Source organism: Hordeum vulgare, chromosome 6H (genome assembly GCF_904849725.1).
Source record: "Hordeum vulgare subsp. vulgare chromosome 6H, MorexV3_pseudomolecules_assembly, whole genome shotgun sequence".
Lineage (NCBI taxonomy): Eukaryota > Viridiplantae > Streptophyta > Magnoliopsida > Poales > Poaceae > Hordeum > Hordeum vulgare.
Window position 1 is genome coordinate 432,088,802 of NC_058523.1, and position 70,312 is coordinate 432,159,113.

A 70,312-nucleotide genomic window follows, 5' to 3' on the forward strand; every position below is an offset into this window, starting at 1 on the left:
TGGAGAGCTTCACCACACTACTGGATTATAGATCAACAACACAAGCATACATGCAGGGCAAAAGAAAATCATTGAATCTCTTTTGGTTAATGTGCATGGCATATTGTTCATATCATTAGCTAGATTACTTAATATACAAAGCAGGAAATTACAAGATGCAAACGTGGTCAGCTTCACAACACACTGTATTGCAGATCAACAACACAAGCATATATTAAGGGCAAAAGAAAATCATTGCATCTTTTTTGGTTAATGTGCATGGAACATTGTTCATATCATCAACCAGATTACTTAAGACAAATCAGGAAATTACAAGATGCAAATGTGTGCAGCTTCACAACACACTGTATTGTAGATCAACAACACAAGCATATATTAAGGGCTAATGAAAATCATTGGATATGTATTGAATAATTTGCATGGTATGAATAAGGAAATTGGTTTTACGACTAAAATTGGAAACTCGCACTTGTTGCGGACATGCACTTTGATAGAAACAGCTAACTAAACAGCAATTGAGGATAGGGAGTATGTGCTAATACAGAGTTTACAGGCTTTAGAAGGGCAGACTTACATTAACAGTTAACACCGGCTCTATAACGCCCTTATCCATGTCAAGGGAGGGATAACTCAAGAATTTTAGCACATAAACTTCTTCATAAGCATTGCATGTACTCTACATTTGTTGAGAGTAATTATAGATACGATAATAATGGAACAGATAGAGGATACTCCCTCTGTTTCAGTTTATAAGTCCGGCACGTGTATCTAGGTCGTCAATTTGACCAACTTAATGAGAGACATATATTATAAAAAGTATATCATTAGAAACTTTAGATGTTCTATTTTCTAATGATATAATTTTTATGTTAAACAGTATATTTTATATAAGTCAAATTAACGACCTAGATACACGTGCATGCCTTATAAAATGTGACGGATGGAGTAATGAAGATAAGATGCAGAGTAATGCTACATAATCAAGTGCATATCCATGTAAGTGAAGTGTTACATGACAAAATGTACTCACAAGAGCAATTGGCTACACTTCTGCACTGGCAATGTGTATTCACCTTTTTTGTAAGAGTAAATACAAATGTGATAGTTTTTAGGAAATGGTGCCATCACCACATTCCTCGACTAAGTGTCCCATACAACCATAGAAAAAACAAAAGTATGGGAGCTTCTCATAGTTAACTGGTTATTTTTTTGTCCTCTCCTTCAAAGTAATAGGCACAAATTGCACTATAACTTATTAACATTCACAAACACTCTCACACACGGATAACTTTTTTTTGAACACACTACAGACACAGGTGCTCATATACATGCGCATACACTCATCCCTATGAGCATCTCCAAGAGACTGAGCCGGCATATCATCTTGAGACTTACGAAGTCACCCTCGTTGTCGATGTCTCCTTCCACTCAATGCGCATCGTCGGAAATCCTAAAATAAATTCAGGAATAAATGCAAGCATCAGGACTTGAATTCTTGTGGGTTGGGGATACCACAATCGCTCTAACCATTCAACCACATGTTGCTTTGCTACACACAAATAACGTGAGAGATTAAGTTTTGCTTCATTGACAACCACAGTAAACAAAGGTTCTCCTACCTTCTTCGCAAGTTCCTTCTTAGTAGCCAGTCCATCGGAAAGCCCTTTGATTCTTGCCCATAGATGGAATATAACAAGTGCATATTCCGTTGCATTCGTGAAACCATCATACTCCACTATAACAACCGGATCCCTATGAAACTACACAATCGGATCCCTACAAAACTGCGTCAGACCCCCTTCCATAACACGCTTACAATCCCCCAAGCAGTGGCATTGTGCCAAGAACAAGTTCGGCCCTTTGAGATTAAACCTGGCCTCCTGCGCACACGCCCAAGCATTCCTCAGGGCGTTCAACAAGGCCACACGGCTTAAGGGGTGCATTATGTGAACCCTAAACATGGCCAACCATCGTACCTCCTTCATCAAGTCATCCAACTCACTCGACAAATCCATGTCTTCTTCCTCCTTGTGTTCAAGTTCAAGCTCTCGAAATCATCTTCAAGGGTCTGGTTTGGACCGCAGTGATCCCAATCCCCCTCTTCTTACTCCTCTAGATCAGCTCGATAGGCCTTGCCTTCTCTCCCACCTGATCATCCACGATCGACGGGTTGGACCGCCCATGTCCTGAACCTCCGTCAACACTCGCATCTCCGATTCGTCGCTCCCCCATATGTCTCGCTTCGACTCTCCTCCGCCCTCCAAGCTCCGAAGATCCTCCATGCATCGATCGACAAACACGGCCAAACAGCAGGGTTGACGATCGCTGGGAAGGACCAAGCACAACACCAATGAAATTGCATGGACTCCGGCCACCATCAGAGGACATGGTAGACCCTGGTGTTTCACCTAGGGGAGAGGAGAGGCCTGCTCCTTATGTTGACACGAACTATCCTCCTTTTTTTGAAAGAAAAAAAAAAGAAGTTTGATCCCTCATCCAACATTTCTTCTTTTTACATTGTTGTAGATTAGGTCTCTTTGGCCTTCAATGTTTTTCGTGTGTTGCAGCCTTGCAGGGGCACTTCAGACAAATAGTACTATGTTGCACGCACAGCACAGCACAGCACAGATGTTGGTTTCTAAAAGCACTTGGTAGGGGTCCGTCTGGATTGAAGCGCGTGGCTGTACTTGCTCGTCACGGCGTAATAAGTTATTGTCCACACAAGTCCTCTGTCCAAGTGGGGAAACATATACAGGGTCGTAGCATTACATGGAATCGTCAGGCACTGCAAATCTGGACAGATGTTTGAATGCGCAGGCCAATAATCTGGTCAAGACAAACAGAGCAATGCCATTCGAAAATCTGTAGGGGGCAGAGAGGAATTGAAATATTCAGGTTGCTCAGAAAACATGGCAGCACTGACAGTCTGATACATATAGATACACTTACGTGATGACTGACGATATTGCTTTTCTACCACAACGAAAGGATTGGCAGATCAACAGGTAATTCGGTTGGCATCATGGCGAAGAGAGGCGTTGCCCCTAAACTCAGCAGTAAAACATGACACGTTTCACGTTTTCCTTGAGGTCAGGCAGAGGCTTAACAGCAACATTCCCTGCAGCTCTACTGCCGCCGCGTGCGCCAGTAGGGCCACGGCCTGTCGTGGCACCACTCGCGACCGAGCCACCGTCGGAGGTATCCGGTTCCATGTAGAACCGAGCTCGAAAAGCCGCGAGGTGAGCATAGTATGCCGGAGGCACTGCACATGAAACCAGTACACTGAGAATAAGGCTATACCAGAGAGTCGATAAGGTATTAACATCAACTAGATATAACCAAATAGAGGTTTTCGACGCATCCGCTTACCAATCGATACAGAACGGGTGCACCTTGCGTAGCTGCAAGAATAATAACGGTCAACTTTACTGGTCATGAGTGCAAATATCGGATTAGGGTGACGGTAGCTTACGTGTAGCACAGGTTGTTCGTGAGAGTCTGCAAACCATCCGCGGTAAAATTGTTCTCATCCCAAAGGACATGGTAATGCGCAGGGCGGCTTGTTCCCTGAAAGTAATGAAATGTAAGGTTAGATCAAGTCCATCCCATCAATGAAGAATGCTCTCATTTCTACCTGTATATAATAGGAAAACTGACCTGAATACCAGCATGGCTACAAAGGTAGAAATCGAACTCAGTAGGATGGCATATCTTTGAATCAACGACGGTACCTGAAAGAAGATATAAGATGGTAACCAAAAGTTGACTTTGAATTCAGGAATTGAGCTTTCATGCGTAGAGTCGACAAACTACAGAAAACAAGTAAACTCGATAACAAGGCAAACAACTCACCAGGCAGTATGTTTCCACTTTTTCTATCAACACTTCGCTGATCGTTGTGGTTGTTGGCAAATAGCCGTGTATGATGGCGTTTCTGGACCACCACAAATGTAACGGGTGGCTGATAATTGGGCTCCAAGGATGCGCAGGCCTACGTTTATTAAACCAAAATGTTCAGGCCCCATGCAGATCCCATGTGAGAATGTTTAGAGAAATGAAATCTCACCTTTCTAATCGCATCAAGCTCATACAACAGAACCTGATAGAACTGTCCTTCGCTAACACCATCCCTGAAATTGGACAATTGTATGAGGTTTAGAAAATAATGCCAATTGGACATGCTTAATTTAAGATTAATACCTGTAGAATATGATCCTCTGGGGTTTTTGACCAGTTGATCTCTTAAAGGAAATGAGAAGTTCTCTGCATAGTCAATTGAATATTTATATTCAGGTATAGAGGTATTATTGCAAGTGAATAAATTCAGGTCTTTACTCCTGGCGATGGGTATTAACATGTATATCCTCTGCATGTCTGCATATTAATATGTGAACTGCTGCACGTACACCATTCTACAATATTCAGATATTGCAAGTGAACAAGATCATACCTAACCATTCCACCAGTTACAGTCCCTCTCTGAGGATCTTGCCACACTTTAAAAAGATCTTGTATCAACTCCTGGCGACGAGTTTGTGCACTCACCAATCCAGCATACTTGGTGACCTCGGGCCAATCTTGAGAAGCAACAACCTGCATGAGCATGAAATCATCACAATATCATTGGACGACCAACCTGATGAACATAGAAACAGTATAACTGAAAAGTGGATGTTCGGCATAGAAAGAGCAAACTTTCACCACAAAATAATACATAAATAATGATTTAAGATTGACATGTTATGCACCTACAGCTGCGATGGAAGGGCTAGAATCTTCTCCAGGATGAGGATGGGTAACATCAGCACCAAATATAATGGTCGGTCTGTCACTAACAAGGGGAATTCTCCTTGACAAAGCATCTACAAGTACAGTATTTCTTCCTCCCACCTAAAGAGTATAGGAATGTGAAAAGGACGTATAGAAGGAAAAGATCTACAAAAACCAGGTTGCCAGTGGGCAGAAGCCACAGAACAGGACGAACCTTAACATTGATTTTAAGGGCGACATTTGCAAGATACTGCGGGTTCATCTTAAAAATATGTTTCGTCAGACAGCATTGAGAGACCAATCCAAGATCTGTCTCACATATTCTTTTGAGATTACCTGAGGAATGATTAGAAGTTAAAAACAATACAGCATCATAAACTGATAAGAATAATAGTTAGTATTTGAATTAGATAATACACTACTCCCTCCGTTCCATAATTCTTGCCGTGGTTTTAGTTGTAGGTATCTTTTGAATTAAAAAAGCATACCATAAAGAGAACCATTATTGTCAGGCAAAATTGCAACAAGCAGGTCAAGCTCCCTGCCCAGTGGTTTCAGAACATTCATGGCATCTCGATAGCGTGCCTTGAGTGCTCTTTCTACATGTTCAGGTCTCGCAGATAAAGGAGGAAGCAGAGGATCCACTGAGAAGTCCTATGGTGAGAGGATACGGAGCATGTGAGAAAGTGGACACTGAGACAACTAAATCAACATACTGAAAAAGAAATGTATGGAGCACTGTTTAGATGACATAGACCTACCATCCCAGATGTTTGGCACATGCCAGCCAGTTCATGACAGAAATTCCCCGCGGCACTATCTTGGACATTCCGAGAAAAGTTGATGCATATCCAGTCCTTGACTCTCCCACCATTGACCATTTTCTGGAACAAGCATATTACCAAGAAAATTAATTAATCATACACAGTACTGTAAACCAAATACTGAAAGAGATACACAAGAATACCTAGTTTATATTGAGGGAGTTTTGGGGAATTTACTTTAAGAGCATACCTTATGCATCATATTCCATTGGCCAATTCTTGGCAAGACATCCTTCTCTCTGCCACTATCATGGTACTTAAGCTAATAGTAAAGAACAGTAATCACACATCCAGGGGAAGGCATAACATATAATTATATAAAATAGACTTCAAAGTTCAAAGATGTCAACCATGTGTAGAAACATTTAACTTACTCTAGGGGGAGGTAGAATTCGAGCTTCAACTGATGCAAGACGCTCATCAATCCTTATACCAAACTCCTGTGCATATGGATCCGCATGGTATGCATTGTGATTCACCGTCTGGTAACCAGAACAAAACAAGAAACATGATCAACATGGAAGCCAATCTTGGTGAAAGAAAAGAGAATGAAACCGACTATGTTCATATATGCAACAAAAAGGATAAATAGTGCTACCACAAGGAGCAATTTACGCCAATCAAACCACCTTAACATGCATTATCTCCGTGTCAAAATGGAAGATATTTTTGTAGGCTAGTTTAGCCTACAAAAACGTCTTATATTTTGGTATGGAGGCACCAGACTCTGGTTGCAACAATAAGTTACTGGACATCTTTTCAAATATCACTACCAAGTCCAAATTAGCATAAGAAAAAGGAAAACCAGATCCACTAGAGTAGATAAATGATACCAAATTGGGCGAGCTTATTGACATAGCTGAAGGCATGTGTCACTAAACCAAGAAACAGATCCTGGCTAAAAAGAACAAAGAACTCCACATAGTACTACAGTGAAACAGAAATAAATCGGTTTAAAATAGTTCACACTTCACACCACAAAATGCGGCAAAGTTACCTGCAAAATGTCCAGCTCCCGCTGCTGGGGACGCTGGCAGGTCACTTTAAGAAGAGCAGTTATCTGTTTCTCATTCAATCGTTTCGAGTAACGCTGTCCCTCGACAATTTTACATACCTGAAATTTCAAGGTAAAAGGAACCAGCTTATGATATAAAATGGATGTGTCTATAACTCTAACTCTATGTAGAATGCCAAACGCTTGTACGGCTGGGAATCCTTGACTTGAATATGTTTGCTAGGGCTCTGAGGCTCCGATGGCTTTGGTTTGAATGGGCTGAGCCTTCCAAGATGTGGGTCGGAATGACCAACCCCTGTGACGAGATGGATCGCAGCCTTTTCTATGCCTTCTCACGCATCACCATCGGCAACGGTGCATGTGCGCCCTTTTGGGATTCCCCTTGGGTTAACGGTGAAAAACCCTCCGACATCGCCCCACTCATCTTCAAGGCTTCCTCGCGGATAAATTGGAAGGTTCAGGAGGCCTAGTGTGAGGACAAATGGCTCACCAACGTCAAACTCCCTGACAACTCGACGATGGAGCATATCCGGCAAATTGCCACCCTATGGGCTAGAGTGAGAGTAATTAATATTATTGAGGACACCATCACTTGGAAGCACACTGCTGATGGAACATATTCCATCACATCAGTGTACAATGCCCAACTCCTCAGGACAGTCCTCTCGCCCATGCATGCAGCGGTTTGGAGCGCTCCCCCCCCCCCCCCCCCCTCAAGATCAAATTCTTCGCATGGTTGGCAATCCAAAACCGGCTTTGGCGGCGGATAGACTGGAAAAAAGGGGTGGCCTAATTGTGGGCTATGTCCGCTTTGCAAGCAGATGCCGAAGACGGTTGACCATATTTTCTACAAGTGTCGATTCTCCGTCAGACTTTGGGGCATGATTAAGGGGTGGCTAAAACTTGACTCCATCAACCTCACAACTGGTTGGCTCATCGCTCTATCAAGGATTGATGGACCAACATGTCGGGCGACAGCATGCCCAATAGGAATGTGGTCGCCTCCCTCACTATGGTTACATGTTGGACCATTTGGTGCGAGAGAAATGCAAGGGTTTTCCGGCATAAGTCTACTCTTCCGTCCATCCTGTTGTCAAACATTCAAAGTGAAGCAAAGATTTGGGTCACCGTGGGGGCAAAAAAACTGGGTCATATCATGCCGGGAGTGTAGTGGCTTTTGTAATTTCTTTTTCGCTTTCGCTGTAAGAGCAACTCTAAACTTCTTCTTAATTAATGGATGAGGCAAATCTTTTGCCTCTGTTTCGAAAACAAAAAACATTTTTTACCGTTCAGTATGTTAAAAAAGTATGATACGAGATAATACAGGTTGTTTAGATACCAACCTCCATCGGAAGATAATTCGGTTTCTGTTGGTTGCCGACTTGCAAGCAAGGTAAAGTGGTATGCTGAATGTTAAAACCATATGTCTCCTGGAAATAGTGCAATACTGTCTTAACAGTACCATGGTCATCTATAGGGAAACTGTCACACGCCAAACAAGTGTGATAATCAAATTAACAGCGTGATGGACATAATAGAGGCTTCACATATAGGTAAGTGAACTACATACGTTAATTCTCTTGTTGCTTGTGAGGTAAGACCAAATATACGATACTTTCTGCGCATATTGCCTCTATGTGTGACTTCAACTTTTACACCTCGCAGGGCCTTCTTGATCTGACCAGTGAAAAGGAAGGAAGCTTGTCAAAAGTGAGCCCAAAATAACAAACTAAGCATGTACTCGAAAACATATGAGTAGAATATAAACCATGTGATAGTCGATAGCAGTAGTGGTCGATAGAATAACCTAACCTTCACACGGTCAGCATCTGATAATGGTCTGACTGACACGTTTCTGTTCAAGAGTTGTGCAACAAAATCAATCACGGGAAGAGGCTCAATGAACGCTGTAGATGACATATCTGCAAGCGAAAATATCAAGCTATTTCAAGATGCTAGAGAAAACCAGAATCAGTTTAATGACTTCTTCCACTGTAAGATCCATATCTTAGGACTGGACTGAACATGGAACAACCTTTATCCAGCAATTCAAGCATGGCAGGTGAAAAAAAATCTAAACATAAACACACCATCAAAGATTCAAGGTCTCCAAAACTGTATGCTCCTAATATTAGCTGATTTTTACCATGACACTCGAATATGATATCGTGTTTTCCAATTATTAATCTGCAAAACTGTAGAACAAAGATGCTATTAAATAGGTAGGAGGGATATGGGCATAGGACGGCATATTGAGGGCAGTTCAAACTGTGGAAAATTTTGCGATATTGATGGCTCGTATATCTTTCTCTCCCAACATCATTAATCTATTGGAGCAAACACGGCTCATATATCTGTAATTTGTGAACTTTACATGCAATTGTTCACTAGCTACTAATCATCCTAAATGCAAGAGACCAGAGTAGGAAAACATTTAGCAGTAGTTAACTATTTCATCTACTACGAGTTATACTGATAGAGTGATAGGAAAGTATTCTAAAATGGTTGATATTCTGAAGTAGAAACTATGATTGCTCTTCTCATACAGTACTATGGTTTGTGAAGACAAAGAGTGGATCTAACCAATATTCAATGAAAGTCCCATCTGTGTGGGCCGTATACTCTGGTAAAAACCACGCCAACTTTCCAAGCCATCACCAAGTTGTTGGCGCCTCCCTAAGTTAGGTGAATAAAATGATCTGGCAACTGGGGAATACCTGCAGATGAAAAGTGAAGAAATGTTCAACAGCCATGCTAAAAGAATAACATCTATACAACCACATGGTGGGAAAACATTGCCTTGCAGTAGGTAATTCACGTAGAACAATGTCAAGCACTTGAATAGCTTCTTGAGGAGCATCTGGCTGCTTCCCAGCTAGAAACATAGCTAAATGATGGAGATCGGCACGCGCGGCAAATTTGATGACAACCGTAAAATGTTTTTCACGCCTTAAAACAATGAGATATATCAGCAAGGAATATAAACTGTATCAGCTCATGGATATGTCCAGAATAGCAAACCTTTGTGCAACTTGCGTACCACCAAGTTTATCATCCTCATCCTGAAGAACAATATTAAAGGTCCTAGAAGTAAATGGCAACGGTCCGGCAGTATATAGGCTCTTCCTTCCATCATAGGCAGGAAGACGGCCACCCAAAAGAGAATGTCTGTAGAGTGTTACAAGTTGTCCCATGACAGCACGATTGACACCACGGGAAGGAATGTCGGGGGTTATAGACACCTGATGTGATATCAAATGAAAGCTCATGAGAGGAACATATCATGTGTTCAAGAAGTTCTGCGAGAATGGGACCTTACATCATACTGGTGAAGATCTTTATCAGGCAATTCAGCAGAGAAATGGTTTGCTTTCACGATGCACCTAGTGCCGAATGTACCCTTGCCAGGCCGCATTGGAAATCTTATTGATTTAGTTGATGATGGTGCTGATCGGATACCCTGTCTAGAGGAACTTTGACCCAGGATATCAAGTTGCTGAAACTGTAACTGGATTTGTCCAGTGTTCATCTCAACATGTGGTGAGGATGAGGCAGTTTCGGGTGGTGAAGGTGTAAGCACCGGAACTTGGTTCTGGACTTGTGGAGCTTGGTGCAGTTCGGGAAGTGTTATTGATGGAGTATCAGGAACTCCGCGTCCATGACTCCCGTTCCTACGCCCGTCATGGTATGGTTGTGGTGTTCCTCTTTGGCGTGGGGTCCCATGGCCATAATGCCCATGTGCTTGATACTTAACAGGACCACCAAATGGTTGATGTGATGCTGGATCCTGAAAATGTCCACCAAATCTCAGGTGTTGTCCACCACCACGACCACCTTGTTGAGAATATTGAGTATTGGCATGTAGCCGACCGCCACCTTCATGCTGTTGAGCTCTCTCAACCCGCTGTGATGGATCCTGTCCAGGGGTTCTTGGAGCATCGTGAGTTTCAGTACTTCCACGGGCGCTAGGGGGGGTATACCTTTTATTTTTCATCATAGGTAAAGCTGCAAGGTGAAGCAAATAGTTTTATTATTGATGTTGGTAACATATACAATAACCAGCAGGTATAGAAATATGAAGACTAAAGAGGATCAAGACAGATAACACGATGACCAAGCACAAACAAGAATAAAGAGAATGGAAATTATTAGAATTTTGCATAGAACTGAAGAGCACTACATTTGCTAAATATTATGACCTAAACTGGAAGACGGGATCTGTAATTCTTTTCAGGCAGCAGCGGGCATAGTAACATATTCTTTATCACTGTGTGCATACAACAGTCTTTGTTTTGTCCTAAATAGAAAAAAAGGTAAATTAAATCATACTAGTACCATATATTATTAAAAAACACAAACGTTCACCACATAAAAGAAGTGGATTATAAACCAAAAAAAAAAACTGAATCTTGTTGTCCAAAGCGAAACTAAATACAGAAACTTGTTTATATACCATCAAACAGCGTCCACCTAAATCATATGCTACTGGAAATCCCTCAATCGCTTATGTTCCACTCAGCCACCAACTTCCTCGTTATTGCCATCATAGTTCACATCATGGTAAAGTCCTCTGGTCCCTCAAAATAAAAATTAAAGCCTTCTGTTAATTGGGTCAATGCCCCCTTTTCTCCTCAGTAGTACATAAACAAGTTCAGTGTTAGTACTTCGTGGCATCCTGCTACTACTGCTATGTATCCTAATGTACTGACTTGCTCCTGCTGCTGTGTGCAAGCTGTGTTTGGCTGCGGTTTTTCATGGAACTTTGTTTGCAATTTCAGCATGGCAACTCCAAAACTCTTGCTTTTTTCTACTGAAACTTGATGCATTTTGTTTTCAATATGACAACACGAAACCACCGTGAAAACATAAAAAAAAAATCACATGACAACGCCAAAAAAAAACTGAACATAATCACAGCCACGTGATGACATTTTAACATGAGACTTCAACATGAAAAATTACCACATTCAGTATCAACATGGCAAATCTAAAAAATAAATTCTAGGATACTCATATCTGAATTTTCACACGACTAATTCCATACAACACTTTATTGAAGTCACGGTTATTAAGGTCAAAACAAGCCCATAACATGGCTATTCAACCTTGACAATGAACGAAATTCATTCTGCAGGTACGGAAAGGAGAAAATCTTGCACACCCTCGCTGTCATGGCGGCCAAGTGCGGCCTCGCTGGACAAGGCGTGAAGGCTGGCGGCATGGGGCAGGGCAACGTGGAGCGGTGCCAATCGCTCCCCCAGCCGTGAAGGGAAGAGGACGAGTCGCTGGAGCGGCCGTCATGGTCTCTTGGGGTTTTGAGAGATGTGGCCGCCGGGAGGAGGCTCGCCGGTCGCGCTGGCTGGTGTAGGAGCCGCCATGGCGCGGCGGCGTGCACGGGCAGCAGAGGGGATAATTTTGGGGACTGTTGGCAGGCGACTGGATTTTATTTTTCTTTCTTTCGGTCCGTTGGATTTACCACAGCTATTGGAAATCCAACGGCTGCAGTATCTTCTTCCTCCTCCGGACCTTCAGGCCTTCTTTGGTTTGGAGGCGATCTTGTAGGAATGTCATTGATAGGGATTTTTATAGGAAAAAATTTCTTTATAACCCTTTAGTTTGTAGGAATAGAATCCTATTTTTATGAAGAAATTTATTTTAACCTCCGTATTTTATAAAAAATAAATATTAGTCTAGAGTCAATGAAAAAATCTTATGATGTGAACGAAAAGACATCTTCTTTCCTAATCCTATTCATAAGATTTAAGATACATGCATCTCATTTCCTATGATTTTTTTTATTTTTATTATTTTCTTATCCTATGAACCAAAGAAGGCATGAACTATATCACATGCGACACTTTCACGTGTCAACTTGCCGCCGTCTCTTCCACCACCGTCAGCCCCGCCTTCCCTCTATATTCGGCACACGAGCTCCAGGATTGATGACAATGAACCCCGCATATGTACCTATAAAGTATTTGCATTGCTTCCACGTAGGACCCCGCGTCCCTGCTGCGGCGTCGTCGGCTCTTCGATTTGACTGGCACATTAAAAAATTCCAGACGCATGTTTAGTAGTAATATCAAACACAATGAATATTTAGGATTTGATCTTTTGCCCTACTTTCACTTTGACATGTTGTCGTTCATGGCGGTACATTTGTTTAACCTTTATTTTTTAATTTTTTTATATTTGTTCTCTTGGCTTTTTGAATATATTTTTATTTCCTCCACATCATGTGAATGTTCTGGATCAAAAATTCGATGAGGCACTTGCATAGTAGCAAGTGCGATGAATTTTTGAATTCAATATTTTGCACTAGTGCTCACCTTGACAATTTGCCCTTCCATGACATCACATTTTTCAAAAAAAAAAATGGTATCTATCCCCTGTCTTTTCATATATATTTTTTCTTTCTCATTATGTGAATGTTTTAAATCAATGGCCAAATACCCTCCGGTCAATTTGTGGAGGTAACTCATTCAAATGTTCCTTTTGTCCACAATGGTGGAAGCAAGTAACTTCTGGACAGAGCCCGCTCCTTACAATTAACCTCCTTGGTGATGTAGACCTCTCTGATTCAATGGACCGCACCGCCTCCGATGAGGCAGCGATGCCGGATCCAAGCACCGGTTATGTTGACGCAATGGATTTCCGACGTTGCGAGTCTGAGAGCTGCCGTCGGGCGGCCGCTTCCCAGGAGTTGCGGAGCGCAAGCCGGACGACCATCTCCTCCTCGGGGCCACGTGGGGTGAGCTCGTGATCGACGGATCTAAAGATGAAGGGCTCGGATCCGCTGCTCGTCATGATCGAAAAAGGCCGAAGATTACAGGATGTAAGCTTGGGTGGCGGATGGGAGTGGAGGAGAATGGAGTGAAATGGCTAAGGTTTGGTCCGACGAGTGGATAGGGACGAATTTATTTGAGGTCTATGCCGGCCAACGTGGGTCAGGCCGACGAGGCGGGCATGCCCCGGCGCCCGATACCCACCCCATATTTGGGCTTGATATGAGGAGTGTCGGTCAGCCTGGGCGTTTGAGGCCCGACTGAATCAAAATTTCGTGCGTGGTCAATGACCAGATGACCTGCATGGGCGTGTAAGATGAGTACGAGGGTCACGATGTAGATGTGCTAAGTCCATAATCATGCTGGCCTACGATTAGTTAAACTTCTTCGATCTGTTGACATCGTTGGTGAGTAGTACACGATAACATCAACGCGCACGCTAGCAGTCAAAAGCAACCACTAATCACCTGATCCAACTCGCACGTTACGTCCGTCCTCGTGGGCAACCAGCGGGAAACCCTAGTCGCCGCCCGCCAGAGGGCATCGGCGGCGACGGGGCCATTTTCCCTCCTCCCCTGGTGCTATGTGGAGCGGGATGCGGCGTGCTATTGAGGAGCGAGGCGCTTGCATGGGGAGGCTTGGCGGTGACGTGGCCGGTTGTGCTACGGGCGCGGCGGTGCGACGATGCGGAGGCGGGTGCATGGGATTTTCTGGTGGGACGTGATGGCATGTTGGGGAGGCAGGGCGGCTAGCTGCGGCGGCGGCTCCATCAGATCCAAGCATACATCAACGAGGGTTGCGGCGGTGCAGGGTCGCTGGCGGGGTCACTAGCCTCTGCCAGATTTGGCCATGGCTGGTGGTTGGACACCTTCGTGATGTCCAGTGACTGACCCTTGGTCACTGAGTTGCGGACGATGCGGTGGCGGGTGTGGCCCGCCAGCAACTGGGCGGATCTCGACGGGTTCTTCTGATCATGCCGGGATTCAACCCTGGTCTGGGTCCTTGACACCGCGGGCAACTCTGGAGGAAACCCTAGGTCTCATTAGGATCGAGCGATGATGGAGCTTTTGTATCGCACTCCCTCTTAAGGGCATCATCTTTGGAGTTTGCTTAGGTGGAAGCGACACACTCACGGCGTACGGAATGTTGTTCGGCTGCTGATGAAAATCATGCCAACTTCGGTCATGGCAGATGATGGCGGCGTCCCCAATGTCGTTTTCTTGTTGAGGCATCATCATTGCAGTTTGCGTCATCAGTCTGAGGCTCCGGGGGAAACCATAGATCTGGATCTCCCAGATCGGACGATGACGACGCTTTTGATGTCGTCCGCCCTCCTGAGGGCATCGTTTTGGAGCAAGTGTTCGCTGGAGGGGGCTAGAGGAGGAGCGGTATTCCATCTACCGCAAGGCTGACGACGGATCCCGCAGGCATGGTGTTGTGGAGTTTCGACGACGGGCGCGGGGGGATGGATATGTGCAGGATTATGGTATTGTCTGGCGTCGATGCAGGCTTGACAAGATCGGTGCGCGAGTTGCTGCTCTGAAGATGGATCACTGGAAAACGATGACGGCGGCTTCTGAGAGTGCGCATGGACCGGTTTGTGGCACAGTCTCAGTATGTGGCTGGGCTGGACACTCGGCTCTAGATGTTAGGCTTTGGTGCGATGTTTGTTTGGTATTCTGTTCGAATATTCGGCTCCCCTTCATCCAAGGCAGGAGTAGCGACAGGTGTTTCCAAGATAATGGTCTCAGGCTTACTCATGTATTACTTGTAAGGTTTTTATAAATAATTAATAAAGTGGTTGTATGCATTATCCAGATGCACAGACCGAGGGTATATCCTCTTTTTCAAAAGAAAAAAAAAACTCACACATCATATCAACTCAAGACCAAACAACATACGGCTACTTGAAGAGACATGAAATCAACTGCATCCATCCTTTGATTTGATTCACAATAATTTTAAAGGATTATTTGATGATTAGATTTCTTAAAACCCTTTCTAAATTGATCGCTTGATTCGTATGATTAAGATTTTTTTTTTCTAAGGAACCATTTGTAATAAATTCCATAGAAAATCTTGCACCCACTCCCTGTTCAGATCCTATGATTTGCTAGTCTTATTATAGGATTCAAATAAACATGTCATTTCAATCCTGTATTTTTCATGTTTCTATATTTTGAAATTCCTGCGAATGAAAAAGGTCCGCAACCCCTCCTAGTGTGGCCATGGCGGCATCTTAGAAGGCGAAACGAGAACAGCAGCGCCCCAACAATCTCAACGCAAGCAAATTGTAAAGCGTAGAAGAAAACGGATAGAAAGAGCGAGCAGGATACGCTACGTGATCACGGGCAACAACACCCGTCGTCACACCACACATACTAATACACTGGTAGCTTTCAAAGTGCGCAAATTAAACCATGTGCGGCGAGGAAGATGCGAAGCATACGTGCTGCATACCTTGATCGTGTGGGGAGTACACGTTGTTGTCCGTCCGGGAGGCCATTGTTTTTACGCCGTCAAAGCTTGCGCCTCGCCGCGCTCAGGCCGGCCGCCGCCAGCAATGGCGGATCGGTCCCAAATCCGCAGCGGACAATGAAACGAAAGGGAGAAGGGTGGGAGGAGATGCGATGCGTAGGTGTTGTGTTGTTAATAATTCTTATAGATAGATAGATAGATAGCATTTGTTGGTGGGTGGGAGCTTGCTGTACCCGTACGTCCCTCTCGCTCTTCGATATCCTTGGCGCGCAGAAAGTGAGAGGGAGAGATCGAAGGCAGTCGCGCAATGTGGCGGCCGATGCGATACCGCACGTACAGCCATCGCGAGTCGCTGCTCGGTGCTGGTGAGGCGCAGCTAGCTAGCGCACGGGGGCACCGGGCACTGTGCGCGAGCAGGACGGCGATCGCCATCACTGGCCGCTGCTTGCTTAATTTGGCACTTGCGAGTTAACAAATCGACCTAGATCGGCTCGGTCTGGGCTTAATTGGATCGTGCGCTCCTCGCTGGCGTGTACTCACCCGTTCGACCTTTTAGATTTTAGAGATTACACTATGAACTGCATACAGATGTACATAGACATATTTTAAAGTATAGATTCACTTATTTTGCTTTGTGTATAGTCTTCTAATGAAATCTTTAAAAGGTCTTATATTTTAGAACGGAGAGAGTACTACATGACCATGACAGGCGCGGACTTGGAAATGGGCAGACTGATCACCAGCTGATGGTTCCTAGCTGCGCTCATGTGCGCTGCGCGCCACTGGCTCGCGCTCGCCCGGGCCGCTAATTATTGGCCGTCGTGGGGCTGATAACCCGAGGGCCAGTTTATTACTACTAGCAAGTGGTGCTTATCCTCCTCTCGGATAACTATGCAATGGATGGAGGGCGCTTTAGTACTAGTGGTATTATTATTATTATCGTCGTTTCTTCGTAGTTTACAAGAAAGCGCCCCGTCACACGCCACAAGGGCCAGGAAAGGAAGCCGCTCGCTTCCGGCAATGGCGACGGGCCGCGAGCAATGGCTGGCTGTAAACGAGACGAGGAAAGCGACCGAGCACCTCCTCAAATCAGCGCTGGGGTCAGACGAGAATATGCGGTGCCCGTGGGTGGAATAAAGTCAAGCTCAAGCAGCAGGGCAGGATGGCTCGCTCTCGTCGGTGCGGGTGGTGGCGACGCGTTCGTTCAGACCACTCCCGTGGTCCGTATCTGCGCGCGGCTTTTCCTTTTCTGGCGTCGAGGAAAACGTATTTCTATGTGCGCACTCGCACTGGTGTAAAGTCAGACTGCAACGTAAATCTGCCAATGCGGCGTGAGTTATTATTTTTTTTGTTTTTGGTGCGGGTTTGGTTATCGGGAGACAAGGTGCCTCTTCACTTGTTTTTCACTTTTTATTTGCCTTTTAATAAACGGTTCCTTTCGGTCAGTGACGAACCCAACCCACAGGATCAAGATGGGCCAACAATGCATACATTTCTAAAGATATATTTTTATTTATTTATCCTATATATCTTGCTATTGTATTAAGGCTGATTTCTAAATCCAGGATGGTCAATAAATCCGTCACTGCTTTCGGTCGATCGGCTACAATTTAGACCGGTCGCATCACTCGTTCGTTATTTTCATCTTATCTTTTCGTAGTTTATTCCTCTCAATTCACATGCGTTAGAGCATCTTCAGCCGCGTCCCCAACATGTCCCCAGGAGCCCTTTTTGTCAACTCGGGCGGAATTGGTCCCGGCGGTCCCAGACCGAACCCAGCGCGATCGGGGTGGCCCGGGGGCGCAAGCGGAAAGGTTTTTGGCACGAAAACCGATGGGCCCGCCGAGTCAGCGACTAGGCGCGATCGTCTTCCTCATCGCCTCGTTTCCTGCGGGAATCAATGCGAAGGTTGCGCCGTCGACCAGCCTTCCATTGATTCACGGGCGGCGCAGTGAAGGTGCGGCGACGCACATCCCGTCGGTTCTTGCCACACGTTCACACACCGCTGCTCTGCGTGCCTGCCCCACCCACGGCTATATAAGGTGACCTCCCCCCGCCGGTGGCCACACACCTCTCCCGTCGACGCTCTCTCCTCTTCTTCTTCGTCACCGACACCTTCTCTTCCTCTTCTCCCCAAAAACGATGGTCGAACGCTACCCGGCGACTGAGCGGCCGCCAATGGCTTTGGCTGCCGACATGTCCGCGAGGACGAGGCCCGCCTCCTCTACGAGCCGGACTACCCGACGCCGTCGTACATGCGGGTGTCGGGGTCCTGGAGGTTGAGCGCCGACGGCGTCCCTGTGCCACCATCGCCCACCAGAGCTAACCAGCGGGCAAAGATCGCGCGCATCCGGTCCGGGCTACCCGAGAGCTCGCGCAACCTCCCGCGTGTTACAGAACGTTGCATGAGAAACAAAAAAAATTCCTACGCACACGTAAGATCTATCCATGATGATGACCATCTACGAGAGGGGAGATCGGATCCACATACCCTTGTAGATCGCTAGGCGGGAAGCGTTAATAAACACGATTGATGTAGTCGAACGTCTTTGCGATCCAAATCGCAAGCCGTCCCGCGATCCAATCACGATCTAGCGTCGAACGGACGGCACCTCCGCGGTCAGCACACGTACAGCTCGATGACGATCTATGCCTTCTTGATCCAGCAAGAGAGACGAAGAGGTGGCTGAATTCTCCGGCAGCACGATGGCGTGACGGTGAAGATGGTGGAGCTACTACGGTAGGGCTTCGCCGTGTCGTACCAAAATAACTACGAGGTATCACGAGGTGGTGGAGGGAGAGAGGGATGTGTTGTGGCTTGTGGTTCAAAAAGCCTCTCTACCATCCACTATATATAGGAGGGAGGGAGGGTGGCGCCCTAGGGACTTGCTCTAGGGTTCGGTCGGTGCAAGGAGGAGGGAGGAGTCTTCCTCCAAGTCGGTTTGGAGGAGTAGAACTCCTCTCCCTGTTTGATTTGGCCCTACCTCTCTTTCCTTCTCCACTTCGGCCGAATAGGCCCTCTTGGACTGGCCACTCTGCCCACCAGGAGAAAGTGAGACTGCAATGTAAATCTACCTATGCGGTGCGATAAAAAAATTAGTTTTTGGTGTGGGTTTGGTTATCGGGAGAAAACGTGCCTCTTCATGTTCTATTGGCCTTTTGATAAACGAGATCGACCTCGATTTTCACCCAATTTTTCATTAATTAACTAAACGATACTTCTTTCTAATTAATCAATGAGAAAAATATTTTACCTCTATTTTAAAAAACAAGGTTGGCCAACTATGATTTAGACTGGTCGCACCACTCGTTAGCTCGTCTCACCACTCGCTCGCTGGTCTCACCTTATCTTTTTGTAGTTTGTTCCTCTCAATTCGCATGTGCTAGCCATTGCATCTTCATGGTTGTCGTCGATTTATTGCCATGTTCGCCCCTAACCTCTTCCCCTATCTTGACCGATGAGCGCCACCCTCATTGCTCCTTCATACTACGACCATCCATCATGATGACACGTCGAGCACCCTGCAACGAGCATCCCTGTCTTTCTTGCTTCAGACGACATTCCATGTTGTGGCATTGTCCGACGAGGGTGGCGCAGCCCCGTGGTGGACGGTGGTGTTTGTGAATCATGCAGACGATGCTGCGAGGCTGCTGGGGGCGGTGCTGAGGGAGTGGAAACTCCTAGTGTTATGAGCAGCTAAAAGTGGTGCTAGGACCACGCCTTCAGCTGATACAAGCGGCGGACGACTGTCGGTGTCAAAATCGGCAGATCTCGGGTAGGGGGTCCCGAATAGTAGACCTTGGATCGATGGGTTGCAGGAGAGAATGGGAGACAGTATTTACCCAGGTTTGGGCCGTCTTGAGGAGGTAAAACCCTACTTCCTACTTGATTATATTGATGTGGAACGATGATTACAGAGTCGATCTACCTCAAGTTCGTATGAGCTAACCCCTAGATGAGGTAACTTGCCTATATGCATAAGAACCTCTGGTTTATATAGACACCAAGATTCCTAGGGTTACATGTTACCGACCTCAGTCGGGGACGGATAGGCCGATCTGATCGTCTTGACTTGGAGTGCACGCCTAGTCTTCGGAGCAGTCCATCTTGATCATAAAGTTGTCACACAATCCGGCCTTCAATGATGCGGACCATATGGTCGGCCCATAAGGGATAACCCGACCGCCCGAGGACCCCTTAATCCAGAACTCCCTCAGTAGCCCCTGAACTAGCCTCCAACGATGATGTGTACGGTCTTCGACAGACGAACACTTAGAATAATCGGCTTGCACGGTGAGTTCCCCTTATGTTTGGTTGGCATCGGTTTAGTTGCTCTGGTGACATCACGTTCTTAAGACAGGCGTCATTAAATCTAAAGGCTTAAAAGCCGAGAGGTGAACAGTCCCTTATCTGGCATCCCTTTTGATGAAAAGTCACGATGACCAATCATGAAAAAACTCGAACCGCGGCTCGAGGACACTTCCCTTGGACACGTCCTATCAACAAGGAGATCGTGTTCTGCATTTAAAGGGATTCAAATAATGACCCGGGCCAGCCCACAGATGCTCAACAGTGCGGTCGTTTCGGGAAGTGGTGGATCCAGCAGCGCAGTAAGCAGAAACCCTTGGTTTTATGACCTCCTATAAAAAGGGAAAAAGATCCCAAGCCCACCAGAGGCATTCCAAACTCGACTCCCCTTTCTTCCAAGCTCGAGCGCCCAAATCCATTTTGTCTCCCACCCTTTCTAGCCCCCCCTTCCCAAGCTCGGCAATGGCCGGCTCGGGATCTCAGGGCTAGTGGGATATCTCCAGCATCCCTGATGGGGACATTTAGGAGCTGAAGTGTTGGGGCTACCTTGCGACCGACATCGCCCACCGAGAACCACAGAAGGGACAGGTGGTACCTACACTAAGGCCAGGTGAGCGGGTGGTGTTCGTCCCCCACTTCATCCGAGGACTGGGCTTCCCGCTCCGTCCCTTTGTCAGGGGCTTGATGTTCTACTACGGGTTAGATTTCCACGAACTTCCCCCGAATTCAGTCATGCATATATCCACCTTCATCACTGTTTGTGAGGCCTTCCTATGGGTTCATCCGCACTTCGGCCTTTGGCTTAAAACTTTCAACGGTAAGCCAAAGTTGGTCAGCGGCCAACACGACGACTGTGGTGGGGCCGTGATAAGAAAGCTTTGCCACGTGGCATGGCCGGAGGGAACCTTGATTGACATCATCAAGGGCTGGCAGAAGGAGTGGTTCTACATCACGGAGCCACGAGAAACAAACTGGGGCAGTGCCCGATGCATTCAGGTCTGGACCCTATTGGAAATATGCCCTAGAGGCAATGATAAATAGTTATTATTATATTTCCTATTTCAAGATAATCGTTTATTATCCATGCTATAATTGTATTGAATGAAAACATAGATACATGTGTGGATACATAGACAAAACAATGTCCCTAGCAAGCATCTAGTTGGCTAGCCAGTTGATCAAGGATAGTCAAGGTTTTCTGACTATATGCAAGTGTTGTCACTTGATAACTCGATCACATCATTAGGAGAATCATGTGATGGACTAGACCTAAACTATGAACGTAGCATGTGATCGTGCAATTTTATTGCTATTGTTTTCTGCGTGTCAAGTATTTATTCCTATGACCATGAGATCATATAACTCACTGACACCGGAGGAATACCTTGTGTGTATCAAACGTCGCAATGTAACTAGGTGACTATAAAGGTGCTCTACAGGTATATCCGAAGGTGTTCGTTGAGTTAGTATGGATCAAGACTAGTATTTGTCACTCCGTGTGACGGAGAGGTATCTTGGGGCCCACTCGGTAATACAACATCACACACAAGCCTTGCAAGCAATGTGACTAAGTGTAAGTCACGGGATCTTGTATTACGTAACGAGTAAAGAGACTTGCTGGTAACGAGATTGAAATAGGTATGCGGATACAGACGATCAAATCTCGGGCAAGTAACATACCAAGGACAAAGGGAATGACATACGAGATTGTATGAATCCTTGGCATTGAGGTTCAACTGATAAGATCTTCGAAGAATATGTAGGATCCAATATGGGCATCCAGGTCCAACTATTGGATATTGACCGAGGAGTGTCTTGGGTCATGTCTACATAGTTCTCGAACCCGCAGGGTCTGCACACCTAAGGTTTGATGATGTTTTAGTATAGTTGAGTTATATATGTGGTTACAAATGTTGTTCGGAGTCCCGGATGAGATCACGGACGTCACGAGGGTTTCTGGAATGGTCCGAAAATAAAGATTGATATATAGGATGGTTTCATTTGGTTACCGGAAAGTTTCGGGCAATTCCGGCAGTGTACCGGGAGTGACGAATGGGTTCCGGGTGTTCACCGGGAGGGGCCCACCCACCCGGGAGTGAGCCCAGTAGCCTTAGGGTGGCGCACCAGCCCTTAGTGGGCTGGTGGAGTCAGCCCAAGAAGGCTATGGCGCCACAAGTGAAAAAACCAAAGGAAAGAAGAAAAATAGGAAAGAGGGAGGTGGGAAGGAAGAGGAGGACTCCTCCTTCCCAAACCGAATTGGAGGAGGAGTCCTCCTCCCCCTTCGGCCAGTGCACTGCTACGGCGACAGAGATCTTCTGTCGTCTCTTGATCTTGCGTTGGTTTTTCCCTTGAAGAGGAAAGGGCGAAGCAGCACAGGAGGAGTAAGTATTTCCCTCAGTTTGAGAACCAAGGTATCAATCCAGTAGGAGAATCTCGTCAAGTCCAGAGTACCTGCACAAACACAAAGTGCTTGCACCCAACGCTATAAAGGGGTTGTCAATCCCTTCAAGATTGATTGCAAAGTGAGATCTGAAGGCGGAAAGTGCTACGAAGTAAAAGAGTAAGGCTGAAAATATGGTGTGGAGTAGACCCGGGGGCCATAGTGTTCACTAGAGGCTTCTCTCAAAATAGCAAATATTACGGTGGGTGAACAAATTACTGTCGAGCAATTGATAGAACCGCGCAAAGTCATGACGATATCTAAGGCAATGATCATACATATATGCATCACGTCCGATACAAGTAACACTACTGAAATTCAGAAATTTGCCGTCTGCCAAGGCGGACGGCAAAGGGGGCAACCACGGACGGCAAAGGCTTTGCCGTCTGCCCCCTCATGGCAAAGTAGACGGTAAAAAAAAATCTGGTGAAGAGGCTCTTTGCCGTCTGCTTTCACAAAGCGGACGGCAAAGAATCTTTGCCATGAGGGGGCAGACGGCAAAATAAATGGGACGGCATATATTGCAACGTCCCCGTTAAGTGTTAACAGTAGGCCTCCTCTCTTTGCCGTCTGCCTTCCCCCCTTTGCCATGTGGGGGCTGACGGCAAAGAGGGGAGAGAGAGGGGGCAGATTACCCCTTTGCCGTCTGCCTTCCCTCCTTTGCCATGTGGGGGCAGACGGCAAAGAGGGGAGACAGAGGGGGCAGATTCCCCCTTTGCCATGTGCCTCCCCCCTTTGCCATGTGGGGGCAGACGGCAAAGAGGGGAGAGAGAGGGGGCAGATTCCCCCTTTGCCATGTGCCTTCCCCCCTTTGCCATGTGGGGGCTGACGGCAAAGAGGGGAGAGAGAGGGGGCAGATTCCCCCTTTGCCATCTGCCTTCCCCCCTTTGCCATGTGGGGGCAGACGGCAAAGAGGGGAGACAGAGGGGGCAGATTCCCCCTTTGCCATGTGCCTCCCCCCTTTGCCATGTGGGGGCAGACGGCAAAGAGGGGAGAGAGAGGGGGCAGATTCCCCCTTTGCCATGTGCCTTCCCCCCTTTGCCACGTGGGGGCTGACGGCAAAGAGGGGAACCAACCCCTTTTTTATTTATTTTTTGTTATATCCAGCATTTTTAACAATAATCAGGATATATATATATATTTGACATAAATAAATTTCTTTCCGTACTCATAACCATATTAAAATAACTCTCATCCATAGTGCATACATATTATGCAAGTTACATCCGTACCAAACCATATATTACACCAGTTTCATCCACGTGCATACAAAGTTTCATATATTCATATACTACAATAGTTTCAATACAACCCATGGTACAAGAAATCATCTTCAAGCATTCCATCAACCAAGCTTCCCGTGAAGTGAAGGTAATCTGCAAAATGACAAATAAGAAAGTTAGAAAAATAATACTAGATGAAGTAGTGTATATATAGGTTATTTCGGAGAGAAATTAGCTAAGTATAGACCATTTAGGAGCTAACTAAGCTAATTATGTCATTTAGGTGGAACCCTAGCTAACTATAGGAGAAGAGAAAGAGAAGAAGAAGTAAAAGAAGGAGGAGGATGAGGAGAAGAAGAAGGAAGAGGAGAAGAAGAAAAAAAGAAGGAGAAGGAGAAGAAGAAGGAGAAGGAGAAGGAGGAAGAAGGAGGAAGGAGAAGGAGAAGGAGGAGCTCCTTCTCCTTCTCCTCCTTCTTCTCCTTCTTCTCCTTCTTCTTCTCCTCCTCCCTCTCCTCCTTCTTCTTCTCCTCATTTTTCCTCTTCCTTCCTTTCATTTTTCCTCTTTTTCTCTTCTTGTCCCCTTCTTCGGGCTAAATTGGCTAAGAATGCCTTTTTGGAGCTAATTATGTCATTTCGAGGATAATTAGCTAAGTATAGGTCATTTTTTATTAAATAGGCCATTTTGGAGCTAACTAAGCTAATTATGTCATTTCGTAGGATAATTAGCCAATTTAGCCTTTCTTGGATGAGTCTAAGCTACGTAGAAGAAGAGATAGAGAAGAAGAAGTAAAATAAGGAGGAGGAGGAGGAGGAGGAGAAGAAGAAGGAAGAGGAGAAGAAGAAGAAAAGAAGAAGGAGAAGGAGAAGAAGAAGGAGAAGGAGAAGGAGGAAGAAGGAGGAAGAAGAAGGAGAAGGAGGAGCTCCTTCTCCTTCTCCTCCTTCTTCTCCTTCTTCTTGTCTTCCTCCCTCTCCTCCTTCTTCTTCTCCTCATTTTTCCTCTTCCTTCCTTTCATTTTCCTCTTTTTCTCTTCTTGTCCCCTTCTTCGGGCTAAATTGGCTAAGAATGCCTTTTTGGAGCTAATTATGTCATTTCGAGGATAATTAGCTAAGTATAGGTCATTTTTTATTAAATAGGCCATTTTGGAGCTAACTAAGCTAATTATGTCATTTCGTAGGATAATTAGCCAATTTAGCCTTTCTTGGATGAGTCTAAGCTACGTAGAAGAAGAGATAGAGAAGAAGAAGTAAAATAAGGAGGAGGAGGAGGAGGAGGAGGAGGAGAAGAAGAAGAAAAGAAGAAGGAGAAGGAGAAGAAGAAGGAGAAGGAGAAGGAGGAAGAAGGAGGAAGAAGAAGGACAAGGAGGAGCTCCTTCTCCTTCTCCTCCTTCTTCTCCTTCTTCTTCTCCTCCTCCCTCTCCTCCTTCTTCTTCTCCTCATTTTTCCTCTTCCTTCCTTTCATTTTCCTCTTTTTCTCTTCTTGTCCCCTTCTTCGGGCTAAATTGGCTAAGAATGCCTTTTTGGAGCTAATTATGTCATTTCGAGGATAATTAGCTAAGTATAGGTCATTTTTTATTAAATAGGCCATTTTGGAGCTAACTAAGCTAATTATGTCATTTCGTAGGATAATTAGCCAATTTAGCCTTTCTTGGATGAGTCTAAGCTACGTAGAAGAAGAGATAGAGAAGAAGAAGTAAAATAAGGAGGAGGAGGAGGAGGAGGAGAAGAAGAAGGAAGAGGAGAAGAAGAAGAAAAGAAGAAGGAGAAGGAGAAGAAGAAGGAGAAGGAGAAGGAGGAAGAAGGAGGAAGAAGTAGGAGAAGGAGGAGCTCCTTCTCCTTCTCTTCCTTCTTCTCCTTCTTCTCCTTCTTCTTCTCCTCCTCCCTCTCCTCCTTCTTCTTCTCCTCATTTTTCCTCTTCCTTCCTTTCATTTTCCTCTTTTTCTCTTCTTGTCCCCTTCTTCGGGCTAAATTGGCTAAGAATGCCTTTTTGGAGCTAATTATGTCATTTCGAGGATAATTAGCTAAGCATAGGTCATTTTTTTATTAAATAGGCCATTTTGGAGCTAACTAAGCTAATTATGTCATTTCGTAGGATAATTAGCCAACTTAGCCTTTCTTGGATAAGTCTAAGCTACGTAGAAGAAAAGATAGAGAAGAAGAAGTAAAATAAGGAGGAGGAGGAGGAGGAGGAGGAGGAGAAGAAGGAAGAGGAGAAGAAGAAGAAAAGAAGAAGGAGAAGGAGAATAAGAAGGAGAAGGAGAAGGAGGAAGAAGGAGGAAGAAGAAGGAGAAGGAGGAGCTCCTTCTCCTTCTCCTCCTTCTTCTCCTTCTTCTCCTTCTTCTTCTCCTCCTCCCTCTCCTCCTTCTTCTTCTCCTCATTTTTCCTCTTCATTTCTTTCATTTTTCCTCTTTTTCTCTTCTTGTCCCCTTCTTCGGGTCAAATTGGCTAAGAATGCCTTTTTGGAGCTAATTATGTCATTTCGAGGATAATTAGCTAAGTATAGGTCATTTTTTATTAAATAGGCCATTTTGGAGCTAACTAAGCTAATAATGTCATTTCGTAGGATAATTAGCCAATTTAGCCTTTCTTGGATGAGTCTAAGCTATGTAGAAGAAGAGATAGAGAAGAAGAAGTAAAATAAGGAGGAGGAGGAGGAGGAGGAGAAGAAGAAGGAAGAGGAGAAGAAGAATAAAAGAAGAAGGAGAAGGAGAAGAAGAAGGAGAAGGAGAAGGAGGAAGAAGGAGGAAGAAGAAGGAGAAGGAGGAGCTCCTTCTCCTTCTCCTCCTTCTTCTCCTTCTTCTCCTTCTTCTTCTCCTCCTCCCTCTCCTCCTTCTTCTTCTCCTCATTTTTCCTCTTCCTTCCTTTCATTTTCTTCTTTTTCTCTTCTTGTCCCCTTCTTCGGGCTAAATTGGCTAAGAATGCCTTTTTGGAGCTAATTATGTCATTTCGAGGATAATTAGTTAAGTATAGGTCATTTTTTATTAAATAGGCCATTTTGGAGCTAACTAAGCTAATTATGTCATTTCGTAGGATAATTAGCCAATTTAGCCTTTCTTGGATGAGTCTAAGCTACGTAGAAGAAGAGATGGAGAAGAAGAAGTAAAATAAGGAGGAGGAGGAGGAGAAGAAGAAGGAAGAGGAGAAGAAGAAGAAAAGAAGAAGGAGAAGAAGAAGGAGAAGGAGGAAGAAGGAGGAAGAAGAAGGAGAAGGAGGAGCTCCTTCTCCTTCTCCTCCTTCTTCTCCTTCTTCTCCTTCTTCTTCTCCTCCTCCCTCTCCTCCTTCTTCTTCTCCTCATTTTTCCTCTTCCTTCCTTTCATTTTTTCTCTTTTTCTCTTCTTGTCCCCTTCTTCGGGCTAAATTGGCTAAGAATGCCTTTTTGGAGCTAATTATGTCATTTCGAGGATAATTAGCTAAGTATAGGTCATTTTTTATTAAATAGGCCATTTTGGAGCTAACTAAGCTAATTATGTCATTTCGTAGGATAATTAGCCAATTTAGCCTTTCTTGGATGAGTCTAAGCTACGTAGAAGAAGAGATGGAGAAGAAGAAGTAAAATAAGGAGGAGGAGGAGGAGAAGAAGAAGGAAGAGGAGAAGAAGAAGAAAAGAAGAAGGAGAAGAAGAAGGAGAAGGAGGAAGAAGGAGGAAGAAGAAGGAGAAGGAGGAGCTCCTTCTCCTTCTCCTCCTTCTTCTCCTTCTTCTCCTTCTTCTTCTCCTCCTCCCTCTCCTCCTTCTTCTTCCACTCATTTTTCCTCTTCCTTCCTTTCATTTTTCTCTTTTTTGTCTTCTTGTCCCCTTCTTCGGGCTAAATTGGCTAAGAATGCCTTTTTGGAGCTAATTATGTCATTTCGAGGATAATTAGCTAAGTATAGGTCATTTTTTATTAAATAGGCCATTTTGGAGCTAACTAAGCTAATTATGTCATTTCGTAGGATAATTAGCCAATTTAGCCTTTCTTGGATGAGTCTAAGCTACGTAGAAGAAGAGATAGAGAAGAAGAAGTAAAATAAGGAGGAGGAGGAGGAGGAGGATAAGAAGAAGGAAGAGGAGAAGAAGAAGAAAAGAAGACGGAGAAGGAGAAGAAGAAGGAGAATGAGAAGGAGGAAGAATGAGGAAGAAGAAGGAGAAGGAGGAGCTCCTTCTCCTTCTCCTCCTTCTTCTCCTTCTTCTCCTTCTTCTTCTCCTCCTCCCTCTCCTCCTTCTTCTTCTCCTCATTTTTCCTCTTCCTTCCTTTCATTTTCCTCTTTTTGTCTTCTTGTCCCCTTCTTCGGGCTAAATTGGCTAAGAATGCCTTTTTGGAGCTAATTATGTCATTTCGAGGATAATTAGCTAAGTATAGGTCATTTTTTATTAAATAGGCCATTTTGGAGCTAACTAAGCTAATTATGTCATTTCGTAGGATAATTAGCCAATTTAGCCTTTCTTGGACGAGTGTAAGCTACGTAGAAGAAGAGATAGAGAAGAAGAAGTAAAATAAGGAGGAGGAGCAGGAGGAGGAGGAGGAGGAGGAGAAGAAGAAGGAAGAGGAGAAGAAGAAGAAAAGAAGAAGGAGAAGAAGAAGGAGAAGGAGGAAGAAGGAGGAAGAAGAAGGAGAAGGAGGAGCTCCTTCTCCTTCTCCTCCTTCTTCTCCTTCTTCTCCTTCTTCTTCTCCTCCTCCCTCTCCTCCTTCTTCTTCTCCTCATTTTTCCTCTTCCTTCCTTTCATTTTTCCTCTTTTTCTCTTCTTGTCCCCTTCTTCGGGCTAAATTGGCTAAGAATGCCTTTTTGGAGCTAATTATGTCATTTCGAGGATAATTAGCTAAGTATAGGTCATTTTTTATTAAATAGGCCATTTTGGAGCTAACTAAGCTAATTATGTCATTTCGTAGGATAATTAGCCAATTTAGCCTTTCTTGGATGAGTCTAAGCTACGTAGAAGAAGAGATAGAGAAGAAGAAGTAAAATAAGGAGGAGGAGGAGGAGGAGGAGAAGAAGAAGGAAGAGGAGAAGAAGAAGAAAAGAAGAAGGAGAAGGAGAAGAAGAAGGAGAAGGAGAAGGAGGAAGAAGGAGGAAGAAGAAGGAGAAGGAGGAGCTCCTTCTCCTTCTCCTCCTTCTTCTCCTTCTTCTTCTCTTCCTCCCTCTCCTCCTTCTTCTTCTCCTCATTTTTCCTCTTCCTTCCTTTCATTTTCCTCTTTTTCTCTTCTTGTCCCCTTCTTCGGGCTAAATTGGCTAAGAATGCCTTTTTGGAGCTAATTATGTCATTTCGAGGATAATTAGCTAAGTATAGGTCATTTTTTATTAAATAGGCCATTTTGGAGCTAACTAAGCTAATTATGTCATTTCGTAGGATAATTAGCCAATTTAGCCTTTCTTGGATGAGTCTAAGCTACGTAGAAGAAGAGATAGAGAAGAAGAAGTAAAATAAGGAGGAGGAGGAGGAGGAGGAGGAGGAGAAGAAGAAGAAAAGAAGAAGGAGAAGGAGAAGAAGAAGGAGAAGGAGAAGGAGGAAGAAGGAGGAAGAAGAAGGACAAGGAGGAGCTCCTTCTCCTTCTCCTCCTTCTTCTCCTTCTTCTTCTCCTCCTCCCTCTCCTCCTTCTTCTTCTCCTCATTTTTCCTCTTCCTTCCTTTCATTTTCCTCTTTTTCTCTTCTTGTCCCCTTCTTCGGGCTAAATTGGCTAAGAATGCCTTTTTGGAGCTAATTATGTCATTTCGAGGATAATTAGCTAAGTATAGGTCATTTTTTATTAAATAGGCCATTTTGGAGCTAACTAAGCTAATTATGTCATTTCGTAGGATAATTAGCCAATTTAGCCTTTCTTGGATGAGTCTAAGCTACGTAGAAGAAGAGATAGAGAAGAAGAAGTAAAATAAGGAGGAGGAGGAGGAGGAGGAGAAGAAGAAGGAAGAGGAGAAGAAGAAGAAAAGAAGAAGGAGAAGGAGAAGAAGAAGGAGAAGGAGAAGGAGGAAGAAGGAGGAAGAAGTAGGAGAAGGAGGAGCTCCTTCTCCTTCTCTTCCTTCTTCTCCTTCTTCTCCTTCTTCTTCTCCTCCTCCCTCTCCTCCTTCTTCTTCTCCTCATTTTTCCTCTTCCTTCCTTTCATTTTCCTCTTTTTCTCTTCTTGTCCCCTTCTTCGGGCTAAATTGGCTAAGAATGCCTTTTTGGAGCTAATTATGTCATTTCGAGGATAATTAGCTAAGCATAGGTCATTTTTTTATTAAATAGGCCATTTTGGAGCTAACTAAGCTAATTATGTCATTTCGTAGGATAATTAGCCAACTTAGCCTTTCTTGGATAAGTCTAAGCTACGTAGAAGAAAAGATAGAGAAGAAGAAGTAAAATAAGGAGGAGGAGGAGGAGGAGGAGGAGGAGAAGAAGGAAGAGGAGAAGAAGAAGAAAAGAAGAAGGAGAAGGAGAATAAGAAGGAGAAGGAGAAGGAGGAAGAAGGAGGAAGAAGAAGGAGAAGGAGGAGCTCCTTCTCCTTCTCCTCCTTCTTCTCCTTCTTCTCCTTCTTCTTCTCCTCCTCCCTCTCCTCCTTCTTCTTCTCCTCATTTTTCCTCTTCATTTCTTTCATTTTTCCTCTTTTTCTCTTCTTGTCCCCTTCTTCGGGTCAAATTGGCTAAGAATGCCTTTTTGGAGCTAATTATGTCATTTCGAGGATAATTAGCTAAGTATAGGTCATTTTTTATTAAATAGGCCATTTTGGAGCTAACTAAGCTAATAATGTCATTTCGTAGGATAATTAGCCAATTTAGCCTTTCTTGGATGAGTCTAAGCTACGTAGAAGAAGAGATAGAGAAGAAGAAGTAAAATAAGGAGGAGGAGGAGGAGGAGGAGAAGAAGAAGGAAGAGGAGAAGAAGAATAAAAGAAGAAGGAGAAGGAGAAGAAGAAGGAGAAGGAGAAGGAGGAAGAAGGAGGAAGAAGAAGGAGAAGGAGGAGCTCCTTCTCCTTCTCCTCCTTCTTCTCCTTCTTCTCCTTCTTCTTCTCCTCCTCCCTCTCCTCCTTCTTCTTCTCCTCATTTTTCCTCTTCCTTCCTTTCATTTTCTTCTTTTTCTCTTCTTGTCCCCTTCTTCGGGCTAAATTGGCTAAGAATGCCTTTTTGGAGCTAATTATGTCATTTCGAGGATAATTAGTTAAGTATAGGTCATTTTTTATTAAATAGGCCATTTTGGAGCTAACTAAGCTAATTATGTCATTTCGTAGGATAATTAGCCAATTTAGCCTTTCTTGGATGAGTCTAAGCTACGTAGAAGAAGAGATGGAGAAGAAGAAGTAAAATAAGGAGGAGGAGGAGGAGAAGAAGAAGGAAGAGGAGAAGAAGAAGAAAAGAAGAAGGAGAAGAAGAAGGAGAAGGAGGAAGAAGGAGGAAGAAGAAGGAGAAGGAGGAGCTCCTTCTCCTTCTCCTCCTTCTTCTCCTTCTTCTCCTTCTTCTTCTCCTCCTCCCTCTCCTCCTTCTTCTTCTCCTCATTTTTCCTCTTCCTTCCTTTCATTTTTTCTCTTTTTCTCTTCTTGTCCCCTTCTTCGGGCTAAATTGGCTAAGAATGCCTTTTTGGAGCTAATTATGTCATTTCGAGGATAATTAGCTAAGTATAGGTCATTTTTTATTAAATAGGCCATTTTGGAGCTAACTAAGCTAATTATGTCATTTCGTAGGATAATTAGCCAATTTAGCCTTTCTTGGATGAGTCTAAGCTACGTAGAAGAAGAGATGGAGAAGAAGAAGTAAAATAAGGAGGAGGAGGAGGAGAAGAAGAAGGAAGAGGAGAAGAAGAAGAAAAGAAGAAGGAGAAGAAGAAGGAGAAGGAGGAAGAAGGAGGAAGAAGAAGGAGAAGGAGGAGCTCCTTCTCCTTCTCCTCCTTCTTCTCCTTCTTCTCCTTCTTCTTCTCCTCCTCCCTCTGCTCCTTCTTCTTCCACTCATTTTTCCTCTTCCTTCCTTTCATTTTTCTCTTTTTTGTCTTCTTGTCCCCTTCTTCGGGCTAAATTGGCTAAGAATGCCTTTTTGGAGCTAATTATGTCATTTCGAGGATAATTAGCTAAGTATAGGTCATTTTTTATTAAATAGGCCATTTTGGAGCTAACTAAGCTAATTATGTCATTTCGTAGGATAATTAGCCAATTTAGCCTTTCTTGGATGAGTCTAAGCTACGTAGAAGAAGAGATAGAGAAGAAGAAGTAAAATAAGGAGGAGGAGGAGGAGGAGGATAAGAAGAAGGAAGAGGAGAAGAAGAAGAAAAGAAGAAGGAGAAGGAGAAGAAGAAGGAGAATGAGAAGGAGGAAGAATGAGGAAGAAGAAGGAGAAGGAGGAGCTCCTTCTCCTTCTCCTCCTTCTTCTCCTTCTTCTCCTTCTTCTTCTCCTCCTCCCTCTCCTCCTTCTTCTTCTCCTCATTTTTCCTCTTCCTTCCTTTCATTTTCCTCTTTTTGTCTTCTTGTCCCCTTCTTCGGGCTAAATTGGCTAAGAATGCCTTTTTGGAGCTAATTATGTCATTTTGGAGGATAATTAGCTAAGTATAGGTCATTTTTTATTAAATAGGCCATTTTGGAGCTAACTAAGCTAATTATGTCATTTCGTAGGATAATTAGCCAATTTAGCCTTTCTTGGACGAGTGTAAGCTACGTAGAAGAAGAGATAGAGAAGAAGAAGTAAAATAAGGAGGAGGAGCAGGAGGAGGAGGAGGAGGAGGAGAAGAAGAAGGAAGAGGAGAAGAAGAAGAAAAGAAGAAGGAGAAGAAGAAGGAGAAGGAGGAAGAAGGAGGAAGAAGAAGGAGAAGGAGGAGCTCCTTCTCCTTCTCCTCCTTCTTCTCCTTCTTCTCCTTCTTCTTCTCCTCCTCCCTCTCCTCCTTCTTCTTCTCCTCATTTTTCCTCTTCCTTCCTTTCATTTTTCCTCTTTTTCTCTTCTTGTCCCCTTCTTCGGGCTAAATTGGCTAAGAATGCCTTTTTGGAGCTAATTATGTCATTTCGAGGATAATTAGCTAAGTATAGGTCATTTTTTATTAAATAGGCCATTTTGGAGCTAACTAAGCTAATTATGTCATTTCGTAGGATAATTAGCCAATTTAGCCTTTCTTGGATGAGTCTAAGCTACGTAGAAGAAGAGATAGAGAAGAAGAAGTAAAACTAGGAGGAGGAGGAGGAGGAGGAGAAGAAGAAGGAAGAGGAGAAGAAGAAGGAGAAGGAGAAGGAGGAAGAAGGAGGAAGAAGTAGGAGAAGGAGGAGCTCCTTCTCCTTCTCCTCCTTCTTCTCCTTCTTCTCCTTCTTCTTCTCCTCCTCCCTCTCCTCCTTCTTCTTCTCCTCATTTTTCCTCTTCCTTCCTTTCATTTTTCCTATTTTTCTCTTCTTGTCCCCTTCTTCAGGCTAAATTGGCTAAGAATGCCTTTTTGGAGCTAATTATGTCATTTCGAGGATAATTAGCTAAGTATAGGGCATTTTTTATTAAATAGGCCATTTTGGAGCTAACTAAGCTAATTATGTCATTTCGTAGGATAATTAGCCAATTTAGCCTTTCTTGGATGAGTCTAAGCTACGTAGAAGAAGAGATAGAGAAGAAGAAGTAAAATAAGGAGGAGGAGGAGAAGAAGAAGAAAAGAAGAAGGAGAAGGAGAAGAAGAAGGAGAAGGAGAAGGAGGAAGAAGGAGGAAGAAGAAGGAGAAGGAGGAGCTCCTTCTCCTTCTCCTCCTTCTTCTCCTTCTTCTCCTTCTTCTTCTCCTCCTCCCTCTCCTCCTTCTTCTTCTCCTCATTTTTCCTCTTCCTTCCTTTCATTTTCCTCCTTTTCTCTTCTTGTTCCCTTCTTCGGGCAAACTTGGCTAAGAATGCCTTTTTGGAGCAAATTATGTCATTTCGAGGATAATTAGCTAAGTACAGGTCATTTTTTATTAAATAGGTCATTTTGGAGCTAACTAAGCTAATTATGTCATTTCGTAGGATAATTAGCCAATTTAGCCTTTCTTGGATGAGTCTAAGCTACGTAGAAGAAGAGATAGAGAAGAAGTAAAATAAGGAGGAGGAGCAGGAGGAGGAGGAGGAGGAGGAGAAGAAGAAGGAAGAGGAGAAGAAGAAGAAAAGAAGAAGGAGAAGAAGAAGGAGAAGGAGGAAGAAGGAGGAAGAAGAAGAAGGAGGAGCTCCTTATGCTTCTCCTCCTTCTTCTCCTCTTCTCCTTCTTCTTCTCCTCCTCCCTCTCCTCCTTCTTCTTCTCCTCATTTTTCCTCTTCCTTCCTTTCATTTTTCCTCTTTTTCTCTTCTTGTCCCCTTCTTCGGGCTAAATTGGCTAAGAATGCCTTTTTGGAGCTAATTATGTCATTTCGAGGATAATTAGCTAAGTATAGGTCATTTTTTTTATTAAATAGGCCATTTTGGAGCTAACTAAGCTAATTATGTCATTTCGTAGGATAATTAGCCAATTTAGCCTTTCTTGGATGAGTCTAAGCTACGTAGAAGAAGAGATAGAGAAGAAGAATTAAAATAAGGAGGAGGAGGAGGAGGAGAAGAAGAAGGAAGAGGAGAAGAAGAAGAAAAGAAGAAGGAGAAGGAGAAGGAGAAGAAGAAGGAGAAGGAGAAGGAGGAAGAAGGAGGAAGAAGAAGGAGAAGGAGGAGCTCCTTCTCCTTCTCCTCCTTCTCCACCTTCTTCTCCTTCTTCTTCTCCTCCTCCCTCTCCTCCTTCTTCTTCTCCTCATTTTTCCTCTTCCTTCATTTCATTTTCCTCTTTTTCTCTTCTTGTCCCCTTCTTCAGGCTAAATTGGCTAAGAATGCCTTTTTGGAGCTAATTATGTCATTTCGAGGATAATTAGCTAAGTATAGGTCATTTTTTATTAAATAGGCCATTTTGGAGCTAACTAAGCTAATTATGTCATTTCGTAGGATAATTAGCCAATTTAGCCTTTCTTGGATGAGTCTAAGCTACGTAGAAGAAGAGATAGAGAAGAAGAAGTAAAATAAGGAGGAGGAGGAGGAGGAGGAGGAGGAGGAGAAGAAGAAGGAAGAGGAGAAGAAGAAGAAAAGAAGAAGGAGAAGAAGAAGGAGAAGGAGGAAGAAGGAGGAAGAAGAAGGAGAAGGAGGAGCTCCTTCTCCTTCTCCTCCTTCTTCTCCTTCTTCTTCTCCTCCTCCCTCTCCTCCTTCTACTTCTCCTCATTTTTCCTCTTCCTTCCTTTCATTTTTTCTCTTTTTCTCTTCTTGTCCCCTTCTTCGGGCTAAATTGGCTAAGAATGCCTTTTTGGAGCTAATTATGTCATTTCGAGGATATTTAGCTAAGTATAGGTCATTTTTTATTAAATAGGCCATTTTGGAGCTAACTAAGCTAATTATGTCATTTCGTAGGATAATTAGCCAATTTAGCCTTTCTTGGATGAGTCTAAGCTACGTAGAAGAAGAGATAGAGAAGAAGAAGTAAAATAAGGAGGAGGAGGAGGAGGAGGATAAGAAGAAGGAAGAGGAGAAGAAGAAGAAAAGAAGAAGGAGAAGGAGAAGAAGAAGGAGAAGGAGAAGGAGGAAGAATGAGGAAGAAGAAGGAGAAGGAGGAGCTCCTTCTCCTTCTCCTCCTTCTTCTCCTTCTTCTCCTTCTTCTTCTCCTCCTCCCTCTCCTCCTTCTTCTTCTCCTCATTTTTCCTCTTCCTTCCTTTCATTTTCCTCTTTTTCTCTTCTTGTCCCCTTCTTCGGGCTAAATTGGCTAAGAATGTCTTTTTGGAGCTAATTATGTCATTTCGAGGATAATTAGCTAAGTATAGGTCATTTTTTATTAAATAGGCCATTTTGGAGCTAACTAAGCTAATTATGTCATTTCGTAGGATAATTAGCCAATTTAGCCTTTCTTGGATAAGTCTAAGCTACGTAGAAGAAGAGATAGAGAAGAAGAAGTAAAATAAGGAGGAGGAGGAGGAGGAGGAGAAGAAGAAGGAAGAGGAGAAGAAGAAGAAAAGAAGAAGGAGAAGGAGAAGAAGAAGGAGAAGGAGAAGCAGGAAGAAGGAGGAAGAAGAAGGAGAAGGAGGAGCTCCTTCTCCTCCTCCTCCTTCTTCTCCTTCTTCTTCTCCTCCTCCCTCTCCTCCTTCTTCTTCTCCTCATTTTTCCTCTTCCTTCCTTTCATTTTTCCTCTTTTTCTCTTCTTGTCCCCTTCTTCGGGCTAAATTGGCTAAGAATGCCTTTTTGGAGCTAATTATGTCATTTCGAGGATAATTAGCTAAGTATAGGGCATTTTTTTATTAAATAGGCCATTTTGGAGCTAACCAAGCTAATTATGTCATTTCGTAGGATAATTAGCCAATTTAGCCTTTCTTGGATGAGTCTAAGCTACGTAGAAGAAGAGATAGAGAAGAAGAAGTAAAATAAGGAGGAGGAGGAGAAGAAGAAGAAAAGAAGAAGGAGAAGGAGAAGAAGAAGGAGAAGGAGAAGGAGGAAGAAGGAGGAAGAAGAAGGAGAAGGAGGAGCTCCTTCTTCTTCCTCCTTCTTCCTCCTTCTCCTTCTCCTTCTTCTTCTCCTCCTCCCTCTCCTCCTTCTTCTTCTCCTCATTTTTCCTCTTCCTTCCTTTCATTTTCCTCTTTTTCTCTTCTTGTTCCCTTCTTCGGGCAAAATTGCCTAAGAATGCCTTTTTGGAGCTAATTATGTTATTTCGAGGATAATTAGCTAAGTATAGGTCATTTTTTATTAAATAGGCCATTTTGGAGCTAACTAAGCTAATTATGTCATTTCGTAGGATAATTAGCCAATTTAGCCTTTCTTGGATGAGTCTAAGCTACGTAGAAGAAGAGATAGAGAAGAAGTAAAATAAGGAGGAGGAGCAGGAGGAGGAGGAGGAGGAGGAGGAGAAGAAGAAGGAAGAGGAGAAGAAGAAGAAAAGAAGAAGGAGAAGAAGAAGGAGAAGGAGGAAGAAGGAGGAAGAAGAAGGAGGAGGAGCTCCTTATGCTTCTCCTCCTTCTCCTCTTCTCCTTCTTCTTCTCCTCCTCCCTCTCCTCCTTCTTCTTCTCCTCATTTTTCCTCTTCCTTCCTTTCATTTTTCCTCTTTTTCTCTTCTTGTCCCCTTCTTCGGGCTAAATTGGCTAAGAATGCCTTTTTGGAGCTAATTATGTCTTTTCGAGGATAATTAGCTAAGTATAGGTCATTTTTTTTATTAAATAGGCCATTTTGGAGCTAACTAAGCTAATTATGTCATTTGGTAGGATAATTAGCCAATTTAGCCTTTCTTGGATGAGTCTAAGCTACGTAGAAGAAGAGATACAGAAGAAGAAGTAAAATAAGGAGGAGGAGGAGGAGGAGAAGAAGAACGAAGAGGAGAAGAAGAAGAAAAGAAGAAGGAGAAGGAGAAGAAGAAGGAGAAGGAGAAGGAGGAAGAAGGAGGAAGAAGAAGGAGAAGGAGGAGCTCCTTCTCCTTCTCCTTCTTCTTCTCCTTCTTCTCCTTCTTCTTCTCCTCCTCCCTCTCCTCCTTCTTCTTCTCCTCATTTTTCCTCTTCCTTCCTTTCATTTTTCCTCTTTTGTCTTCTTGTCCCCTTCTTCGGGCTAAATTGGCTACGAATGCCTTTTTGGAGCTAATTATGTCATTTCGAGGATAATTAGCTAAGTATAGGTCATTTTTTATTAAATAGGCCATTTTGGAGCTAACTAAGCTAATTATGTCATTTCGTAGGATAATTAGCCAATTTAGCCTTTCTTGGATGAGTCTAAGCTACGTAGAAGAAGAGATAGAGAAGAAGAAGTAAAACTAGGAGGAGGAGGAGGAGGAGGAGAAGAAGAAGGAAGAGGAGAAGAAGAAGGAGAAGGAAAAGGAGGAAGAAGGAGGAAGAAGTAGGAGAAGGAGGAGCTCCTTCTCCTTCTCCTCCTTCTTCTCCTTCTTCTCCTTCTTCTTCTCCTCCTCCCTCTCCTCCTTCTTCTTCTCCTCATTTTTCCTCTTCCTTCCTTTCATTTTTCCTCTTTTTCTCTTCTTGTCCCCTTCTTCAGGCTAAATTGGCTAAGAATGCCTTTTTGGAGCTAATTATGTCATTTCGAGGATAATTAGCTAAGTATAGGTCATTTTTTATTAAATAGGCCATTTTGGAGCTAACTAAGCTAATTATGTCATTTCGTAGGATAATTAGCCAATTTAGCCTTTCTTGGATGAGTCTAAGCTACGTAGAAGAAGAGATAGAGAAGAAGTAAAATAAGGAGGAGGAGGAGGAGGGGAAGAAGAAGGAAGAGGAGAAGAAGAAGAAAAAAAGAAGGAGAAGAAGAAGGAGAAGGAGGAAGAAGAAGGAGAAGGAGGAGCTCCTTCTCCTTCTCCTCCTTCTTCTCCTCTTGTCCTTCTTCTTCTCCTCCTCCCTCTCCTCCTTCTTCTTCTCCTCATTTTTCCTCTTCCTCCCTTTCATTTTTCCTCTTTTTCTCTTCTTGTCCCCTTCTTCGGGCCAAATTGGCTAAGAATGCCTTTTTGGAGCTAATTATGTCATTTCGAGGATAATTAGCTAAGTATAGGTCATTTTTTATTAAATAGGCCATTTTGGAGCTAACTAAGCTAATTATGTCATTTCGTAGGATAATTAGCCAATTTAGCCTTTCTTGGACGAGTCTAAGCTACGTAGACGAAGAGATAGAGAAGAAGAAGTAAAATAAGGAGGAGGAGGAGGAGGAGGAGAAGAAGAAGGAAGAGGAGAAGAAGAAGAAAATAAGAAGGAGAAGGAGAAGAAGAAGGAGAAGGAGAAGGAGGAAGAAGGAGGAAGAAGAAGGAGAAGGAGGAGCTCCTTCTCCTTCTCCTCCTTCTTCTCCTTCTTCTCCTTCTTCTTCTCCTCCTCCCTCTCCTCCTTCTTCTTCTCCTCATTTTTCCTCTTCCTTCCTTTCATTTTCCTCTTTTTCTCTTCTTGTCCCCTTCTTCGGGCTAAATGGGCTAAGAATGCCTTTTTGGAGCTAATTATGTCATTTCGAGGATAATTAGCTATGTATAGGTCATTTTTTATTAAATAGGCCATTTTGGAGCTAACTAAGCTAATTATGTCATTTCGTAGGATAATTAGCCAATTTAGCCTTTCTTGGATAAGTCTAAGCTACATAGAAGAAGAGATAGAGAAGAAGAAGTAAAATAAGGAGGAGGAGGAGGAGGAGGAGAAGAAGAATGAAGAGGAGAAGAAGAAGAAAAGAAGAAGGAGAAGGAGAAGAAGAAGGAGAAGGAGAAGGAGGAAGAAGGAGGAAGAAGAAGGAGAAGGAGGAGCTCCTTCTCCTTCTCCTCCTTGTTCTCCTTCTTCTCCTTCTTCTTCTCCTCCTCCCTCTCCTCCTTCTTCTTCTCCTCATTTTTCCTCTTCCTTCCTTTCATTTTTTCTCTTTTTCTCTTCTTGTCCCCTTCTTCGGGCTAAATTGGCTAAGAATGCCTTTTTGGAGCTAATTATGTCATTTCGAGGATAATTAGCTAAGTATAGGTCATTTTTTATTAAATAGGCCATTTTGGAGCTAACTAAGCTAATTATGTCATTTCGTAGGATAATTAGCCAATTTAGCCTTTCTTGGATGAGTCTAAGCTACGTAGAAGAAGAGATGGAGAAGAAGAAGTAAAATAAGGAGGAGGAGGAGGAGAAGAAGAAGGAAGAGGAGAAGAAGAAGAAAAGAAGAAGGAGAAGAAGAAGGAGAAGGAGGAAGAAGGAGGAAGAAGAAGGAGAAGGAGGAGCTCCTTCTCCTTCTCCTCCTTCTTCTCCTTCTTCTCCTTCTTCTTCTCCTCCTCCCTCTCCTCCTTCTTCTTCCACTCATTTTTCCTCTTCCTTCCTTTCATTTTTCTCTTTTTTGTCTTCTTGTCCCCTTCTTCGGGCTAAATTGGCTAAGAATGCCTTTTTGGAGCTAATTATGTCATTTCGAGGATAATTAGCTAAGTATAGGTCATTTTTTATTAAATAGGCCATTTTGGAGCTAACTAAGCTAATTATGTCATTTCGTAGGATAATTAGCCAATTTAGCCTTTCTTGGATGAGTCTAAGCTACGTAGAAGAAGAGATAGAGAAGAAGAAGTAAAATAAGGAGGAGGAGGAGGAGGAGGATAAGAAGAAGGAAGAGGAGAAGAAGAAGAAAAGAAGAAGGAGAAGGAGAAGAAGAAGGAGAATGAGAAGGAGGAAGAATGAGGAAGAAGAAGGAGAAGGAGGAGCTCCTTCTCCTTCTCCTCCTTCTTCTCCTTCTTCTCCTTCTTCTTCTCCTCCTCCCTCTCCTCCTTCTTCTTCTCCTCATTTTTCCTCTTCCTTCCTTTCATTTTCCTCTTTTTGTCTTCTTGTCCCCTTCTTCGGGCTAAATTGGCTAAGAATGCCTTTTTGGAGCTAATTATGTCATTTCGAGGATAATTAGCTAAGTATAGGTCATTTTTTATTAAATAGGCCATTTTGGAGCTAACTAAGCTAATTATGTCATTTCGTAGGATAATTAGCCAATTTAGCCTTTCTTGGATGAGTGTAAGCTACGTAGAAGAAGAGATAGAGAAGAAGAAGTAAAATAAGGAGGAGGAGCAGGAGGAGGAGGAGGAGGAGGAGAAGAAGAAGGAAGAGGAGAAGAAGAAGAAAAGAAGAAGGAGAAGAAGAAGGAGAAGGAGGAAGAAGGAGGAAGAAGAAGGAGAAGGAGGAGCTCCTTCTCCTTCTCCTCCTTCTTCTCCTTCTTCTCCTTCTTCTTCTCCTCCTCCCTCTCCTCCTTCTTCTTCTCCTCAGTTTTCCTCTTCCTTCCTTTCATTTTTCCTCTTTTTCTCTTCTTGTCCCCTTCTTCGGGCTAAATTGGCTAAGAATGCCTTTTTGGAGCTAATTATGTCATTTCGAGGATAATTAGCTAAGTATAGGTCATTTTTTATTAAATAGGCCATTTTGGAGCTAACTAAGCTAATTATGTCATTTCGTAGGATAATTAGCCAATTTAGCCTTTCTTGGATGAGTCTAAGCTACGTAGAAGAAGAGATAGAGAAGAAGAAGTAAAACTAGGAGGAGGAGGAGGAGGAGGAGAAGAAGAAGGAAGAGGAGAAGAAGAAGGAGAAGGAGAAGGAGGAAGAAGGAGGAAGAAGTAGGAGAAGGAGGAGCTCCTTCTCCTTCTCCTCCTTCTTCTCCTTCTTCTCCTTCTTCTTCTCCTCCTCCCTCTCCTCCTTCTTCTTCTCCTCATTTTTCCTCTTCCTTCCTTTCATTTTTCCTATTTTTCTCTTCTTGTCCCCTTCTTCAGGCTAAATTGGCTAAGAATGCCTTTTTGGAGCTAATTATGTCATTTCGAGGATAATTCGCTAAGTATAGGGCATTTTTTATTAAATAGGCCATTTTGGAGCTAACTAAGCTAATTATGTCATTTCATAGGATAGTTAGCCAATTTAGCCTTTCTTGGATGAGTCTAAGCTACGTAGAAGAAGAGATAGAGAAGAAGAAGTAAAATAAGGAGGAGGAGGAGAAGAAGAAGAAAAGAAGAAGGAGAAGGAGAAGAAGAAGGAGAAGGAGAAGGAGGAAGAAGGAGGAAGAAGAAGGAGAAGGAGGAGCTCCTTCTCCTTCTCCTCCTTCTTCTCCTTCTTCTCCTTCTTCTTCTCCTCCTCCCTCTCCTCCTTCTTCTTCTCCTCATTTTTCCTCTTCCTTCCTTTCATTTTCCTCTTTTTCTCTTCTTGTTCCCTTCTTCGGGCAAAATTGGCTAAGAATGCTGTTTTGGAGCAAATTATGTCATTTCGAGGATAATTAGCTAAGTATAGGTCATTTTTTATTAAATAGGTCATTTTGGAGCTAACTAAGCTAATTATGTCATTTCGTAGGATAATTAGCCAATTTAGCCTTTCTTGGATGAGTCTAAGATACGTAGAAGAAGAGATAGAGAAGAAGTAAAATAAGGAGGAGGAGCAGGAGGAGGAGGAGGAGGAGGAGAAGAAGAAGGAAGAGGAGAAGAAGAAGAAAAGAAGAAGGAGAAGAAGAAGGAGAAGGAGGAAGAAGGAGGAAGAAGAAGAAGGAGGAGCTCCTTATGCTTCTCCTCCTTCTTCTCCTCTTCTCCTTCTTCTTCTCCTCCTCCCTCTCCTCCTTCTTCTTCTCCTCATTTTTCCTCTTCCTTCCTTTCATTTTTCCTCTTTTTCTCTTCTTGTCCCCTTCTTCGGGCTAAATTGGCTAAGAATGCCTTTTTGGAGCTAATTATGTCATTTCGAGGATAATTAGCTAAGTATAGGTCATTTTTTTTATTAAATAGGCCATTTTGGAGCTAACTAAGCTAATTATGTCATTTCGTAGGATAATTAGCCAATTTAGCCTTTCTTGGATGAGTCTAAGCTACGTAGAAGAAGAGATAGAGAAGAAGAATTAAAATAAGGAGGAGGAGGAGGAGGAGAAGAAGAAGGAAGAGGATAAGAAGAAGAAAAGAAGAAGGAGAAGGAGAAGGAGAAGAAGAAGGAGAAGGAGAAGGAGGAAGAAGGAGGAAGAAGAAGGAGAAGGAGGAGCTCCTTCTCCTTCTCCTCCTTCTCCACCTTCTTCTCCTTCTTCTTCTCCTCCTCCCTCTCCTCCTTCTTCTTCTCCTCATTTTTCCTCTTCCTTCATTTCATTTTCCTCCTTTTCTCTTCTTGTCCCCTTCTTCAAGCTAAATTGGCTAAGAATGCCTTTTTGGAGCTAATTATGTCATTTCGAGGATAATTAGCTAAGTATAGGTCATTTTTTATTAAATAGGCCATTTTGGAGCTAACTAAGCTAATTATGTCATTTCGTAGGATAATTAGCCAATTTAGCCTTTCTTGGATGAGTCTAAGCTACGTAGAAGAAGAGATAGAGAAGAAGAAGTAAAATAAGGAGGAGGAGGAGGAGGAGGAGGAGGAGGAGAAGAAGAAGGAAGAGGAGAAGAAGAAGAAAAGAAGAAGGAGAAGAAGAAGGAGAAGGAGGAAGAAGGAGGAAGAAGAAGGAGAAGGAGGAGCTCCTTCTCCTTCTCCCCCTTCTTCTCCTTCTTCTTCTCCTCCTCCCTCTCCTCCTTCTACTTCTCCTCATTTTTCCTCTTCCTTCCTTTCATTTTTTTTCTTTTTCTCTTCTTGTCCCCTTCTTCGGGCTAAATTGGCTAAGAATGCCTTTTTGGAGCTAATTATGTCATTTCGAGGATATTTAGCTAAGTATAGGTCATTTTTTATTAAATAGGCCATTTTGGAGCTAACTAAGCTAATTATGTCATTTCGTAGGATAATTAGCCAATTTAGCCTTTCTTGGATGAGTCTAAGCTACGTAGAAGAAGAGATAGAGAAGAAGAAGTAAAATAAGGAGGAGGAGGAGGAGGAGGAGGATAAGAAGAAGGAAGAGGAGAAGAAGAAGAAAAGAAGAAGGAGAAGGAGAAGAAGAAGGAGAAGGAGAAGGAGGAAGAATGAGGAAGAAGAAGGAGAAGGAGGAGCTCCTTCTCCTTCTCCTCCTTCTTCTCCTTCTTCTCCTTCTTCTTCTCCTCCTCCCTCTCCTCCTTCTTCTTCTCCTCATTTTTCCTCTTCCTTCCTTTCATTTTCCTCTTTTTCTCTTCTTGTCCCCTTCTTCGGGCTAAATTGGCTAAGAATGTCTTTTTGGAGCTAATTATGTCATTTCGAGGATAATTAGCTAAGTATAGGTCATTTTTTATTAAATAGGCCATTTTGGAGCTAACTAAGCTAATTATGTCATTTCGTAGGATAATTAGCCAATTTAGCCTTTCTTGGATAAGTCTAAGCTACGTAGAAGAAGAGATAGAGAAGAAGAAGTAAAATAAGGAGGAGGAGGAGGAGGAGGAGAAGAAGAAGGAAGAGGAGAAGAAGAAGAAAAGAAGAAGGAGAAGGAGAAGAAGAAGGAGAAGGAGAAGCAGGAAGAAGGAGGAAGAAGAAGGAGAAGGAGGAGCTCCTTCTCCTCCTCCTCCTTCTTCTCCTTCTTCTTCTCCTCCTCCCTCTCCTCCTTCTTCTTCTCCTCATTTTTCCTCTTCCTTCCTTTCATTTTTCCTCTTTTTCTCTTCTTGTCCCCTTCTTCGGTCTAAATTGGCTAAGAATGCCTTTTTGGAGCTAATTATGTCATTTCGAGGATAATTAGCTAAGTATAGGGCATTTTTTATTAAATAGGCCATTTTGGAGCTAACCAAGCTAATTATGTCATTTCGTAGGATAATTAGCCAATTTAGCCTTTCTTGGATGAGTCTAAGCTACGTAGAAGAAGAGATACAGAAGAAGAAGTAAAATAGGGAGGAGGAGGAGGAGGAGAAGAAGAACGAAGAGGAGAAGAAGAAGAAAAGAAGAAGGAGAAGGAGAAGAAGAAGGAGAAGGAGAAGGAGGAAGAAGGAGGAAGAAGAAGGAGAAGGAGGAGCTCCTTCTCCTTCTCCTTCTTCTTCTCCTTCTTCTCCTTCTTCTTCTTCTCCTCCCTCTCCTCCTTCTTCTTCTCCTCATTTTTCCTCTTCCTTCCTTTCATTTTTCCTCTTTTGTCTTCTTGTCCCCTTCTTCAGGCTAAATTGGCTAAGAATGCCTTTTTGGAGCTGATTATGTCATTTCGAGGATAATTAGCTAAGTATAGGTCATTTTTTATTAAATAGGCCATTTTGGAGCTAACTAAGCTAATTATGTCATTTCGTAGGATAATTAGCCAATTTAGCCTTTCTTGGATGAGTCTAAGCTACGTAGAAGAAGAGATAGAGAAGAAGAAGTAAAACTAGGAGGAGGAGGAGGAGGAGGAGAAGAAGAAGGAAGAGGAGAAGAAGAAGGAGAAGGAAAAGGAGGAAGAAGGAGGAAGAAGTAGGAGAAGGAGGAGCTCCTTCTCCTTCTCCTCCTTCTTCTCCTTCTTCTCCTTCTTCTTCTCCTCCTCCCTCTCCTCCTTCTTCTTCTCCTCATTTTTCCTCTTCCTTCCTTTCATTTTTCCTCTTTTTCTCTTCTTGTCCCCTTCTTCGGGCTAAATTGGCTAAGAATGCCTTTTTGGAGCTAATTATGTCATTTCGAGGATAATTAGCTAAGTATAGGTCATTTTTTATTAAATAGGCCATTTTGGAGCTAACTAAGCTAATTATGTCATTTCGTAGGATAATTAGCCAATTTAGCCTTTCTTGGATGAGTCTAAGCTACGTAGAAGAAGAGATAGAGAAGAAGAAGTAAAACTAGGAGGAGGAGGAGGAGGAGGAGAAGAAGAAGGAAGAGGAGAAGAAGAAGGAGAAGGAGAAAGAGGAAGAAGGAGGAAGAAGTAGGAGAAGGAGGAGCTCCTTCTCCTTCTCCTCCTTCTTCTCCTTCTTCTTCTCCTCCTCCCTCTCCTCCTTCTTCTTCTCCTCATTTTTCCTCTTCCTTCCTTTCATTTTTCTTATTTTTCTCTTCTTGTCCCCTTCTTCAGGCTAAATTGGCTAAGAATGCCTTTTTGGAGCTAATTATGTCATTTCGAGGATAATTCGCTAAGTATAGGGCATTTTTTATTAAATAGGCCATTTTGGAGCTAACTAAGCTAATTATGTCATTTCGTAGGATAGTTAGCCAGTTTAGCCTTTCTTGGATGAGTCTAAGCTACGTAGAAGAAGAGATAGAGAAGAAGAAGTAAAATAAGGAGGAGGAGGAGAAGAAGAAGAAAAGAAGAAGGAGAAGGAGAAGAAGAAGGAGAAGGAGAAGGAGGAAGAAGGAGGAAGAAGAAGGAGAAGGAGGAGCTCCTTCTCCTTCTCCTCCTTCTTCTCCTTCTTCTCCTTCTTCTTCTCCTCCTCCCTCTCCTCCTTCTTCTTCTCCTCATTTTTCCTCTTCCGTCCTTTCATTTTCCTCTTTTTCTCTTCTTGTTCCCTTCTTCGGGCAAAATTGGCTAAGAATGCCTTTTTGGAGCAAATTATGTCATTTCGAGGATAATTAGCTAAGTATAGGTCATTTTTTATTAAATAGGTCATTTTGGAGCTAACTAAGCTAATTATGTCATTTCGTAGGATAATTAGCCAATTTAGCCTTTCTTGGATGAGTCTAAGCTACGTAGAAGAAGAGATAGAGAAGAAGTAAAATAAGGAGGAGGAGCAGGAGGAGGAGGAGGAGGAGGAGAAGAAGAAGGAAGAGGAGAAGAAGAAGAAAAGAAGAAGGAGAAGAAGAAGGAGAAGGAGGAAGAAGGAGGAAGAAGAAGAAGGAGGAGCTCCTTATGCTTCTCCTCCTTCTTCTCCTCTTCTCCTTCTTCTTCTCCTCCTCCCTCTCCTCCTTCTTCTTCTCCTCATTTTTCCTCTTCCTTCCTTTCATTTTTCCTCTTTTTCTCTTCTTGTCCCCTTCTTCGGGCTAAATTGGCTAAGAATGCCTTTTTGGAGCTAATTATGTCATTTCGAGGATAATTAGCTAAGTATAGGTCATTTTTTTTATTAAATAGGCCATTTTGGAGCTAACTAAGCTAATTATGTCATTTCGTAGGATAATTAGCCAATTTAGCCTTTCTTGGATGAGTCTAAGCTACGTAGAAGAAGAGATAGAGAAGAAGAATTAAAATAAGGAGGAGGAGGAGGAGGAGAAGAAGAAGGAAGAGGATAGGAAGAAGAAAAGAAGAAGGAGAAGGAGAAGGAGAAGAAGAAGGAGAAGGAGAAGGAGGAAGAAGGAGGAAGAAGAAGGAGAAGGAGGAGCTCCTTCTCCTTCTCCTCCTTCTCCACCTTCTTCTCCTTCTTCTTCTCCTCCTCCCTCTCCTCCTTCTTCTTCTCCTCATTTTTCCTCTTCCTTCATTTCATTTTCCTCTTTTTCTCTTCTTGTCCCCTTCTTCAGGCTAAATTGGCTAAGAATGCCTTTTTGGAGCTAATTATGTCATTTCGAGGATAATTAGCTAAGTATAGGTCATTTTTTATTAAATAGGCCATTTTGGAGCTAACTAAGCTAATTATGTCATTTCGTAGGATAATTAGCCAATTTAGCCTTTCTTGGATGAGTCTAAGCTACGTAGAAGAAGAGATAGAGAAGAAGAAGTAAAATAAGGAGGAGGAGGAGGAGGAGGAGGAGGAGGAGAAGAAGAAGGAAGAGGAGAAGAAGAAGAAAAGAAGAAGGAGAAGAAGAAGGAGAAGGAGGAAGAAGGAGGAAGAAGAAGGAGAAGGAGGAGCTCCTTCTCCTTCTCCCCCTTCTTCTCCTTCTTCTTCTCCTCCTCCCTCTCCTCCTTCTACTTCTCCTCATTTTTCCTCTTCCTTCCTTTCATTTTTTTTCTTTTTCTCTTCTTGTCCCCTTCTTCGGGCTAAATTGGCTAAGAATGCCTTTTTGGAGCTAATTATGTCATTTCGAGGATATTTAGCTAAGTATAGGTCATTTTTTATTAAATAGGCCATTTTGGAGCTAACTAAGCTAATTATGTCATTTCGTAGGATAATTAGCCAATTTAGCCTTTCTTGGATAAGTCTAAGCTACGTAGAAGAAGAGATAGAGAAGAAGAAGTAAAATAAGGAGGAGGAGGAGGAGGAGGAGAAGAAGAAGGAAGAGGAGAAGAAGAAGAAAAGAAGAAGGAGAAGGAGAAGAAGAAGGAGAAGGAGAAGCAGGAAGAAGGAGGAAGAAGAAGGAGAAGGAGGAGCTCCTTCTCCTCCTCCTCCTTCTTCTCCTTCTTCTTCTCCTCCTCCCTCTCCTCCTTCTTCTTCTCCTCATTTTTCCTCTTCCTTCCTTTCATTTTTCCTCTTTTTCTCTTCTTGTCCCCTTCTTCGGTCTAAATTGGCTAAGAATGCCTTTTTGGAGCTAATTATGTCATTTCGAGGATAATTAGCTAAGTATAGGGCATTTTTTATTAAATAGGCCATTTTGGAGCTAACCAAGCTAATTATGTCATTTCGTAGGATAATTAGCCAATTTAGCCTTTCTTGGATGAGTCTAAGCTACGTAGAAGAAGAGATAGAGAAGAAGAAGTAAAATAAGGAGGAGGAGGAGAAGAAGAAGAAAAGAAGAAGGAGAAGGAGAAGAAGAAGGAGAAGGAGAAGGAGGAAGAAGGAGGAAGAAGAAGGAGAAGGAGGAGCTCCTTCTTCTTCCTCCTTCTTCCTCCTTCTCCTTCTCCTTCTTCTTCTCCTCCTCCCTCTCCTCCTTCTTCTTCTCCTCATTTTTCCTCTTCCTTCCTTTCATTTTCCTCTTTTTCTCTTCTTGTTCCCTTCTTCGGGCAAAATTGGCTAAGAATGCCTTTTTGGAGCTAATTATGTCATTTCGAGGATAATTAGCTAAGTATAGGTCATTTTTTATTAAATAGGCCATTTTGGAGCTAACTAAGCTAATTATGTCATTTCGTAGGATAATTAGCCAATTTAGCCTTTCTTGGATGAGTCTAAGCTACGTAGAAGAAGAGATAGAGAAGAAGTAAAATAAGGAGGAGGAGCAGGAGGAGGAGGAGGAGGAGGAGGAGAAGAAGAAGGAAGAGGAGAAGAAGAAGAAAAGAAGAAGGAGAAGAAGAAGGAGAAGGAGGAAGAAGAAGGAGGAGGAGCTCCTTATGTTTCTCCTCCATCTCCTCTTCTCCTTCTTCTTCTCCTCCTCCCTCTCCTCCTTCTTCTTCTCCTCATTTTTCCTCTTCCTTCCTTTCATTTTTCCTCTTTTTCTCTTCTTGTCCCCTTCTTCGGGCTAAATTGGCTAAGAATGCCTTTTTGGAGCTAATTATGTCTTTTCGAGGATAATTAGCTTAGTATAGGTCATTTTTTTATTAAATAGGCCATTTTGGAGCTAACTAAGCTAATTATGTCATTTCGTAGGATAATTAGCCAATTTAGCCTTTCTTGGATGAGTCTAAGCTACGTAGAAGAAGAGATACAGAAGAAGAAGTAAAACAAGGAGGAGGAGGAGGAGGAAAAGAAGAACGAAGAGGAGAAGAAGAAGAAAAGAAGAAGGAGAAGGAGAAGAAGAAGGAGAAGGAGAAGGAGGAAGAAGGAGGAAGAAGAAGGAGAAGGAGCTCCTCCTTCTCCTTCTTCTTCTCCTTCTTCTCCTTCTTCTTCTCCTCCTCCCTCTCCTCCTTCTTCTTCTCCTCATTTTTCCTCTTCCTTCCTTTCATTTTTCCTCTTTTGTCTTCTTGTCCCCTTCTTCGGGCTAAATTGGCTAAGAATGCCTTTTTGGAGCTAATTATGTCATTTCGAGGATAATTAGCTAAGTATAGGTCATTTTTTATTAAATAGGCCATTTTGGAGCTAACTAAGCTAATTATGTCATTTCGTAGGATAATTAGCCAATTTAGCCTTTCTTGGATGAGTCTAAGCTACGTAGAAGAAGAGATAGAGAAGAAGAAGTAAAACTAGGAGGAGGAGGAGGAGGAGGAGGAGAAGAAGGAAGAGGAGAAGAAGAAGGAGAAGGAAAAGGAGGAAGAAGGAGGAAGAAGTAGGAGAAGGAGGAGCTCCTTCTCCTTCTCCTCCTTCTTCTCCTTCTTCTCCTTCTTCTTCTCCTCCTCCCTCTCCTCCTTCTTCTTCTCCTCATTTTTCCTCTTCCTTGCTTTCATTTTTCCTCTTTTTCTCTTCTTGTCCCCTTCTTCAGGCTAAATTGGCTAAGAATGCCTTTTTGGAGCTAATTATGTCATTTCGAGGATAATTAGTTAAGTATAGGGCATTTTTTATTAAATAGGCCATTTTGGAGCTAACTAAGCTAATTATGTCATTTCGTAGGATAATTAGCCAATTTAGCCTTTCTTGGATGAGTCTAAGCTACGTAGAAGAAGAGATAGAGAAGAAGAAGTAAAATAAGGAGGAGGAGGAGAAGAAGAAGAAAAGAAGAAGGAGAAGGAGAAGAAGAAGGAGAAGGAGAAGGAGGAAGAAGGAGGAAGAAGAAGGAGAAGGAGGAGCTCCTTCTCCTTCTCCTCCTTCTTCTCCTTCTTCTCCTTCTTCTTCTCCTCCTCCCTCTCCTCCTTCTTCTTCTCCTCATTTTTCCTCTTCCTTCCTTTCATTTTCCTCTTTTTCTCTTCTTGTTCCCTTCTTCGGGCAAAATTGGCTAAGAATGCCTTTTTGGAGCAAATTATGTCATTTCGAGGATAATTAGCTAAGTATAGGTCATTTTTTATTAAATAGGTCATTTTGGAGCTAACTAAGCTAATTATGTCATTTCGTAGGATAATTAGCCAATTTAGCCTTTCTTGGATGAGTCTAAGCTACGTAGAAGAAGAGATAGAGAAGAAGTAAAATAAGGAGGAGGAGCAGGAGGAGGAGGAGGAGGAGGAGAAGAAGAAGGAAGAGGAGAAGAAGAAGAAAAGAAGAAGGAGAAGAAGAAGGAGAAGGAGGAAGAAGGAGGAAGAAGAAGAAGGAGGAGCTCCTTATGCTTCTCCTCCTTCTTCTCCTCTTCTCCTTCTTCTTCTCCTCCTCCCTCTCCTCCTTCTTCTTCTCCTCATTTTTCCTCTTCCTTCCTTTCATTTTTCCTCTTTTTCTCTTCTTGTCCCCTTCTTCGGGCTAAATTGGCTAAGAATGCCTTTTTGGAGCTAATTATGTCATTTCGAGGATAATGAGCTAAGTATAGGTCATTTTTTTTATTAAATAGGCCATTTTGGAGCTAACTAAGCTAATTATGTCATTTCGTAGGATAATTAGCCAATTTAGCCTTTCTTGGATGAGTCTAAGCTACGTAGAAGAAGAGATAGAGAAGAAGAAGTAAAATAAGGAGGAGGAGGAGGAGGAGGAGAAGAAGAAGGAAGAGGAGAAGAAGAAGAAAAGAAGAAGGAGAAGGAGAAGGAGAAGAAGAAGGAGAAGGAGAAGGAGGAAGAAGGAGGAAGAAGAAGGAGAAGGAGGAGCTCCTTCTCCTTCTCCTCCTTCTCCACCTTCTTCTCCTTCTTCTTCTCCTCCTCCCTCTCCTCCTTCTTCTTCTCCTCATTTTTCCTCTTCCTTCATTTCATTTTCCTCTTTTTCTCTTCTTGTCCCCTTCTTCAGGCTAAATTGGCTAAGAATGCCTTTTTGGAGCTAATTATGTCATTTCGAGGATAATTAGCTAAGTATAGGTCATTTTTTATTAAATAGGCCATTTTGGAGCTAACTAAGCTAATTATGTCATTTCGTAGGATAATTAGCCAATTTAGCCTTTCTTGGATGAGTCTAAGCTACGTAGAAGAAGAGATAGAGAAGAAGAAGTAAAATAAGGAGGAGGAGGAGGAGGAGGAGGAGGAGGAGAAGAAGAAGGAAGAGGAGAAGAAGAAGAAAAGAAGAAGGAGAAGAAGAAGGAGAAGGAGGAAGAAGGAGGAAGAAGAAGGAGAAGGAGGAGCTCCTTCTCCTTCTCCTCCTTCTTCTCCTTCTTCTTCTCCTCCTCCCTCTCCTCCTTCTACTTCTCCTCATTTTTCCTCTTCCTTCCTTTCATTTTTTCTCTTTTTCTCTTCTTGTCCCCTTCTTCGGGCTAAATTGGCTAAGAATGCCTTTTTGGAGCTAATTATGTCATTTCGAGGATATTTAGCTAAGTATAGGTCATTTTTTATTAAATAGGCCATTTTGGAGCTAACTAAGCTAATTATGTCATTTCGTAGGATAATTAGCCAATTTAGCCTTTCTTGGATGAGTCTAAGCTACGTAGAAGAAGAGATAGAGAAGAAGAAGTAAAATAAGGAGGAGGAGGAGGAGGAGGATAAGAAGAAGGAAGAGGAGAAGAAGAAGAAAAGAAGAAGGAGAAGGAGAAGAAGAAGGAGAAGGAGAAGGAGGAAGAATGAGGAAGAAGAAGGAGAAGGAGGAGCTCCTTCTCCTTCTCCTCCTTCTTCTCCTTCTTCTCCTTCTTCTTCTCCTCCTCCCTCTCCTCCTTCTTCTTCTCCTCATTTTTCCTCTTCCTTCCTTTCATTTTCCTCTTTTTCTCTTCTTGTCCCCTTCTTCGGGCTAAATTGGCTAAGAATGTCTTTTTGGAGCTAATTATGTCATTTCGAGGATAATTAGCTAAGTATAGGTCATTTTTTATTAAATAGGCCATTTTGGAGCTAACTAAGCTAATTATGTCATTTCGTAGGATAATTAGCCAATTTAGCCTTTCTTGGATAAGTCTAAGCTACGTAGAAGAAGAGATAGAGAAGAAGAAGTAAAATAAGGAGGAGGAGGAGGAGGAGGAGAAGAAGAAGGAAGAGGAGAAGAAGAAGAAAAGAAGAAGGAGAAGGAGAAGAAGAAGGAGAAGGAGAAGCAGGAAGAAGGAGGAAGAAGAAGGAGAAGGAGGAGCTCCTTCTCCTCCTCCTCCTTCTTCTCCTTCTTCTCCTTCTTCTTCTCCTCCTCCCTCTCCTCCTTCTTCTTCTCCTCATTTTTCCTCTTCCTTCCTTTCATTTTTCCTCGTTTTCTCTTCTTGTCCCCTTCTTCGGGCTAAATTGGCTAAGAATGCCTTTTTGGAGCTAATTTTGTCATTTCGAGGATAATTAGCTAAGTATAGGGCATTTTTTATTAAATAGGCCATTTTGGAGCTAACCAAGCTAATTATGTCATTTCGTAGGATAATTAGCCAATTTAGCCTTTCTTGGATGAGTCTAAGCTACGTAGAAGAAGAGATAGAGAAGAAGAAGTAAAATAAGGAGGAGGAGGAGAAGAAGAAGAAAAGAAGAAGGAGAAGGAGAAGAAGAAGGAGAAGGAGAAGGAGGAAGAAGGAGGAAGAAGAAGGAGAAGGAGGAGCTCCTTCTCCTTCTCCTCCTTCTCCTCCTTCTTCTCCTTCTTCTTCTCCTCCTCCCTCTCCTCCTTCTTCTTCTCCTCATTTTTCCTCTTCCTTCCTTTCATTTTCCTCTTTTTCTCTTCTTGTCCCCTTCTTCGGGCTAAATTGGCTAAGAATGCCTTTTTGGAGCTAATTATGTCATTTCGAGGATAATTAGCTAAGTATAGGTCATTTTTTATTAAATAGGCCATTTTGGAGCTAACTAAGCTAATTATGTCATTTCGTAGGATAATTAGCCAATTTAGCCTGTCTTGGATGAGTCTAAGCTACGTAGAAGAAGAGATAGAGAAGAAGTAAAATAAGGAGGAGGAGCAGGAGGAGGAGGAGGAGGAGGAGGAGAACAAGAAGGAAGAGGAGAAGAAGAAGAAAAGAAGAAGGAGAAGAAGAAGGAGAAGGAGGAAGAAGGAGGAAGAAGAAGGAGAAGGAGGAGCTCCTTCTCCTTCTCCTCCTTCTCCTCTTCTCCTTCTTCTTCTCCTCCTCCCTCTCCTCCTTCTTCTTCTCCTCATTTTTCCTCTTCCTTCCTTTCATTTTTCCTCTTTTTCTCTTCTTGTCCCCTTCTTCGGGCTAAATTGGCTAAGAATGCCTTTTTGGAGCTAATTATGTCTTTTCGAGGATAATTAGCTAAGTATAGGTCATTTTTTTATTAAATAGGCCATTTTGGAGCTAACTAAGCTAATTATGTCATTTCGTAGGATAATTAGCCAATTTAGCCTTTCTTGGATGAGTCTAAGCTACGTAGAAGAAGAGATACAGAAGAAGAAGTAAAATAAGGAGGAGGAGGAGGAGGAGAAGAAGAACGAAGAGGAGAAGAAGAAGAAAAGAAGAAGGAGAAGGAGAAGAAGAAGGAGAAGGAGAAGGAGGAAGAAGGAGGAAGAAGAAGGAGAAGGAGGAGCTCCTTCTCCTTCTCCTTCTTCTTCTCCTTCTTCTCCTTATTCTTCTCCTCCTCCCTCTCCTCCTTCTTCTTCTCCTCATTTTTCCTCTTCCTTCCTTTCATTTTCCTCTTTTTCTCTTCTTGTCCCCTTCTTCGGGCTAAATTGGCTAAGAATGCCTTTTTGGAGCTAATTATGTCATTTCGAGGATAATTAGCAAAGTATAGGTCATTTTTTATTAAATAGGCCATTTTGGAGCTAACTAAGCTAATTATAACATTTCGTAGGATAATTAGCCAATTTAGCCTTTCTTGGATGAGTCTAAGCTACGTAGAAGAAGAGATAGAGAAGAAGAAGTAAAATAAGGAGGAGGAGGAGGAGGAGGAGAAGAAGGAAGAGGAGAAGAAGAAGAAAATAAGAAGGAGAAGGAGAAGAAGAAGGAGAAGGAGAAGGAGGAAGAAGGAGGAAGAAGAAGGAGAAGGAGGAGCTCCTTCTCCTTCTCCTCCTTTTTCTCCTTCTTCTTCTCCTCCTCCCTCTCCTCCTTCTTCTTCTCCTTATTTTTCCTCTTCCTTCCTTTCATTTTCCTCTTTTTCTCTTCTTGTCCCCTTCTTCGGGCTAAATTGGCTAAGAATGCCTTTTTGGAGCTAATTATGTCATTTCGAGGATAATTAGCTAAGTATAGGTCATTTTTTATTAAATAGGCCATTTTGGAGCTAACTAAGCTAATTATGTCATTTCGTAGGATAATTAGCCAATTTAGCCTTTCTTGGATGAGTCTAAGCTACGTAGAAGAAGAGATAGAGAAGAAGTAAAATAAGGAGGAGGAGGAGGAGGAGGAGAAGAAGAAGGAAGAGGAGAAGAAGAAGAAAAAAAGAAGGAGAAGAAGAAGGAGAAGGAGGAAGAAGGAGAAGGAGGAGCTCCTTCTCCTTCTCCTCCTTCTTCTCCTCTTGTCCTTCTTCTTCTCCTCCTCCCTCTCCTCCTTCTTCTTCTCCTCATTTTTCCTCTTCCTCCCTTTCATTTTTCCTCTTTTTCTCTTCTTGTCCCCTTCTTCGGGCCAAATTGGCTAAGAATGCCTTTTTGGAGCTAATTATGTCATTTCGAGGATAATTAGCTAAGTATAGGTCATTTTTTATTAAATAGGCCATTTTGGAGCTAACTAAGCTAATTATGTCATTTCGTAGGATAATTAGCCAATTTAGCCTTTCTTGGACGAGTCTAAGCTACGTAGAAGAAGAGATAGAGAAGAAGAAGTAAAATAAGGAGGAGGAGGAGGAGGAGGAGAAGAAGAAGGAAGAGGAGAAGAAGAAGAAAATAAGAAGGAGAAGGAGAAGAAGAAGGAGAAGGAGAAGGAGGAAGAAGGAGGAAGAAGAAGGAGAAGGAGGAGCTCCTTCTCCTTCTCCTCCTTCTTCTCCTTCTTCTCCTTCTTCTTCTCCTCCTCCCTCTCCTCCTTCTTCTTCTCCTCATTTTTCCTCTTCCTTCCTTTCATTTTCCTCTTTTTCTCTTCTTGTCCCCTTCTTCGGGCTAAATGGGCTAAGAATGCCTTTTTGGAGCTAATTATGTCATTTCGAGGATAATTAGCTATGTATAGGTCATTTTTTATTAAATAGGCCATTTTGGAGCTAACTAAGCTAATTATGTCATTTCGTAGGATAATTAGCCAATTTAGCCTTTCATGGATAAGTCTAAGCTACGTAGAAGAAGAGATAGAGAAGAAGAAGTAAAATAAGGAGGAGGAGGAGGAGGAGGAGAAGAAGAAGGAAGAGGAGAAGAAGAAGAAAAGAAGAAGGAGAAGGAGAAGAAGAAGGAGAAGGAGAAGGAGGAAGAAGGAGGAAGAAGAAGGAGAAGGAGGAGCTCCTTCTCCTTCTCCTCCTTCTTCTCCTTCTTCTCCTTCTTCTTCTCCTCCTCCCTCTCCTCCTTCTTCTTCTCCTCATTTTTCCTCTTCCTTCCTTTCATTTTTCCTCTTTTTCTCTTCTTGTCCCCTTCTTCGGGCTAAATTGGCTAAGAATGCCTTTTTGGAGCTAATTATTTCATTTTGAGGATAATTAGCTAAGTATAGGTCATTTTTTATTAAATAGGCCATTTTGGAGCTAACTAATCTATTTATGTCATTTCGTAGGATAATTAGCCAATTTAGCCTTTCTTGGATGAGTCTAAGCTACGTAGAAGAAGAGATAGAGAAGAAGAAGTAAAATAAGGAGGAGGAGCAGGAGGAGGAGGAGGAGGAGGAGAAGAAGAAGGAAGAGGAGAAGAAGAAGAAAAGAAGAAGGAGAAGAAGGAGAAGAAGGAGAAGAAGAAGGAGAAGGAGGAAGAAGGAGGAAGAAGAAGGAGAAGGAGGAGCTCCTTCTCCTTCTCCTCCTTCTTCTCCTCTTCTCCTTCTTCTTCTCCTCCTCTTCCTTCTTCTTCTTCTTCTCCTCATTTTTCCTCTTCCTTCCTTTCATTTTTCCTCTTTTTCTCTTCTTGTCCCCTTCTTCGGGCTAAATTGGCTAAGAATGCCTTTTTGGAGCTAATTATGTCATTTCGAGGATAATTAGCTAAGTATAGGTCATTTTTTTATTAAATAGGCCATTTTGGAGCTAAGTAAGCTAATTATGTCATTTCGTAGGATAATTAGCCAATTTAGCCTTTCTTGGATGAGTCTAAGCTACATAGAAGAAGAGATAGAGAAGAAGAAGTAAAATAAGGAGGAGGAGGAGGAGGACGAGGAGAAGAAGGAAGAGGAGAAGAAGAAGAAAAGAAGAAGGAGAAGGAGAAGAAGAAGGAGAAGGAGAAGGAGGAAGAAGGAGGAAGAAGAAGGAGAAGGAGGAGCTCCTTCTCCTTCTCCTCCTTCTTCTCCTTCTTCTTCTCCTCCTCCTCCCTCTCCTCCTTCTTCTTCTCCTCATTTTTCCTCTTCCTTCCTTTCATTTTCCTCTTTTTCTCTTCTTGTCCCCTTCTTCGGGCTAAATTGGCTAAGAATGCCTTTTTGGAGGTAATTATGTCATTTCGAGGATAATTAGCTAAGTATAGGTCATTTTTTATTAAATAGGCCATTTTGGAGCTAACTAAGCTAATTATGTCATTTCGTAGGATAATTAGCCAAATTAGCCTTTCTTGGATAAGTCTAAGCTACGTAGAAGAAGAGATAGAGAAGAAGAAGTAAAATAAGGAGGACGAGGAGGAGGAGGAGGAGGAGGAGGAGGAGAAGAAGAAGGAAGAGGAGAAGAAGAAGAAAAGAAGAAGGAGAAGGAGAAGAAGAAGGAGAAGGAGAAGGAGGAAGAAGGAGGAAGAAGAAGGAGAAGGAGGAGCTCCTTCTCCTTCTCCTCCTTCTTCTCCTTCTTCTGCTTCTTCTTCTCCTCCTGCCTCTCCTCCTTCTCTTGTCTTTTCTGAACTTATGGTCAGGATCCAGGAATTGTCTATGCATGTCGAAGCAAGAATACTTGCGACCAGTCTGCAGCCAACGGAACTGAAGAGCTGCCTTGCATGTGGTGCACGGGAACCTTCCATGCACACACCAGCCAGCGAATAGCGCAAACGCCGGATAATCATGCGTCGAGTACATGTACCACACATGCATTTGGAAACTTGTTTTGGTAGCCGCGTCGTAGGTCTTGATCCCATTATCCGAGGCTTCTTGCAACTCATCCTTAAGCGGCTGCATGTACACATTCATAATCTTCCCCGGATAGTTGGGCCGTGGAATTATCAACGTCAGGAAAATGTTCTTTCTTTTCATAATCTCTCCGGGTGGCAAATTTAGTGGAATGACAAATACAGGCCAACAACTGTATTGTGCTGCCGTCATACCATACACATTGAACCCATCCGTGCTGATGGCAACTCTAGGTTGCCTTGGATCTTCCGATTTATCCTTATGTAATGCATCGAAGTGCCTCCACGCAAAACCATCTGAAGTGTGTACCAGCATCTTGTTCCCATCCGCATCTAGTTCGGTTCTTTTGCCCAATTTGTGCCATGTCATCTGTCTGGCCGTCTCTTCGACCATGAAAAGACGTTGAAGTCTTGGTACGATTGGCAAATATCGAAGAACACTAATGGGGATTTTGGTCTGATTCTTCTCACCCATGCCGTTGTCTACCACAATATACCTGGAAGAATTGCAAATGGGGCAATAGTTCAAGGCCGCATACTCAAGCCTAAATAAGGCACATCCATTCTCACAGGCATGTATCTTCTCATAGGGCATCTTAAGTACACGGAGGATTTTCTCTGACTGGTACAGGTTTGCACGCAGTACATGGCCTTTGGGTAGAAAGCGTCCAAATATCGTCATCATCGCGTCGTAGCATTCTCTGCCTAGGTTGAATTGAGCCTTCAGAGCCATTACTTGCGCGATGGCATCCAGCTGACAAAGCTCAGTCTGCTCGTGGAGAGGACGTTTTGAAGACTCCAGAATTTCATAGAAGGCCTTTGCAGATTCCTCCATCTCATCGTCCGAATCACGAGCATCATCAAAGTCTTGCACCATGTCTTCAATCCCGGTACCATGCTCGTCGGTGCGACGACGAATCACCTCAGCTCTGGCACGTTGGTCAGACTCACCATGAAAAGTCCACACCGTATAATTAGGCGTAAAACCCCACTTCTGCAGGTGTTTACCCATTTCAAACTCTGTCTGCTTTTTCCAGTTGTCGCAGTTGGGACAGGGGCACCATGTTTTATGCTGGCCATTTGCAAATGCGGCTCTCACAAACCCCCTGGTTTTTGTTAACCATTCATGGGTCATGTCTTTCTGACTAGGGTGACCAGTGTACATCCAAGCACGATCACTCATGATGCCTAGCTACCTATGGGGGCACAAGAAATAAATATATAATTCATCATCTATATTCATATGCTAATCAAGTTTGTCAGTTTTATTACGTCCATGCAACCTACACGCTAATAGGTAAAGATAGGTCCTAATCCCACCCGAGTATGTGTAGACTGGGTTCGTTTTCCCATGCTCTGCTCTAGATGCGACGCAGAATTTCGACAGCACCTCCCCGCTGTTCTCCTGATACACGTCTCGGCAATAAGCAGAGAGGATGTGTACCCGGAGAACAACAGGGGAGGCACTGACGAAATTCCGCATCGAATCTAGAGCACAGCATACGGGAAAACAATCCGAATCTACACATACTCGGGCTGTCCATGGATAATGTTGGACAATTCGAAAGGATGGCGGTTATAAATATGCAAAGAAATGCATATTTAGAGATGTCGCCCTTTCGAATGGGAGACGCATACTGGTCACGCATACTCTTGATTGAAGAAACCTATAGCTAGCAAGTTTCATCGGCACGAAGACTGGGACAGAGCAAATTAAGGGGGTAGGAGGAGAAGTCATTTGTGCTCACCAACAACGCAAGGGCGGAGCTCGTCCAACGCACGTGGAGGTCATCGAACAACTGCACATTGAAATTCACCCGATCAACACAAATATGATGTTTTTATAATTAACATAACTATATGACCTAACTCATAACTATGTGGGTCAGTGTCATCGGGGGTCGAAGGTCACTGGCGTCGGGGATTGGGGTCTTTTCGGTCAAGAAGAGGCCGAAGAGGTGTCGGGGCTCGGGGGTTGGGGGTCAGTGGCGTCGGGGGTTGGGGTAGGGGGTCGGGGGTCGAGGGTGAGTGATGTCGGGGGTCGAGGGTCAGTGGCGTCGGGCGTCGGGGGTCGGGGGTCAGTGGCGTCGGGGGTCGGGGTAGGGGGTCGGGGGTCGAGGGTGAGTGTTGTCGGGGGTCGGGGGTCGGGTGTCGAGGGTCAGTGGCGTCGGGCGTCGGGGATCGGGGGTCAGTGGTGTCGGGGGTCGGGGTCGGGGGTCGGGGGTCGAGGGTGAGTGTTGTCGGAGGTCGTCGAACAACTGCACATTGGAATTCACACGATCAACACAAATTTGATGTTTTTATAATTAACATAACTATGTGACCTAACTCATAACTATGTGGCTCAGTGTCGTCGGGGGTTGAGGGTCACTAGCGTCGGGGGTTGGGGTCTTTTCGGTCAACAAGAGGCCAAAGAGGTGTCCGGGCTCGGGAGTTGGGGGTCAGTGGCGTCATGGTCGGGGTAGGGGGTCGGGGGTCGAGGGTGAGTGGCGTCGGGGGTCAGGGGTCAGTGGCGTCGGGGGTCGGGGGGTCGGGGGTTCGCGTACTACGACATCTCCTCCAACTTCATCAGCTACCTGACCGGCCCGCTCGGGGAGAGCACGGCCGCCGCCTCCGCCGTCAACGCCTGGTCCGGCGCCGCGTCCATGTTTCAAAATTTCATTGTTTTGTCCGGTGGAAGCACACACACAACAACATAGTGCTTCCCATGTCGCTGTGCTCATGAATCAGCTGGACCGGGTCGATCTTTTTTTTTTGGGAGGGTACCGGGTCGATCTTCGAAGATAGAATAATGTGCTCAACCCTAACCCTTTTTCTTTTCTAATGACACCACTTTTTTCTTGAAACACATCATCAGTACTCCCGAGTCAAAAAAATATATTGTTTTTTAGCCATTCCGATGAAGAGGTACTATGAGAAAAAAAATATTTTTTGTACATAATAAGAGTCACATGTGTGACACAGAACACATCGGCGTTTTCAAACTACAAATACCATTAAATAGAAACAAAACCAAAAAAACACATCATGCTTGACAACTAATGTTATCATCCTCGTGTCATTAATTTTACCATAAACAATTAGCATATATAGTATAACCTAACAAACTAATTACCACAAACTAATTACCATGAACCTAAAAATGACAAAAGAGAAAAAAACAAAAAATCAGAAATAAATTTACCTAGGGAGGAAGGGCGGTGCAGGGAGGAGGGGCGGCGCAGGGAGGAGGCGCAGGGAGGAGGGGTGCCGCAGGGAGGAGGGGCGGCGCAGGAGGGGCGGTGTAGGAGGGGCGGCGCTGGGAGGGGCAGGCGCCAGGGGAGTGGGCGGCGCACGGAGGAGGGGCGGCGTAGGGAGGAGGGGCGGCGCGGGGCAGGCGGCGGCGCGGGGCAGGGAGGCGGAGCGGTGCGGGGCAGGCGGCGGCGCGGGGCAGGGAGGAGGAGCGGCGCGGGGCAGGGAGGCGGCGCGGGGCAGGCGGCGGCTCGGGGCAGGGAGGAAGGGCTACGCGGGGCAGCGGCGCAGGGCAGGCGGCGGCACGGGACGTCGGCAGGCGGCGGCGCGGGGCAGGGATTCGAGCAACGGGTGGGCTACGTGGGAAGGGTTGGAGGGGGGCGGGGGTGCGCGTGTACGTGGCAAGGCTGCCACGCCTTTGCCGTCCGCCGCGCTCTTAGGCGGACGGCAAAGGCCCCCAAGGCCGACGCCAAAGGTCCCGGGGGGGGAGGGACCGGGTGGGGGGTTGGGTTGGTGGGCCGCCGTCCCCTTTGCCGTCCGCCGCACTCCCAGGCGGACGGCAAAGGCCCCCAAGCAGACGGCAAAGGAGAGGGGTGGGTGGGGTGGCGTTTCGGCCGTTGGCTTTGCCTTCCGCCCTCCCTTTGCCGTCCGCATAGGGCTTCTTTGCCGTCGGCCAGCGAACGGCAAAGAGGTGGCCGACGGCAAAATAAACTTTTTTCCATCTGCCACCTCTTTGTCGTCAGCACCGTGACAGCTGACGGCAAAGAGTACCTTTGCCATGTGTTAGCTGACGGCAAAGGCCAAGCAGACGGCAAATTTCTGAATTCTAGTAGTGTAAACCAATACTTTCTGCATCTACTACTATTACTCCATACATCGACCGCTATCCAGCATGCATCTAGTGTACTGAGTTCATGACGAACAGAGTAACGCTTTAAGCAAGATGACATGATGTAGAGGGATAATCTCAAACCAATGATGAAAACTCCATCTTTTTACCCTTGATGGCAACAACACGATGCGTACCTCGCTACCCCTTCTGTCACTGGGTGAGGTCACCGCACGGTATGAACCCAAAACCAAGCACTTCTCCCATTGCAAGAATCATAGATCTAGTTGGCCAGACAAAACCCACAACTCGAAGAGAATTACAAGGATATGAAATCACGCATAAGAGAGATCAGAAGAAACTCAAATAAGATTCATAGATAATCTGATCATAGATCCACAATTCATCGGATCTCGACAAACACACCGCAAAAGAAGATTACATCTGATAGATGTCCATGAACATCATGGAGAACATTGTATTGAAGATCCAAGAGAGAGAAGAAGCCATCTAGCTACTAGCTATGGCCCGTAGCTATGGTGAACTACTCACACATCATCGGAGAGGTCATGGTGTTGATGAAGAAGCCCTCCGTATCCGAATCCCCCCTCCGGCAGGGCACCAGAACGTGCCCCAGATGGGATCTTGCGGAGACAGAAGCTTGCGGCGGCGGAAAAGTACTTTCGATGATGTCCTGATTTTTTTGGCATTTTAGGGATATTATAGGCGAAAGACGTAGGGCAGAGGTGTCCCAGGGATCCCACAAGCCTGGGAGGCGCGACCCCCCTGGCCGCGGCTAGGGGGCTTGTGGGGTCCCTGCAGGCCCCCTGCCCTAATTCTCACGCTTCCCGATCTTTTTCTGTTTCGGCAAAAATCTTTTTGGCGGTTTCGTTCCGTTTGGACTGTGATACGTCTCCATCGTATCTACTTTTCCAAACTCTTTTGCCCTTGTTTTGGACTCTAATTTGCATGATTTGAATGGAACTAACCTGGACTAACGCTGTTTTCAGCACAATTGCCTTGGTGTTGTTATTTTTGTGCAGAAATCAAAGTTCTCCAAACGTCCTGAAAATTTACGGAGATCATTTATGGAAAATATGAAAAATACCTGCGCGAAGATCCACCTGAGGGGGTGGGCCATTGGGCCACAAGCCCTGCCTCCACCACCCCCTGGTGGCGGTGGGCAAGCTTGTGGGGCCCACACGGCTCTGCCGCCCCCAATTCCAGCTCTATAAGTTCCCTTTCGTCCCAGAAAAAATAAAAGGAGAAGATTTCGTCGCGTTTGCGATGCGGAGGCGCCACCACAACCTGTTCTTCATCTGAAGGCCAGATCTGGAGTCTGTTTTGGGCTCCGGAGAGGGGAAATCGTCGCCATCGTCATCATCAACCTTCTTCCCTCTCCAATTCCATGAAGCTCTTTGTCGTTCGTGAGTAATCTATTCGTAGGCTCGCTGGGCGGTGATGAGTAGGATGAGATCTATCATGTAATCGAGTTAGTTTTGATGGGGATTGATCCCTAGTATCCACTATGTTGTGAGATTGATGTTGCTACTACTTTGCCATGCTTAATGCTTGTCACTAGGGCCCGAGTGCCATGATTTCAGATCTGTTAGATCCGATCTTGCAAGTTGTAGTTACCTACTATGTGTTATGATCCGGCAACCCCGGAGTGACAATAACCGGAACCACTCCCGGTGATGACCATATTTTGAGGAGTTCAGGTGTTCAGCAAGTGCTAATGCGTTGGTCCGGTTCTTTATTAAAAGGAGAACCTTAATATCCCGTAGTTTCCTTTTGGACCCCGCTGCCACGGGAGGGATGGACAATAGATGTCATGCAAGTTCTTTTCCCTAAGCACGTATGATGACACACGGAATGCATGCCTACATCACATTGACGAACGGGAGCTAGCCACATATCTCTCCGTGTTATAATTGTTGCATGATGAATATCATCCAAACAAATAACCGACCCATTGCCTACGAGTTTGTCCTACTGCTGCTGTTACTTGTCTTGCACTGCTGCTGTTACTTGTTTTGCTCTGCTGCTCTTACTACTGTTGCTACTGCTGTTACTTGCTCTGCTGTTACTTGATACTGTTGCTACTTGCTACTGCTGTCACTACTGCTGTTCCTTGCCACTTCTATTACTCGTTACACTGCTGCTACCTGCTACAATACTTTTTCTCGCGCCGTTGACGGGAAAGAATATTTTCCGTCCATGGGCAACTTCTGGCGCCATTGATACGACAGTTAGGAATAGTCTGCCTTATCACTAGATCGTTTCTGACACCGTTGTTATCATACTACTTTGCTACTGATACTTTGCTTGCAGATACTAATCTTTCAGGTGTGGTTGAATCTGATAAATTTAGCTGCTAATACTCGAAAGTATTCTGTCACCTCCTGTTTGGTGAATCAACAAATTTGGGTCGAATACTCTACCCTCAAAAACTGCTACGATCCCACATGCTGGTGGTCGTCAACAACATTCTTCTAGTTTCGATTGCCGGAGAGTGCTAGCAGCATTCTTCTCGTGCCGTTGCAAGGGAAGGTCTGCTGTTACGGAGTCAGACTCCGTTTAAAATCATCCTCTGAAAGGGGTCAAAAACATGGAAAAAACACGAACTCGCACTTGGCACTGAGTTAATAAGTTAGTCCCAAAAAATATATAAAAGGCATACAAAACATCCAAAGTTTGACAAGATAATAGCATGAAACCATCAAAAAATATAGATACATTGGAGACGTATCAAGCATCCCCAAGCTTAACTCCTGCTCGTCCTCGAGTAGGGAAGTGATAAAGAATGAATTTTTGATGTGGAATGCTACCTAGCATAGTTTTCCTTTGTAACTTCTTTCATGTGACATGAATGTTCAGATCCGTAAGATTCAAATCAATAGATTGCTATTGACATGAAAACAATAATACTTCAAGCAAACTAGCAAGGTAATCATGAACTTTCAAAATAACAAGGCCAAAGAAAGTTATCCCTACAAAATCATATAGTCTGGCTATGCTCCATCATCCTCACACAACTAATGTAAATCATGCACAACCCCGGCATTGGCCAAGTAATTGTTTTCGCACTCTTACTTTCTCAAACTTTTTATAACTATCACGCAATACATGAGCATGAGCCATGGATATAACACTATAAGTGGAACAGAGTGTGGTGGTGGTTGTGAGACAAAAAGGAGGATATGGTCACATTGACTCGGTATATCAAAAGGCTATGGAGATGTCTATTAATAGATATCAATGTGAATGAGTAGGGATTGCCATACAAAGGATGCACTAGAGCTATAAGTACGTGAAAGCTCAAAAGGTAAACTAGTGGGTGTGCATCCAACTTGATTGCTCACGAAGACCTAGGAAAATTTTGAGGAAGCCCATCATTGGAATATACAAGCCAAGTTATAATGAAGATTCCCACTAGCATATGGTGGTGACGAAACGAGAGGCTCTCAATCATGAAGAACATGGTGCTATTATGAAGCACAAGTGTGGAAAAAGATAGTAGCATTGTCCCTTCTCTCTTTTTCTCTCTTTTTTTTGGGCTCTTAGGCCTCTCTTTTTTCTCTTTTTTTATTAGGGCTCTTTGGACTATTCTTCTTTTTTTTCCTTACATGGGACAATGCTCTAATAATGATGATCATCACACTTTTATTTACTCACAGCTAAAAACTTAGAAATGACTCTATAGGGAATGCCTCCGGCAGTGTACCGGGATGTGCAACGATCTAGCTTGGCGTATGACGTTGAAACATCTCGCTAGCTATCTTACGATCATGCAATGGCAATATGAGAGTGAGGGCTCAAGTCATGAGACGGAACGGTGGGAATTGCATGGCAATATATCTCGGAATGGCTATGAAAATGCCATAGTAGGTAGATATGGTGGCTGTTTTGAGGGAGACATTTGTTGGGTTTGTGTACCGGCAAGAATTGCGCGGCACTGGAGAGGCTAGCAATGGTGGAAGGTGAAAGTGCATCTATACCATGGACTCACATTAGTCATGAAGAACTCACATACTTGTTGCGAAAGTTTTTATTAGTAATCGAAACAAAGTCCTAAACGCATACTCCTAGGGGAAGGGTTGGTAGGTGTTAACCATCGCGCGATCCCGACCTCAACACAAAGGATGACAATCAATAGATCAATTATGCTCCGACTTCCTAACATAGCGATTCACCATACGTGCATGCTACGGGAATCACTAACTTCAACACAAGTATTTCTAAATTCACAACTCCCTACTAACATAACTCTTAATATTACCAAATCCACGTCTCAAAACTAATTGAGAGGAATCAAAACTTCTGTTTCTACTCAATGCACATGAAGATTGGAGGTTTTGTATCCTCTTTGGGTACCTATCACCTTTGGGACTACTTTCATAGCATAAGCCAACTACCAAGTCATGCACTGCCGTGCTCTAAAAGATCTAAGTGAAGCACATAGAGCAAAATTATCAAGCTCAAAAGATATAAGTGAAACACAATGATCATTCTAGCAAAATCACGATGAGTGCATGTCTCTCTCTAAAGGTGTGCAGCAAGGATGATTGTGACACAACAGAAAGAAAAAGACTCCTACGATACAAGACGCTCCAAGCAAAACACATATCATGTGGTGAATAAAAATATAGCTCCAAGTAATGTTACCCATGGATTGAAGACGAAAGAGGGGATGCCTTCTCGGGGCATCCCCAAGCTTAGGCTTTTTGGTGTCCTTGAATATAGCTTGGGATGCCCTGGTCATCCCCAAGCTTGAGTTCTTTCCACTCCTTATCTCTTTGTCCATGAGAACATCACCCAAAACTTAAAAACTTCAGAACACAAAACTTAAACAGAAACTCGTGATATCATTAGCACAAGAAAACAAACTACCACCTCTTTAGGTACTGTAGCAACCTTGATTTCTATTTATATTGGTGTTGGGCTACTGTATTCTCACTTTTCCATGGCTAGTACCCCCCCGATACTAACCATAGTTTCATCAAAACAAGCAACCAACTCAACAAAAACAGAATCTGTCAAAAACAGACCAGTCTATAGCAATCTGTATACTTCATATACTTCTGGTACCTCAAAAATTATGAACAATTACGACTGCCTGGGCAAAAGGCATATCAACCAGCAACAAAACGAATCAACTCAAAAGCTCTTTCTGAATAAAAATGAAAAATCATCTCGTGAGTGAAAAGTTTCTGTCTTTTTCTAGCAGGATCAAACAACCATTACCAAGACTAGTTATAAAGGTTTTGCTTGGCTCAAACACAAAAGGAAACACAAAAGACACAATCATAACAGAATTATGATAGTGTGGACGCAACAAAATAGAAAGAAAAAGAAATAAATTCATTGGGTTGCCTCCCAACAAGCGGTATTGTTTAACGCCCCTAGCTAGGCATAAGGAGATAAAATCACGTATCGTCGTCTTTGGTGCTCAAACCATAAGTGGCCCTCATCATGGATTCATAAGGCAATCTTATTTTATTTCTAGGGAAGTGATCCATGCCCTTCTTTAAAGGAAATTGAAATCTAATATTCCCTTCCTTCATATCGATAATGGCACCGATAGTCCTATTTGCAACAATAAGAACATCGTTCCGTTTGGACTCCGTTTAAAATCCTCCTCTGAAAGGGGTCAAAAACATGGAAAAAACAGGAACCGACACTTGGCACTGAGTTAATAAGTTAGTCCCAAAAAATATATAAAAGGCATACAAAACATCCAAAGTTTGACAAGATAATAGCATGAAACCATCGAAAATTATAGATACGTTGGAGACGTATCACGCACCCTTGGGGCCCTTGTGCCCCAAGGATAGCCCCGCCCCTCCTCCTATATAAATTGGTGGTTTTAGGGTTTTTGAGACACAACTTTGCCACGTGCAACTCAAACCTATTCCACATAGTTTTGCCTCTAGATCAGATTTCTGCGGAGCTTGGGCGGAGCCCTGCTGGAGCAGATCATCACCAGCACCAGAGCGCAGTCATGCTGCTGGAGAACTCATCTACTTCTCCGTCTTCCTTGTTGGATCAAGAAGGCCGAGATCGTCATCGAGCTGTACGTGTGCTGAAGGTGCCGTCCGTTCGACGCTAGATCGGAACGGATCGTGGGACGACGGTGATTTAAATCACGAAGCTGTACCACTACATCAACCGCGTTTCTTAACGCTTCCCGCTTAGCAATATACAAGGGTACGTAGATATAATCTCCTCTCGTAGATGGACATCACCATGATATGTCTTCATGTGCGTAGGAATTTTTTGTTTCCCATGCAACGTTCCCCAACATTGGCATCATGAGCTAGGTTCATGCGTAGATGTTATCTCGAGTAGAACACAAAAGGTTTTGTGGACATTTATGTTTGATTTGCTGCCCTCCATAGTATTTTCTCGATTCAATGGTATTGTTGGATTGAAGCGGCCCGGACCGACATTACTCGTACGCTTACGAGAGGCTGGTTTCATGGACCGTCATGCAACTCGTTGCATAAATATGACTGGCGGGTGTCGGTTTCTTCAACTTTAGTTGAATTGGTTTTGACCAAGGCGGTCCTTGGATAGAGGTTAAATAGCAATTTGCACATCTCCGTTGTGGTTTTTGCGTAAGTAAGATGCGATCATACTAGATACCCATAGCAGCCACGTAAAACGTGCAACAACAAATTAGAGGACGTCTAACTTGTTTTTGCAGGGTATGCTTGTGATATGATATGGCCAATGACGTGATGTGATCTATTGGATGTATGAGATGATCATGTTCTAATAGTTAATCTCGACTTGCACGTCGATGCTACGGCAACCGACAGGAGCCATAGGGTTGTCTTTAAACTAACGTTTGTGTTTGTAGATGCGTTTACTATATTGCTAGGTAGTAGCTTTAGTAGTAATAGAATAGATAGCACGACAACCTCGATGGCGGCACGATGATGGAGATCATGGTGTGGCGCCGGTGACAAGTAGATCATGCCGGTGCTTAGGTGATGGAGATCAAGAAGCACAAGATGATGGCCATATCATGTCACTTATGAATTGCATGTGATGTTAATCCTTTTATGCACCTTATTTTGCTTAGAACGATGGTAGCATTATAAGGTGATCTCTCACTAAAATTTCAAGATGAAATTGTGTTCTCCCCGACTGTGCACCGTTGCGATAGTTCGTCGTTTCGAGACACCACGTGATGATCGGGTGTGATAGACTCAACATTCACATACAACGGGTGCAAAACAGTTGCACACGCGGAACACTCGAGTTAAACTTGACGAGCCTAGCATGTGCAGACATGGCCTCGGAACACATGAGACCGAAAGGTCGAGCATGAATAGTATAGTTGATATGATTATCATAGGGATGCTTACCACTAAAACTATTCTCAACTCACGTGATGATCGGACTTGAGTTAGTGAATTTGGATCATGTACCACTCGAATGACTAGAGAGATGTACTTTTGAGTGGGATTTTATCAGTAATTTGATTAGTTAAACTCTAATTATCTTAAACATAGTCTAAGTCCACTTTGCAATATTTGTGTTGTAGATCAATGGCTCACGCAGTAGCAACCCTGAATTTTAATATGTTCCTAGAGAAAGCTAAGTTGAAAGATGATGGAAGCAACTTTGTAGACTGGGATCGTAATCTAAAGTTGCTCCTACAAGCTGGGAACAAGGATTATGTCCTTAATGCTGCGCTAGGAGATGAACCACCCGCTACGTCTAGCCAAGATGTTTTGAACGCCTGGTTAACACGTAAGGAGGACTACTCAGTAGTTCAATGTGCAGTCTTGTATGGCTTAGAGTCGGGACTTCAATGTCGCTTTGAGCGTCATGGGGCATATGAGATGTTCCAGGAGTTGAAGTTTATCTTTCAGAAGAATGCCCGGATCGAGAGGTATGAGACCTCCGATAAATTCTATGCTTGCAAAATGGAGGAGAATTCGTCTGCTAGTGAACATGTGCTCAAAATGTCTGGGTACTCAAACCGTCTAGCTGAGCTTGGGACTGAACTCCCGCAAGAGGCTATCACTGATAGAATTCTTCAGTCAGTGCCACCTAGCTATAAGAGCTTTGTGTTGAACTATAACATGCAAGGGATGAACAAGTCACCCGGCGAGTTATTCGCGATGCTGAAAGTCACAGAGTCAGAACTCCGAAAAGAGCATCAAGTGTTGATGGTCAATAAGACCACTGGTTTCAAGAGAAATGACAATGGCAAGAAGGGTAACTCCAAGAAGAGCGGCAAGCCTGTTGCTAATCCGACGAAGAAACCCAAGGCTAGATCTAAGCCTGAAATAGAGTGTTATTATGGCAAGGGACTGGTCACTGGAAGCGCAACTGCCCCAAGTATTTGGCTGATAAGAAGGCGGCCAAGGAAAAATCAGGTATATTTGATATACATGTTATTGATGTGTACTTAACCAACTCTTGTAGTAGTGCCTGGGTATTCGATACCGGTTCTGTTGCTCATATTTGCAACTCAAAGCAGGAACTGCGGAATAAATGAAGGCTGGCGAAGGATGAGTGACGATGCGCGTGGGAAATGGTTCCAAGGTTGATGCAATCGCCGTCGGCACAGTTTCACTTCAGTTACCATCAGGATTAGTTATGAACTTAAATAATTGTTATTTAGTGCATGCGTTAAGCATGAACATTATATCTGTATCTTGTTTATTGCGAGAAGGTTACTCGTTTAAGTCAGAGAATAATGGTTGTTCTATTTCTACGAGTAATCTCTTTTATGGTCATGCGCCCAATGTGAGAGGATTGTTCATATTGAATCTTGATAGTGATGATACACATATACATAACATTGAGACCAAAATATGTAGGGTTAACAATGATAGTGCCATGTTTTTGTGGCACTGCCGCTTAGGTCATATTGGTGTAAAGCGCATGAAGAAACTCCATACCGATGGACTTTTGGACTCACTTGACTTTGAATCACTTGACACGTGCGAACCGTGCCTCATGGGCAAGATGACTAAGACTCCATTCTCCGGAACAATAGAGCGTGCAAGTGACTTGTTGGAAATCATACATACCAATGTGTGCGGTCCGATGAGTGTGGAGGCGCGCGACGGATATCATTATTTTATCACCTTCACTCACGATTTGAGTAGGTATGGATATATCTACTTGACGAAGCACAAGTCTGAAACGTTTGAGAAGTTCAAGCAATTTCAAAGTAAAGTTGAAAATCATCATAACAAGAAGATAAATTTCCTACGTTCTGATCATGGGGGTGAGTATCTCAGTTTCGAGTTTGGTGCTCACTTAAGACAATGTGGAATTGTTTCACAGTTGACACCGCCTGGAACACCACATCGTAATGGTGTGTCCGGCGTCGTAATCGTACTTTGTTAGAAATGGTGCGATCTATGATGTCTCTTATCGATTTGCCGTTATCGTTTTGGGGTTATGCATTAGAGACAGCTGCATTCACTTTAAATAGGGCACCATCAAAATCCATTGAGACGACACCATACGAGCTGTGGTATGGAAAAAGACCAAAGTTGTCGTTTCTTAAAGTTTGGGGATGTGATGCTTATGTCAAAAAGCTTCAGCCTGAAAAGCTGGAACC

At 43.5% G+C, this 70,312-nt stretch overlaps 1 protein-coding gene across 3 annotated transcripts; it reads right to left on the reverse strand.

The window, feature by feature from the left end:
• Positions 1 to 2,822: 2,822 nt before the first annotated feature.
• On the reverse strand, positions 2,823 to 16,233 carry LOC123401630 (protein argonaute 1A-like). 3 transcript variants are annotated; one of them, XR_006611136.1, is made up of 24 exons: positions 15,855 to 16,233; positions 9,929 to 10,614; positions 9,631 to 9,851; positions 9,409 to 9,558; positions 9,193 to 9,326; positions 8,422 to 8,531; positions 8,180 to 8,286; positions 7,953 to 8,091; positions 6,592 to 6,708; positions 5,969 to 6,076; positions 5,785 to 5,856; positions 5,532 to 5,654; positions 5,259 to 5,424; positions 4,985 to 5,106; positions 4,753 to 4,890; positions 4,451 to 4,593; positions 4,201 to 4,263; positions 4,067 to 4,130; positions 3,853 to 3,991; positions 3,658 to 3,731; positions 3,473 to 3,567; positions 3,370 to 3,401; positions 2,950 to 3,262; positions 2,823 to 2,862 (listed from the first exon to the last, which is right to left on the reverse strand). XR_006611136.1 is itself a non-coding variant. In XM_045095466.1 (23 exons), exons 1-23 carry the CDS (start codon positions 15,898 to 15,900, stop codon positions 3,051 to 3,053), a joined length of 3,261 nt encoding a protein of 1,086 aa, XP_044951401.1. In that variant the 5' UTR covers positions 15,901 to 16,233; the 3' UTR covers positions 2,823 to 3,050. The 3 variants fall into 3 exon arrangements, 2 of the variants coding, with proteins under 2 accessions (XP_044951401.1, XP_044951402.1); XM_045095466.1 differs by having other exon boundaries at positions 2,823 to 3,262; XM_045095467.1 differs by lacking the exon at positions 15,855 to 16,233 and adding an exon at positions 11,771 to 11,794 and having other exon boundaries at positions 2,823 to 3,262.
• Positions 16,234 to 70,312: the final 54,079 nt, after the last annotated feature.

Bases quoted from the DNA above. Each gene is read 5' to 3' on its own strand.
- LOC123401630 (XM_045095466.1), bottom strand. From the start codon at position 15,900: ATGGCCTCCCGGACGGACAACAACGTGTACTCCCCACACGATCAAG. The intron at 4,594-4,752 runs GTAGGTGCATAA...ATGCTCATGCAG, and splicing joins CTAGCCCTTCCATCGCAGCT to GTTGTTGCTTCTCAAGATTG. The intron at 3,732-3,852 runs GTGAGTTGTTTG...ATCTTCTTTCAG, and splicing joins AAGTGGAAACATACTGCCTG to GTACCGTCGTTGATTCAAAG.